The 67,814-nt window shown below is 52.2% G+C and overlaps 5 protein-coding genes and 2 long non-coding RNA genes across 9 annotated transcripts in view; 3 read left to right on the top strand and 4 right to left on the bottom strand.

Moving 5' to 3' along the window:
• GIPC1 (GIPC PDZ domain containing family member 1) overlaps positions 1–21 on the bottom strand; it is an 11,127-nt gene extending 11,106 nt beyond the window's left edge. The window contains exon 1 of the mRNA XM_034998324.1: positions 1–21. This exon is cut by the window's left edge and continues 74 nt beyond it. The gene's annotated coding sequence lies outside the window, so the exon portion shown is untranslated.
• Positions 22–10,219: 10,198 nt separating this feature from the next.
• DNAJB1 (DnaJ heat shock protein family (Hsp40) member B1) lies at positions 10,220–14,467 on the bottom strand. The gene is made up of 3 exons (XM_034998320.1): positions 14,144–14,467; positions 11,940–12,520; positions 10,220–11,652 (listed from the first exon to the last, which is right to left on the bottom strand). The coding sequence occupies exons 1-3, from the start codon at positions 14,352–14,354 to the stop codon at positions 11,422–11,424; spliced, it is 1,023 nt and encodes a 340-aa protein (XP_034854211.1). The 5' UTR covers positions 14,355–14,467; the 3' UTR covers positions 10,220–11,421.
• Positions 13,587–16,570, top strand: LOC118005925. Its single transcript, XR_004677900.1, has 4 exons — positions 13,587–13,627; positions 13,713–13,797; positions 15,771–15,905; positions 16,345–16,570. It is a non-coding gene; the product is annotated as an uncharacterized LOC118005925 (long non-coding RNA).
• Positions 16,571–19,981: 3,411 nt separating this feature from the next.
• Positions 19,982–41,564, bottom strand: LOC118005926. Of its 2 annotated transcripts, none has more exons than XR_004677902.1 (3): positions 41,224–41,564; positions 34,296–34,398; positions 19,982–20,323 (listed from the first exon to the last, which is right to left on the bottom strand). It is a non-coding gene; the product is annotated as an uncharacterized LOC118005926 (long non-coding RNA). The 2 variants fall into 2 exon arrangements; XR_004677901.1 differs by lacking the exon at positions 19,982–20,323 and adding an exon at positions 22,331–22,416.
• TECR (trans-2,3-enoyl-CoA reductase) lies at positions 21,589–46,871 on the top strand. Of its 2 annotated transcripts, XM_034998319.1 has the most exons (13): positions 21,589–21,743; positions 43,737–43,787; positions 44,498–44,549; positions 44,872–44,916; positions 45,009–45,112; positions 45,190–45,305; positions 45,393–45,498; positions 45,611–45,683; positions 45,779–45,822; positions 45,907–45,964; positions 46,058–46,146; positions 46,487–46,532; positions 46,617–46,871. In XM_034998319.1, the coding sequence occupies exons 1-13, from the start codon at positions 21,729–21,731 to the stop codon at positions 46,742–46,744; spliced, it is 927 nt and encodes a 308-aa protein (XP_034854210.1). In that variant the 5' UTR covers positions 21,589–21,728; the 3' UTR covers positions 46,745–46,871. The 2 variants fall into 2 exon arrangements, with proteins under 2 accessions (XP_034854210.1, XP_034854209.1); XM_034998318.1 differs by lacking the exon at positions 21,589–21,743 and having other exon boundaries at positions 43,498–43,787.
• Positions 46,872–46,944: 73 nt separating this feature from the next.
• On the bottom strand, positions 46,945–51,498 carry NDUFB7 (NADH:ubiquinone oxidoreductase subunit B7). The gene is made up of 3 exons (XM_034998321.1): positions 51,306–51,498; positions 47,497–47,665; positions 46,945–47,140 (listed from the first exon to the last, which is right to left on the bottom strand). The coding sequence occupies exons 1-3, from the start codon at positions 51,415–51,417 to the stop codon at positions 47,008–47,010; spliced, it is 414 nt and encodes a 137-aa protein (XP_034854212.1). The 5' UTR covers positions 51,418–51,498; the 3' UTR covers positions 46,945–47,007.
• A 10,708-nt stretch (positions 51,499–62,206) lies between these two features.
• Positions 62,207–67,814, top strand: part of CLEC17A (C-type lectin domain containing 17A) — an 11,303-nt gene continuing 5,695 nt past the window's right edge. The window contains exons 1-7 of the mRNA XM_034997560.1: positions 62,207–62,246; positions 62,387–62,470; positions 63,917–63,949; positions 64,039–64,089; positions 64,169–64,210; positions 65,116–65,373; positions 65,458–65,520. Of these exons, the coding sequence (XP_034853451.1) occupies positions 62,207–62,246; positions 62,387–62,470; positions 63,917–63,949; positions 64,039–64,089; positions 64,169–64,210; positions 65,116–65,373; positions 65,458–65,520 (571 nt within the window). The remainder of the gene's footprint in view (positions 62,247–62,386; positions 62,471–63,916; positions 63,950–64,038; positions 64,090–64,168; positions 64,211–65,115; positions 65,374–65,457; positions 65,521–67,814) is intronic.

Raw genomic sequence — 67,814 nt, 5'->3', positions numbered from 1 at the left:
CAGTTGGGGTTGGACCAGGAGCTTGCTGTGTCTTCTGGGAATTGTAGTTCTCTAATGGCTGCGACTCTGCTCAAGCTTCATTGAATGACTGGGTCTCTGCAGTGCCCAGGGTGAGCTGTTGTGCATCCCAGCCCCGGCAGGTCCTCCGGAGCGGCGAAGGGAAAGAGGAGAGCGGGGCCTGGGCTTAGCCTCTGAGGGCTGCGAGTCTCGCCCCGCCCAGCCAGCAAACACTGCCACTGCCTGGGCAACAGGCACAGCTATTGTCCTTCTCTTCCTGTTCTGTTGACCTCTGCCATCCCCACTGAGTGATCAGTTGCAATGGCTGGGCCAGTGTCCTCTGTGGGACTGTAACCACTGTCCTGCTTGCGCCTGGCATCTGAGCTGCCCTCTGCACACCCTGCAAAGGACAGTATGTGGGGCCACGGGGACCGCAGAGTCCTGAGCAGAACCCATCGGAATCCACCTGTTGACTGATGAGGAGTCCCCAGGGAGGGGTGAGGGGGTTGCCCAAAGGCACAGAGCAGGCCACCTCTAACCAATTTTATACTTCAAGAGGCTGGGAGGCCCAGATGCTGAGGAGCTCAGACTCAGTGCTACCTCTGCCCCCTTTGGAAAAATAATCTGGAACGACAGCTAATATATGCAGAAGGGAAGATTGAGTTAGAAAATCCCCATTCTGCAGCCAGTAGAGAAATAATTAATTCAGGTGAGGCTAATCAGTGGAGGAAGTAGATATTCACACAGTCTCAAAGGACCAGCCCACAAATTACTTGTTAATTACAGTGGGGGAAGGATACCTTGGTGGAGAAACCTGTCACAACTTTAACCAAGTGATCAAAACTAACATCACTAGTGATGGGACAGGTCGACCTCACATACCCCTTGCCGTGATGTACTGAGGACACAACATCACCTGCAAAGCGCTTGGTCCTGCCCAAAGTGTTCAACCTGGATCTACTCATGAGGACATAACCAGATACTTCTGATTAAGGGACTTTCTGCCAACAAACAAACAACCCAAAACCAAAGAACAAAAACCAAAAATGCCTGGACTCTTCAAGTAGATCTATGTCAGGAAAGGAAAAATCAATCCATTAATTGAATGAATGAATGAATGAATGGAATGCTGGGGAACAGTTCTAGATTGAAGGAGACACAGGTGACAACCAAAATGAATGTATGATCCTTGATTGGGTCCTTGATAAAAATTACAAAAAAAAAAAAAAAGGATAGAACAGCTATGAAAGATATTCTTGGGATGATCAAGGATATTTGAATGTGGAGTAGATATTAGATAATACATCCATGTTAAATTTCCTGAATGTGAGCATTGTACTGTGGTTAGATAAGAGAATGTTCTTATTTTGGGGAGAAACACATTGAACTATTTCGTGGTAAATTTGTGATGGCTGCAACTCCAAATGGCTCACAAAAAATATATGTATATATTTTATATACACTATCAAAATATGGTATACATTAATATTAATATAGAGGAGGGATGGAGAGAGGGAGTGGGAGGGAGAGACAGTGCATACACATGAGCACAAATGTGGCAAGGTAGTAACAATTGCCACCGAATCTAGGAGAATAGTATGTGGGTATTCATTTTACTATTCTTGTGAGTTTTCTATGCCTTTGAAAATTTCAAAATAAACATTAGGGGAAAATACCCCCAATTTCCTCCCATCTCTGGTACAACACTGTAGGAGGCTCAAAGTGCCCCTTTTTGTGTGTTTTCTTGAAAATGTGCATTGTTTTTTTCTTTTAAGATTTTATTTATTTATTTGACACATAGAGAGAGACACAACGAGAGAGGGAACACAAGCAGGGGGAGTGGGAGAGGGAGAAGCTGGCTCCCCACTCAGCAGGGAGCCCGATGCGGGACTCGATCCCGGGACCCCTGGATCATGACCCGAGTGGAGGGCAGACGCTTAACGACTGAGCCACCCAGGAGCCCCTGAAAATGTGTATTTTTTTTTTTAAAGATTTTATTTATTTATTTGACAGAGAGAGACACAGTGAGAGCAGGATCACAAGCAGGGGGAGAGGGAGAGGGAGAAACAGGCTTCCCGCGGAGCAGGGAGCCCGATGCGGGGCTCGATCCCAGGACCCTGGGATCATGACCTGAGCCGAAGGCAGACGCTTAACGACTGAGCCACCCAGGCGCCCCGAAAATGTGTATTGTTTTATGTGGGTGTTCCATTATACTTGGCTTCTTACTTTTCTTTTCCGGTTAGCACTGTATTGCCTTGCTTGCTTGTTTGCCTGTTTTGCAGTAGGCCTTAAAGATCCATCCATGTTGCCCATCTCTTATATCCATTTTCTTCTCATTTCTACTTGGTGCTCCACAGATGTATCCCTCACATCTTACTACTGTGTCCCCCGGGGATGGACACCAGGCAGCCTCCAACTCCTCACACTGCAGGCTTGGACATGTCCCCTTAGAGACCTGGTGGGAATCCCCCTAGGAGAGAGACCTGGATGCAGAGATGCTGGGTCACAGGACACAATCAATTTGCTCTGTGGCCTCCTGGACTCGCTGTCCCCAGTCACGTCTTCTGGCAGTGCAGAGGGGCCCATGGACCCACATCTCCTCCAGCTGTTGGCTTTATCCAGCTTCTAATTTTTGCTGCTCAGACTCACTGTAAAGTGACATCAGCATTGCTATCTTTCACATTTCTCTGATTTCCAGTCACTTTGAACATCTCCTCATTTGCTTGATGGCCTTCAGTTTCTCCTTTTTTGTAAATTGCCTGTTCATAATCTTTGCCCTGTTTGCACTTGGGTTGCTCTCTTTTACTTGTTGATTGCATGTGCTCCTCCTGGAGTCGAGATCTGCACTGTCCAGTCTGATCTATCTCCTCGAATTCTCCATATGTGGTTATGAGCACTTGAAATATGGCTAATACAGGGGCGCCTGGGTGGCTCAGTCGTTAAACATCTGCCTTAGGCTCAGGCCATGATCCCAGGTCCTGGGATGGAGCCCCGCATCGGGCTCCCTGCTCCATGGGAAGACTGCTTCTCCCTCTCCCACTCCCCCTGCTTGTGTTCCCTCTCTCGTTGTGTCTCTCTCTGTCAAATAAATAAATAAAATCTTAAAAAAAAAAAAAGAAATATGGCTAATACAGATTGAGATGTGCCAGGGACGCCTGGGTGGCTCAGTTGGTTAAGCATCTGCCTTCAGCTTGGGTCATGATCCCAGGGTGCTGGGATCAAGTCCCACATTGGGCTCCTTGCTCAGTGAGGAGTCTGCTTCTCCCTCTGCCTGCCACTCCCTCTGCTTGTGCTCTCTCTCTCTTTCTGGCAAATAAATAAATAAAATCTTTAAAAAAATTGAGATGTTCCAGCAGTGGAAAATACACACCAGATTTCTAAGACACAGCACAAAGAAAAGCGGATGTAAAATATCACATCTCATTAATTCATTTTTATGCTGACAACATGTTATAATAATAATAATGTGGATATATTGAGCTATATAAAACGTGTTACTCAAATTCCTCTCACCTGTTTCTTTTATTATTTTAATGTGGCTGCTAGACGATTTAAAATTACACGCGTGCTTGCATAGTTCTACTGGGTAGCGCTGGGATATTGAGCACTTGACAGCTTCAGGAATGATAAATAATGTTTAGACAGAGCTTACCACGTACCAGACACTGTTCTAAGAACTTTACACTTATTAAACTGTTTAACTCTCCTAACGACCCTGTGAGGTAGATACAGTATTAGGTGTCACAAACATATTCTCCAATTCCGCCATGTGATGATTAGCTTCACCCATTATATCCTTCATTGGGAGAAAATTCCTAACTGAAATATAACAGGACTTATCTGCTTGTGGTTTGCACCCATGAAATTTCATTAAGGAGGCTCTTCTCTTAAATCACAAAGTTATTCTTCCATATTTTCTTCTATTCATTCTACAGTTTTAGTTTCCCTGTGTCTTTTATTCCATCTCTAGTCCACCTCACATTGTGGGGTAGGATACAGTCTTCTTTTTCTCTATCACCTGTGCTGCTCACCAGCTGTGTGACCCTGGGCTTCACCCTGTGTGCCTCAGTCTCTTCCTCTGTGAAATGGGGATAATAATAGCACACACCTCCTAAAGTTGTTATGATTATGCTAGAATGAAATGAGCTATTCTGTATCAGATGCCTACAGTGGTACTGGGTAGATTGTAAATGCTCAGTGAATACCAGCTGGTGTTATTGAACAGTGTCGAGGTCAGAGAGAGGAATGCACACAGTATGTCATAATAGAAGTGGATAGAAACAGACACTTTTATTAAGCTCTTACTATGTGCCGGGACCTGTGCTGCCTGCTTTTCGTGAATAATCACACTGGATATCACCCCCATTCTATAGAGGGGGAGACTGAGGCTCAGAGAGGGGGGAGCCACTGACTTAAAGTTGAAGAGTGACTCATGGGTATGATGCTTTAGCTTCAACCCCAAGACACGTGACATCCCTCTGTGTGGGTGGGTCGTACTTGCCTCAGTGTGGGGCCTGACAATGAGACATGGGGGGGACAGGGAGGACCAAGGAGGGACAGTGCTGAGGGACAATACCCTGGCAGAGTGATCTCGGAGTTTAATTGCCTGGCTCTTTGTGGCTTGTGGTTGGACTCCCCCTGTCGACCTGGCAGGAGTGGTTCTCAGTGGGATGGACCTGGAGGGGAAGCAAAGGATGTGGCCTTTACCGGGCTGGGTCCTATGGCCCCAGGTCCCTCAGACCCAGTGCAGGCACCTGCCTTTTGCTGCTAGATTTCAGAAAGTCATGATAAAACCTGGAAGCACTGCTGTTTTCTGGAGGGCCAATGGGCAGCTCTCTTTTTGAAATGCATCTCTGGTAATTTCCCACCACCGCCTTGGCCCCCACCCGGTTCAGCCCCATCATCCCCAGCAGTTGACCTCTTGCACAGCTCCCAGGTTTGCAACCCTAATAGAAGCCAGAGGGCGCCTCTGAGCTCCTGAGTCAGGTCCTGCCCCTCTGTTGCTGAAGACCCCTGCCAAGAGGCCATCTGTCCTCAAAACACCCTTTGCTGAAGTAGTCCATCTGGAGACAGGCTTAAGCTATGTTGATGTCCACCAATATCTTCCCAAGGAAAGGTGGGCCCCCGCTGAGACCAACCACCCAGGCCTCAGCTCCAACTTCCCGCAAAGGCAAATCAGGCCATGTCCTTCCTGACTCAAACTCTTTCAACAGGCTTCCCTTCTGCCTCAGGCATGTAGGCCTGCCTCAGCAGGGCCCTGGCACCTGGCCTGTCTCACCCCAGCCAGGCCCCACCCTACTCTCTCCTACTGTCTGTTCTAGCCACGAGAACCTAAAATCTCTGTTTTAGTTCAGTCTGCATTTCCGAGAAGACGATGAGCTTCCCGAGGACCCCCCACATCGCCTTGTCACCGGGTGTCCCAGGGCCTAGCGTTGACCTGGCAGTCAGGAACTGTGCCTAATGACTAACCCATGAATCGTGAATTAGGAACAGGCCAGGAAAGAGGGGCTTTCCTGGAGCCAGAGAACCTCCACTTCTACCAGGTGGGCACTGGAGGAAGTGGGGCACGGGGGACCCTTCCCAGGGGGATCCACCAGCAGCCCCCTAGGGCTGGGTTTTCTTCCTCTGCACGTGCTCTAACATGAAGGGTCATAGGATAGATGTTGCCGGTCCTCTTGTCCAAATCAGTTTGTCATTCAATTACTTATTCAACAAACACTCAGAGGGCAGTTCTGGGCCAAGCACTGCTCTCAGCGCTGGTGATGCATAGATTACCAGGGCATGGTTGGTGACCTCCAGGAAGCTAGGGTTGTCCTGGAGGGGGACCCTGTGGATCTTTCCTGAGGTTTGTCTCTCCTCCCTTCATGACAAAGGAGGATGTCTGGCTGAATCATCACAGTTTGAGAACTCAGAAGTCAGATGTCGCAGGCAGGTGTGGAATCAGCAGACCAGGAAAGCATTGTCAGATCTGTGGGAGGGAACATGAGTACATGCACTTTGAGGACTAGATTTTAATAGAAAATATAGACACTTGTTGTTTGTGTTGTGCTGTTTTCAGGTGAAAGTTTGGTGCATTGAAATTTCAAGAGCCTGATGATGTTATCTCTGGGACTTCAAGTTATATAGTCAAATGACACTCTCCACCCCCCATCCCAGCAAAGGAAAATGAAGACAAAGCAAAAACCCAAATGCTTGCAAGCTCCTACCTCACTCTGAGGAAAAGCTGAAGTTCTCCCAGGGGCCCACCAGGTCCTTCACCATCTGCTTTGTCACTCCCTGCCCTCACTTCCTCCCACTCACCCCTTGCTCACTCTGCTCCAGCCTCACTGGGCTCCTGGCTGGTCCTCAAACAACTCAGGCACATTCCTGCCTCAGGGCCTTTGCACAGGCTGCTCCCTCTGCCTGGAACACCCTTCCTTCAGTATCCACCCGAAGAAGTTACCTCCTTCAAGTCTTCACTCATATGTCATCTTCTTGGGGAGGCATTCACTGACCATACTATTTAAAAAGTGCCCCAAACTTTCTACCCCCAATGTTTTATATTTCTGCATCACTCTCCCCACTATCTAGTACATTAGATGTTTTATTTATCTTTATTTTCTTTCTTCCCCCAGTCAATCCTGAGCTCTAAAAGAGCAGGAATTTTTGCCAGTTTTGTTTACCACTGTGTCCCCAGCATCAAGCACAGGGCAGGGCACATAGTAGGGAGTCAATAAATGTTGATGCAGTGGACAATTACTTATTATGTGTCAGGTGCTATGTTGTGTACTTCAATAGTTAACTAATAAGAATAATATTTAAGAAGACCTGGGACATGGGGTGCCTGGCTGGCTCAGTCAGTAGAATGTCTGACTTTTGATCTCTGGATTGGGAGTTCAAGCTGCATGTTGGGCATAGAGCTTACTTAAAAAAAAATTGGGGAACCTGGGTGGCTCAGTTGGTTAAGCGTCTGCCTTCGGCTCAGGTCATGATCCCGGGGTCCTGGGATCGAGCCCCGCATCGGGCTCCCTGCTCAGGGGGGACCCTGCTTCTCCCTCTCCTTCTGCCTGCCGCTCCACCTGCTTGTGCTCTCTCTCTAATAAATAAAATCTTAAAAAAGAAAATTGAAAAGACCTGAGAAAAGCTTTCTGCTAAGTGCTTTAGAAATATCTGCTCATGTTAACTGCACACTTGCTCTAGGCCATGCCTGTAACACAGAGGCCTTCTCAGGGGTTAGCTGTCTGAGCTCCAACTTGGGGGCAGTGAGAAGGCTAAGCTGCGGTGATTGTCCTGTTTTACATGGGACGGACCTGAGGCCCTGAGAGATTTTATCATTTGCTCAGGGGAATGCAGTGAGCAGAACTTGAACTCAGCACCTCCTGAGGGGCCACAAAAGCCCAGTTGATAATGTCATGTTCCTTGCTTCCCTGATGCATTACCTTGCCCACCTTTCACTTAGACCACCATGAAGTCTGCACCTCATTTGTCTCATTTTTAAAAGGAGGCCACTGAGACTCAAAGTGGTGAAGTCACCTGCCCAAAGACACATGACAGCAAAGTGACACAGCTGGGATTCAAACTGGGGCCTGATCAATTCTGGAGCCTGGTGCTCTCTGGCATCTTTCGAGTGAGCTGGTTGTCACAATAGCATGGGAGTGAGCCTGCTTCAGGTATAGCTTCCTCAGGCTGGGTGGGGGCCAGGACGGGAGCTGAGTGTCTCAGGGGATCATCTGGGAACTGGGTTCCTGGAGCTCAGCTGAGGGCACTCACCCCCAAAGACCTTGGACTTACCTCAGCCTTTGGGGTTGCCAGCTGTGGACTAAGAAACCTTCGCATGATAACTGACACACAGTGCTTATTCTGTGCCGGGTCCTGGTGTGTGAGTGTGGGTGGGTATCTCCATCTCTGGAAACCCTTACAACCCTAGAAGAGGTACTATTATTATGCCTGTTTTACAGTTGAAGAATTTGAGGCACAGAGAAGCTAAGTCACTTGCCCAAGGTCACACAGCTAGAAGGTGGTTGTCCTGGGATTCAAAATCTGGAAGCAAAAACAATGGCTAAGGGAGAGGTAGGGGCCACCAAACACTGATCTGGATCTTCACACCCAGGTGAGTAGTCCTGGCAGAATAAAGGGGTACAATAACAGGAATGAAGAAGCTCTTTATTTCCCCCATACGTGAGGGGGCAAAATGCAGTGTACAGTACATACCATTTGTATAAAAAAAGAGAAGTTGGGGGCGCCCGGGTGGCTCAGTCGTTAGACGTCTGCCTTCGGCTCAGGTCATGATCCCAGGGTCTGGGGCTCGAGCCCCACGTCGGGCTCCCTGCTCAGCGGGAAACCTGCTTCTCCCTCTCCCACTCCCCTGCTTGTGTTCCCTCTCGCTGTCTGTCAAATAAATAAATAAAATCTTAAAAAAAAAAAAGTTGATTTGTGCGGCATCTCAGGAAAGGTACGTGAGAAACTGGAGACATTTGCTGAGGGTGGACTTGAACTGCAGGGTGGGGGAGAGGATTTTCATTCTGTCCCCTCCAGAGTTTAGTACTGTGATTACATAGCCAAAAAGACCCTAAAAATTTAGAAATTATGCTTATGCTTATATAAACAGACTCTCAGAGAATGCCCCAAAGTCTATTTTCTTCTTTTTCTAAAGGAAAAGCTCTCTGATGCCATGGCTTGCCCATACTGCGGACAGCAGGAAAGGGAACTGTAGGCCCAGAGGATGGAGGGGACTCAACTTCTCTTCACGGGCCAAACGTACATGGAGTTTCGTACTGTTTAAATCACGTTATAACGCGACCCTGCAGGTATGGTGGATTCAGGTGAGTGGGTTAAAAAGAGGCAGCTCCACACATACCGACACAGAAGGGGCTCTGAAATGTGCTGAGAGTCCACATGGGAAAGTACAGCCAATCTGTTCCAGGGAAGCCGAGCAGGCGAGGGTGAAGTCTGCCAGCACACACACCGGACACCTCCGGACACACACAGCTCAGTCCACTGTGGCCAAGGAACGGGTCTGAGGGGCAGGTTTTCTGCCCACCTGAGTCCTCTCTGTCCCCTTCACTATGAACAGTTTCCTCAAGAGACCCACTGCCCCACGCACCGCTCTAGGTAGGTTCTTTCTAGTTCTCAGAACCGTGTGTACTTAGAGGCTTTGTGCACTTCTGTGTCGGTGACTTGGACGCGAAGGTCACAAGGACCTGCTTTGTAGGTAGAGACTGGGGCGCAGGGATGGTACTCCTGGGGGTCTGTGACTCCGACCGAGGCCAGGGCCAATTCTGTAGTAAATGTCATCTTGGGTGCCTGAGGCAGTTCGGTAAACCTCTTTTGGCCCTGATGTGCAAGGTCACCTCCCAACTAGAATGGCGTCCTCTGGGCTCCCTGCGGCATAGCCTACATCTGGGGATGAAGCCCTCTGCATTTCCGCCGTCCGACAGCCACCACTGGCTGTGTGACTGCAGCAACTGAGAAGCTCAATGTATTTTATTGAATCTTAAAGCATTTTCATTTAAAGATAGAAAACATTCCCATCACTTGCAGAAACTTCTCTTGGGACAACGCAGCTCCTACACCATTTTCAGTGGTTAGATTGTTTCAGTAGGAAGGGAAAGCCACTCCTGGGTTGATTTTAAACAGGCTGTTATTTAAGTTTTTACTTCAAGACATTTTGTAGCAAAGTAGCAATACGTTGTTTTAAGCCTATATAATTACTTACCTTGTAATAAAACCAGTTCCTTAAAAAAAGTTACAAAGGAAAAGCAGCTTCAGTGGCCTGCCAATGAAGCCAGGGCCGGAAATGGGTCTTCTCCAGGGCGGAGTCAGCCCTGGGCTGGAATTCGTCTGGTTTGGCCGGGGCCTGCCTGACACCCAGCCTGCTCTAGCAAGAAAGGAGTGGAGGGGGATCATAAGGGCAGACCACGCACCTCCCCTGGGCCCCAGCAACCGGGCCCTGGAAGATGGGGAAGGGAATTAACTCCGGCCCAACCTTCGTAAAACCAGTTCTTAAATCCACAGGGCTCTTTGGGTGCCTGGATCGAGTCCAGATGGGATGACGTTCTCTACTCCGCATGCAGCCCAGGAAGGGAGACTTATCTCTCCCTTGCAGAGGACTCCTGCCTCCGCGCCCACCCACCCTCTCCTTCCCCGGCCCTTCCCTTCCACCCTGCCTGCCTCTGGAGGGACGCCCAGCCACCGCACCAGCCCGTCAGCAAAACCCTCAAACAGAGTCGCAGGACCGCTCCCCTGAGGTTTAGCATCAGTCTTTAATGCTGTCGTGCTGCACATTGACAAGTCACACGCTTTGGTCTCGTGTTGGCAGTGGCAACTTACAATGAGTCTGAAGGTCTGAGCACCAGACTGGCCTGCAGGGAACAGACACTTGTTCCAACCCGGCCCCCCTCCCAACTCCCAAGGTTCCTTCTGAATTCCATCGTGGCCCTGTACAGAGAGCAGCAGCTGCCGTGGACTGGTTTCCTTTGAGGACACACCAACAATACACAGAATTATAAAAACATATTTACAGACGTTCCACAGTGCTCCTGCAATCAGAAGCAAAGACCCTTTTATCAAAAGGGATTATATCTAGAGCTGTGCAAAATTCAAAAGGATCAGATCCTTTTGAAAGAGTCCAGAGTTCATTAAATGAAAAATCACCTGGGCCACCTGTAAGCCCCAGGTGTGCCAAAAAATTGCCTTACAGATAAAAGAAAAATAAAAAATAAAAAGTGTGACCCATAAGTGAGTGCACTCGGCCTCAGAGTCAGGGGTCGAGAAGGTCCCCTGCTCTGTCCAGGGCCCCTGACCCTCCAGGGAGAAGTGTCTATGCAACTCATTCACATAAGGCTGGCTCCCTTGGTCTTGCTGGAACAAGAGGTATTGCTTGTGGGCGCCGGCCGGGCAGTTTTGCAAAAACAATCTAAGTTGGTTCTCAATTTGAGATGGCAAAAAGAGAAAATAGGATTCTTCAGGGGAAGAGCAAGACGTGGGAGACTATTTTACAGAATAAAACACGAACCGATCACACAACAGAAACTGAGGCGTGTACAGGGTCTGGTAACCAAGACGGCAGGTTGACACCACCTAACAGCCACAAGTCAAGGGACTACAGACGCATCAAGTCCAGCTGTGGGTCTGCCTCTCTCTCGCCCATGGGCAGGGCCTGGAGGAGGGTGTGGGCCCATCCCGGGAGGGCTGCAGGAACCAGTGTGACAGACTGGAATGCCTTCTCCTGCTGTCCCCACCACCTGCCGCCCTATCGCTCGAAAAACCACTTAAGTCTAGTGCACGACTTTGAAAGATTGTAATATATTCTCTGGAAAACATTCAGCAGTACGAAAGCCCTCCCTGGGCCCTCCCGCCCTCTCACGGGTCCACAACTGGTGGAACGGTCCGGAAATCCTTGAGCTCTGGAAAGGTCCCTGGTCAGTCCTTGGGAAACACAGGTGACTATATTGGAAGAACTTGCTCAAGTACGGTTTTTGACGTCTGGGGAATCCTTTCAGGGAAGATTACTTCGAACTCAATAACGAGGTCCCCGCGTTTCTCGGGCGTTTTGGGGAGGGGGAGGCCTTCTCCAGGAACTTTTCGCCGCATGCCAGGCCTGATGACATCTTTGAACACAACAGGTATGGTCCTGCCGTCCAGAGTGGGTACGTTCACTGTGCAGCCACACAGAGCCTTAGAGAGCAAAGAAAGAACGTTAGATGGAAGGCAGCTTAGGATGCTCAACTCCTGCCCAGAAGCTTTTTGATGTACGGGAAGCACCATCAGGCCCCTGTAGCTAAGACCTTGCCCCCAGATCTGGAAAGCTCTGGGAAAACAGAGCCCGGGTCAGTCTTGTTTTTGCTGTATCCTCCCAAGCCTGGCTCCAAAGTGCTCAGACATACCTGTCAACCAAATACCTAACAACTTCAAAAACCAACCATCTCCCTCCACACACAGTACTCTACTTATTAGTATCCTACCTCCCGAAGGCTGATCCTGGCTGGGTAAATGACATCAGAACCATCTCTCTTAAAGATATTGTGTGGCTTGTCCTTTAAAACAAAGACAATGTCAGCTGGAATGTTGTTGGAGGTCTGGTCGCCTTCCTTGGGGAAGGTGATTTTCGTCCCTTCTTTCCACCCCCGCTTCACTTCGATGGTCAAGATCTTGTCTTCATTGCGAATGCTCTTTCCATCGGGGTTCAGCCGCTTATGGGAGATTTTCATCTTCTTGGTACAGCCGCTATAGATCTCTTCAAGCGAGACCCTAAGGTCGTGGGTGACGGGGGGATCTTGCTTCTTTCGGGTGGGCTCTTGGGCTGGACGGGAACGGCCAAACTGCACGTTGGTGAAGCCACCCATGCCCATGGGGAAGCCAGAGAACGCGTCATCAATGTCCATGCCTTCCTCCCCATTCCGCTGCCCAAAAAAGGTGTCAAAGGGATTTCGGCCACCGAAGAACTCTGCAAACATGGCATGAGGGTCTCCATGGAATGTGTAGCTGAAAGAGGTACCGTTAGCACCACCACTGCTCCCAACACTGTGGCCACCACCCTTTAGACCTGAAAGGCAAAATCAGAAGAAATCAGATGGTTGGTGGTGAGCTTCTCTCTTTCCTCTCTCGAGAAGCTTTCTAAAAAAAAATTTTTTTTAAACTTTTATTTATTTGAGAGAGAGAAAATGAGAATGAGAGAGAGAGCATGTGTGCATGAGAGGGGAAAGGGTCAGAGGGAGAAGCAAACTCCCCGCTGAGCAGGGAGCCCAATACAGGACTCAATCCTGGGACTCCAGGATCATAACCTGAGCCAAAGGCAGTCGCTTAACCAACAGGTGCCCCATCGAGGAGCTTTCACTAAGGGAAAAAAACTTGAGAACCATGAAGGGTGGGGGGTGGAATTTTTTTTTAGCCTGTCAGGAAGAGTAAAGAAGAACCCTAAGCCAGAGTCCGACTCCCAATCGCCCCCTCCAGGTACTTCAGTGTGCCAGGACAGTGGCAAGGGGCTCAAGGGCTCCCTGCAGAGGCCACGGAATTTCCACTTCTTGACTGACCTATCCTCCCCACAAAGAGATGAAAACTTACAAAAAATTCATTAAGAGATCAGATGAGGGGCGCCTGGGTGGCTCAGTCGGTTGGGCGGCTGCCTTCGGCTCAGGTCATGATCCCAGGGTCCTGGGATCGAGTCCCGCATCGGGCTCCCTGCTCTGCGGGGAGCCTGCTTCTCCCTCTCCATCTGCCTGCTTCTTTGCCTACTTGTGCTCTCTATCTCTCTGTCAAATAATAAAAAAATCGTAAAAAAAAAAAAAAAAAGATCAGATAAAAAAGGCACTCCAGGATCAGTGCTCAGTAAGTGTTGACTCTTAGAAATACTCAAGAGCTAAGAATGCGTGAGGAGCAGAAATGAAAGCAAAACGATAAACGCAGCTTTTCAAATTCTCACACCCTGGCACTAATTGCCACCATCCTTACATAAAAAGCCACTTTATTTCTTAAGACTCAGCCCAGAAACCAGTCTGAGTCATCCACGGGCAAGTGGACAACAAGACAGCTTCCTTCTCTTGGCCCGAGAGGCCTGCGCCGAGGAGGCCGGGCAGAGGCGGGTGCCACGGCTCCCCGCACCTGGACTGCGCTCGTGTGCTGGCTGCCATCTACGTGCCTGGCACCAGGTTAGGTAAGCACTTTACGGGGATTACCTCACTCCGCCCTCGCAGGGGCCCCGGAGCGAGGTCGGCGCTAATCCGCGCGCTCATCCGCAGGCTCGCCGCTCGCAGGTCGAGCCCGACGCGCAGCCAGAAGCCCCACCCTGCGCCCCTGGATGCCAGGCCTGCCACCTCGGCTCAGGTGAGTCCCGGACTGCCGGGGCCGCGGTGCCACGGGCCCGGCTCAGCTTCGGTCCTCCCCCCGTCCGCACCCGCACCCCCGGGACCGCTCGGGGACGTGGGTGGAGGCGCCTAGGGAGGGGCAACCGCAGACATGCTAGAAGCTTCTGGGCAAGCAGCGCGGCCAGGACTCCTCCTCCCATCGGGAGGCCGCCAATCCGAGGGCGGAGGCCCGCGTGGCCGGAGGGCGGGGGCGCTCGCCCACCGGGCCCGGGGCGTCCCCCGGGATGCCACAGCCCGGCCGCGGGGCCTGGGTTTCTCCTCCTGTCAAACGGCGAGGGCGCGCCCCTAGCCGCGCGCGCACGCACCTTCTTCCCCGTAGCGGTCAAAGATCTCGCGCTTGCGCGGGTCGCTGAGCACGTCGTAGGCCTCGGCGATCTCCTTGAACTTCTCCTCGGCGCCGGGCTCCTTGTTCTTGTCCGGGTGGTAGCGCAGCGCCTGGCGGCGGTAAGCCCGCTTGATTTCCTCGTCCGACGCGCCGCGGGCCAGGCCCAGCGTCTGGTAATAGTCCTTGCCCATAGCCCCCGCCTGCGGCCCACCACCCAGCTGTCGCCGCACCCCGGCTTCGCCGCCGCCCCGTCCCGGACTCTATATACCCGTCCGGCGGAAGCTTCCAGAGCCCGCCAGCCCCCTCCAGAACCTTCCGCCCCGCCCCCCGCGCCGCTCCGACCAATCGCTGCCTCCCAGTCCGCGACGCGCGACATCCGGGGCGGGGCTGCGCCGCCAACGGCCGCCCGCGCGCGGCCCATGCCCCTTCCCACTCCGCCTTCGGCAACGCCTCCCCGCGGCGCGCGCACCGAGCGACGAAGGCCCCGCCCACCTTATGGGGAGCCAATCACGACCTTCTTTCACTGCCTTCGCTGACCCCCGCCGGCCGCGTGTGCTGTCCCCAGCCTGGGTCAATAGGTTACGACACACCGCTCGGGAGGGGGCGGGGCTGAATGCGGCCCCGCCCCTCGAGGCTGCCCCGCCCTTCCCCAGGTGACGGTAGAACCAATCGCCCGCTTCTCACGGCCTTCCCCCCCCTCCCCGGGTGATTCTGAGCAAGGTGGCTAACCTTGCCTTGCCCTAGGTACCCCCCTACCCCGACTTCTGTAACAAGGCAATAAAAATACCCACCCGCCCTCTTTTCTTGGCTATGGGGAGAATGAAATTAGGAGCCCCAGGACTGTCCCTGTCCTCACCTTACAGGTTCCTATAAAGCAAGGTGAGGCCCCGGGACCAAAGCTCACCTCCCCGGAGTGATTTCTCCGGGGAAAAAGGCTCCTCATGCCTTTCACTTTACCATTTTCTCAATACCACCTGTCAAATCTGAAATTATCCTGTGCTTTGGTCTTCATGCTAAAACACCTCCCTCCCAACCTGCAGTTGCCAGTATTTGGCACCCAGTCACAGTGGACACTTCATAAGTATTCCTGCCTGTTTTTAATGCACCTGCTTCATTTTTATCCCCACTACATTTATGATTTGGGGGGACATGGATGTGTCATACACCTCTGAGGGTCTATGATCCCCTTTGGTTCTGAGAGTCTGGGGTGCCTGTGGTCAAAGGGCTGATGGGGAAAGGAGCCTCAGAAAGGGGTACCACCTGAGAAGGCCATAGGAAAGAAGGGGTAGGTAGTGGTGGTGGTTGAGGTGGGAGGTTCCTGGAAGACCTACTTGGGAGGGCAGGGTGGTGTGACGCTGGCTCTGGGCCAGGCAGCAGGTTTCATTCCCAGTTTCAGCACTTCCTGGCTGCATGACCTTGGGCTGGTTACTGAACCATCTGGGGCCTCAGTTCCCTCATCTGTACAATGGGGGTGGTAGTTGTACCTGCCTTGTGAGTCAACATTTGTAAAATGCATAGGACAGACCTGGCACAGAGGAAGTACTATCAAAGGGGTGACTAACCATCTTGCTGAATGATGGGCTGCTGAGCCACCCCCTTTCTGGCAGCACCACAGCAAAATGCTTCTGATGACTGCCGCCCTGGTGTAAGCTGAGACTTCTGAGAAAGAAGACCATGGCTTTCCCCTGCTTTCCAGTTGGGGGATGCTTGCCATCCTTGGCCACTCACTGACCCCACCAAAGGTAACCATGTCAGTAAGGACTGGATTAGTGCATACACTGGCCAACCTGGGAGGATGATGGGTCTGGGCTGGGCATTCATCAGTATAGTACAGCAGGGGTCCTGAACCGTCATAGGGGAGAAATAATTCAAATTTTAAAAAGTTACATAAATAAAAAAATAAGTTACATAAATAAATAGCAGGAGAGTTCTCATCATGAAGGAAAACCCAGCACTTGTGAACTTCCTCATGGTTACATGCTAGTATTTCATAGTATAAATTTAATTTAGAGTTACAAATGTGAAGACCTCCAAAGGTCTTCACAAGGCTTTGCGTGTCTTTGTATTTGGAGGCAAACTTAGGGCTGGGGACTCCCCCTTCCTTGAGTAAGCCTGAGTCATGTTCAGGAATTTTTGTATGCTCCCCAAAATACACAAAATAACCCCAACACCTCTCCTTAGGATTTTTTGTCCTGGACACTCACCGGACACTTCAGTATGTTACTGGAAAAGTGGCCTCCACAGACCTTGAGCTCTCAACTCAGAGAAGATGAGATGGTTAATTTTATGCATCAGTTTGGCTGGGCTATAGTACCCAGATGTTCAATTAAACACTAATCTAGGGGTGCCTGGGTGGCTCAGTCGTTAAGCGGCTGCCTTCGGCTCAGGTCATGATCCCGGGGTCCTGGGATTGAGCCCCGCATCGGGCTCCCTGCTCTGCGGGAAGCCTGCTTCTCCCTCTACTACTCCCCCTGCTTGTGTTCCTGCTCTCACTGTCTCTCTCTCTGTCAAATAAATAAATAAAATCTTTAAAAAAAAAACCAAAAACAAAAAAACCCACTAATCTAAGTGTTGTTGTGAAAGTATTTTGTAGATGTGGTTAAGTTAATGTCTATAATCAGTTGACTTAAGTACAGGAGATGATCCTGGATAATGGGGATGGGTCTCATCCAATCAGTGGAAAGGCTTTGAAAGCAAATAATACTGAGGTTTCCCTGAGGAAGAAGTGTCAGCTCCTGGCCAAGAGTTTCTAGCCTGCTGATCTGCCCTGCAGATTTTAGACTTGCCCTGCTAGCACCCACAATCATGTAAGCCAATGCCTTGAAATACGTCTTTTAATTCACACACACACACATTCACAAACACATATATCCCAGTTCCGTTTCTTTAGGAGAAACCGGGCTGATATAGGAACAAAGGAGGTGAGTCTGGAGTCAGTCAGCCTCAGCTGAAATCTGGGACCCACTATTTACTTATTTACTGCCTGTGTGATCTTGCACAACTTGCTTGATCTCTTGGAGCATTAGGTGTGTGCTCCATAAAATGGAGATTAGAATAGATCTTAACTCCCAGGGTTGCTATGGGGATGAAATTGAGAGGGGCCAGGAAATGAACATTATAATAACAGCTGACACTGACACGGCCCTACTATGTGCCAAGCTGGCTCCAAGTGCTCCATATGTATTAATTCATTTAATCTTTGCAATAATCCTATGGGGTTGGCCTAGTGTTACCTGCATTTTGCAGGTAGGAAAACCGAGGTTCTGAGAGGTCATGGTGACTTGCCTGAGGTCACCCAGTGAGCAAAATGCTGAAGTGTAAAGTGTTTAGCACACTCAGTGTTTACGGTAAGCACTCAGCTCACATACAGTGTGATTCAGATGATGATAAAGCCTTCCTTTTTAGAAAATGAGTTTTCAACTCTGCTTCTCTTCATCAAAAAGACCTTCAAAAGCACTATAGCCATATGAACCAACAATCCCACCCCTGGTGGAATACCATGTGAAATAAAAACCTACCATGAGAGAACATGGACTCTGAGGAACAAACTGAGGGTTCTAGAGGGAAGGGGGGTAGGGGGATGGGTTAGCCTGGTGATGGGTATTAAAGAGGGCACGTTCTGCATGGAGCACTGGGTGTTATATGCAAACAATGAATCATGGAACACTATATCAAAAACTAATGATGTAATGTATGGTGATTAACATAATAAAATAAAATTAAAAAAGAAAGAGTGACTCTCTCAAAAAAAAAAACAACAACCAAAAAAACCTATGTTCACATAAAAGCCCATGAGCGATGTTTATCAAAGCTTGATTTGTAATTATCAACAGCCATTAAAACCTAAATGTTCGGGGCGCCTGGGTGGCTCAGTTGGTTAAGCGACTGCCTTCGGCTCAGGTCATGATCCTGGAGTCCCAGGATCGAGTCCCGCATCGGGCTCCCTGCTCAGCAGGGAGTCTGCCTCTCTCTCTGACCCTCCCCCCTCTCATGCTCTCTATCTCATTCTCTCTCTCAAATAAATAAATAAAATCTTTAAAAAAAAAAAAAACCAAAAAAAACCCTAAATGTTCTTCAGTGGGAGAATGGATAAACAAACTGTGGTCTAGCCACATGATGGAATATATTCAGCCATAAGAAAGGACTGAGCTACTGGTACAGAAAACAATGCAGATGAACCTCAAATGCATTATGTTAGTGAAAGGAGCCAGACTCAAAAGGCTGTCTGAGTCCTACTCTTGTGATTCCATTTTATAAGGCATTCTGGAAAAGGTAAAAGTATTTAGGCAGAAAGCACATCACTGGTTGCCCTGGGCTGGGATGTGCTACAAAGGGAGACAGGGGAATTTGGGGGGATGGTGGAAATGTTCCATATCTGAACTGTGATGTTAGTTACACAACTGTATATATTCAGAGCTGTACACTAAAAAAGGTAAATTTTACTGTATGTAAATTATAGCTCAATAAAAAGAAAATTCTATGGACTTAAAAACAAATAAAAAAGGCAAGACAGGGTAGGACTTGGTTAGCCTCTCTCTGGGGTTCCTGACACAGTGGAAAGTTGCTAACCAGCCCTGGCTTGTCCACTCTAGGCTTCACCTTCTCTCACACAGCTTGAACCAGCTCCATCACATACCCCAAAACAAGCCAAGCCAGGTTCCCAGAGAAATCAAGATCCTACCTTACCTGCACCTGGGAAATACAAAAGGCGCTTATGAGACAGACACACCAGAACTTCAACATTCAAATGACCATGGGTTCCCCCAAATCTGAGATCCAAGGAGCCCCCTGCTTATCCTTCGGCACTGCCACAGCACCAGACCTTTCTGGAATTTCCCCTTTGGAAATTGCTGTAAGGGGCTTATTACAGTTGGCTCAGCAAACTAGTTGTGACTGTTATGAATTAGCCACTGTGCTGGGGGTGCTGAGGACACAAGCAGGGTCTAGCTGTCCCTAACTGACAGGCATAGTGCATTATGTTAGTGAAAGGAGCCAGACTCAAGAATGGTTTGAACAAAGTGGCCAGTCTTCATTCTGAAGGTGGATATTATTTCTGCTGACAGCCTGGTTACTGGAAGCCAGATGAGGCCAATAAGGAGTCCTTGCACCTGCAATATCCATCAAAAACAAAGAGGAATTGTCCTTTCTAAGCTGGATCCTGCCTTTCTATGAGCTTCTTGTGGGTGAGGAGAGGGTGGAAATTATTTGTATGCCCTTGTCGGCGCACAGCAGAGTAGGTTCACAAAATGATTTGGTGCCTAGTGAGTGAGCGTGGGGCTCAGGAAAACAGTCTTGAAGGGTAAATTCCAGAATGTTCTGAGTCTGTAGGAATGTATGTGGACTCTGCCCCAAAAGACATCTGTTTGGACCCCGCACACCTTACCTAGTTGGGATGCAGCAATACAGAAGACACACCAACCCAGCCCACATTAGAGAAGCTGGAAATTGACAGGGCAAAGTAGCAAAACTTGGCTGAACTTTAGGGGTTCAACTGTGCGCCTCAGCGCTACACAGTTAGATGTCTCAGGTAAGTCAACTGGTAAGATTTTAACTTTTGGTTTCTAAGTGATTACTCCTCCTGTCCCCCTCAATGAGGGCAGGGAGTGAAGCCTGTCAGGACACAAAGGATCTCAACCCTATGACTGCCAACACAAAAAAGATCTGTGTTTTCAGAATAAATTTTTTTAAAATTTATTTATTTGACAGAGAGATAGCATAAGTAGGCAGAGCAGCAGGTAGAGGGAAAGGGAGAAGCAGGCTGAGCAGGGAGCCCGATGCGGGGCTCGATCCCAGGACCCTGGGATCATGACCTGAGCCGAAGTCAGTCGCTTAACCAACTGAGCCACCCAGGCGCCCCAAGATCTGTGTTTTGAAGCACAATTATAAAACACTTTCATGTTTTCATCTCTTTTGCCCACTAGGCCTGGTGAAAAAGATAGTGACTTTCTGAAGACCACAGCCACAGGTCCCCAAAAGTTGTAGCTTTAGAGGTTTCCGGAACTGAACCTGGATGACTAAGTGCTAAGCACTGACTCACCTTGCCCCACCCTGCTCCTCTGTGAATCAGTGATTTACCTTTGAGGACTTCTCACCACGTCTCTGATGGCCAGCCTCTAAGTTCCAGAGGGTTCCACAGTTGATGAAGGCTCAGGGGCAGGGTCTGGAATGAGAAAGGAAAGAAGGTGAGGGAGGGTGCCAGGTGCTACTTACCTTGTCCTGAAATCTTGAGAGTGTGCAGGAGGCTCTGTGTGTGTGTGTGTGTGTGTGTTGGCATCCAACTTCCCCAGCCTGCTCATGACAAATAATCAAAGGAGCAAAAGCATGGCATGACCCCAGACCAGCAGTGTCCAGTAAAGCATAACTGCCAACCACAAATGCAAGCCAGTTCTGTGATTTAAAAATTTTTTTTTTTTAAGATTTTATTTATTTATGTGAGAGATAGAGGGAGAGGGCACAGAGGGAGAGAGAGAAGCAGATGGGGCTCGATTCCAGGACCTCAAGATCATGACCTGAGCTCAAGGAAGATGCTTAACCGACTGAGCCACCCAGGTAACCTGATTTTAAATGTTCTAACAGGCATTTAAAAAAGTAAAAAGAAACAGGGGAACTTAATTGTAATAATCTGTGTTGATCCAATATATCTAAAATATTATCATTTCAACTTATAATTAACATAAAAGGTTATTAATGAGATTTTTTTTTACAGTCTCCTTTTCATAGGAAGTCTTTGAAATCGGTACGTGTTTTACATTTACAGCACATCTCAATTTGCACCAGCCACATTTCAAGGGCTCACTAGCCACCTCTGGCCAGTGATGACCATACTAGACAGCACAGGTAGACAAGTGTCCGCCCCCGGCCTACGGGGCGGGGCTTGCACCCCCCAGAATGGGGCCAGGACTCAGGTTGTAAGCTGGGGGCTTCCCCGAGGGCTTTTCGTCATTTCCCCTTTCTTTCCCTCCCATTCATGACAGATGAGGGTCCCCGCGCCGGAAGGCCTCTCCATCCAGGCTTCCCAGCACACGCCCCCAGCACCAAGCCCTTTCAGGTTGCTCCCCATTACCCAGGGGGCTGCCCACCTGGGAATTCACACAGTCGCGCCTCCCGCCATGCGGATGCTGCCCTCCCTGTCACTCAACTTTTTGCTTCCGCCCCCAGCTGTAAGGTAACCGTCGCTTCCCTTGGTTTCCACAGCGACGCCACCAAGGGGCGGGGAAGGGGCGCGCGGCTCCGAGGCCTCATTTTGATTGGTGGGTGGCCAAGCACTTTTCTGCGAGTCCCGTCTGGCCTGCGCTCCTCCCCCTCGGTGTGTTCCGCAAGCTGATTGGCCAGCCTCATGGCGAGAGCGGCTAGTCCTTGCTCAAGACCAGCCTCGCGGGGCGGGGTCGGAGGTGAGCGCCCCGCGCGCTGATTGGCTGTAGGGGCGCGCGCGGCAGGGAGGGGCGGGGCCGAAGCGGAAGCGAGGTTAGTCTCGCGCGGCCATCGCCAGCGCGTGAGGAGTTCTGTTCCTGGTCGCGCGCCCGTAGACAGCGGCAGGAGCGCAGTAGGGGCCGTTTGAGGGAACCATGAAGCATTATGAGGTAAGGAACGAGAAAACCCGCACTGAGCTGCCGCCGCAGACTCGTTCGTTTTTCTTCGCGGGACCACGGGACCCACCTTTCTGCTCCTGCGCCCCAAAGGGCGACCGGGACGCGCAGGCGCAGTGGGCGCGCGTTGTGCCCCGCGGCCACTCGTAAATTGCAATGAGCATGTGCAAAGAGTATTTATAATTCTGCAACCCAGGCTGTTTTGGGGTTGCCTTTTCTTGGGGTCTCTGCAGGGTCTGGGAAGCTGGCAGGTTCCTTGTAGCTCCCCCAGCGGGCTGGGACAGACTTGGCAGGGGAAGAACAAAGATACGGGACGCTTGCTCCCGATTCGTGGGTGTCTTGTACAAGCTTTCACGATGCCGACTCCTCAGGTTTAGGAAGGGGATTTGCAGTCAGCCTTCTTGCGCATGACCTTTGGACCCCTTTCCTCGACCGGGTTCCCCGAGAAGCTTAGGCGGTGAGGGAGGTGCAGTTCCAGGGCTGGCTCCCGCCGAGCAGCAAAGCTGATCTTGCTCTTTGATAATCTAAGAGATCATCTCAGTCAATTCCTCCGTGTCACCAGAGAGAAATCTCACGGGCACAGCCGTTCGAAGCCCAGGTCTTCTGACTCCTAACTTGGGCTCCTTTTCCCGTTAAAACGAAGTCTTCTGATGCGCCTAGCGAAAAGCTGATAATATAATATTAATAATTTAATTATTTGATCATTACTGACTTTTAAGTAACATTAAGTAATAAACTAATTTATTATTTAAACGCATAATAATAATTTAGCATGTGATTATTCTTGTGCTGTGAGATTCTGTTACTTTATTTTGTTGTCCTCATAGGCCTCTGAGATCGGAGGCTATTATTTCCATTTTTATAGATGAAGAGAGAGTCTCAGAGATGTCAGATGACTTGCCCAAAGGCCTCCAGATGATGAATGCAGAGCAGAGAGAGGAACTCAGGACTCCAGAGTCTTAGTTGCCAGCTCCTAGGCCATGCTGGTCCCCAAATGAAAACTAGCAGAGAGATCTTTTTTTCTCTCCTCAGTTTAAGAAACTGGCAAAATACACATAACATAAAATTTACCATCTAACCATTGTAAGTGTAAGTGTCCAGTTCAGTGGCATTAAGTACATTCACATTGTGCAACCATCACCACCATCCACCTCCAGAACTCTTTCCTTTTGATTTTGCAAAACTGAAACTTTGTACCAATTAAGCAGTAACTCCCTGTTCCCCATTCTGCTCAGCCTCTTGCAACGCCATACTGCTTTCTTTTTCTTTCTCTCTCTTTTTTTGAGTAGGTTCCACACTCAGCGTGGAGCCCAATGCAGGGCTTGAACTCATGACCCTGAGATCAAGACCTGAGCTGAGATCAGGAGTTGGAACCTTAACCGACTGAGCCACCCTGGCGTTCACACCAAACTGCTTTCTATCGCTATGAAGTTGACCACATTAGGTACCTCACATATAAGTGAAAGAGATTCCTTGTTTTTGTTTACAAGTTGAATACCACTACCTGTGTTTGTCTCTTTTATAATTATTATTTTTGATAATTTACCCAGAATCTTTGAAAGCTTTACCCCAGAAGTCCTCACTCATTTTTGACATAGTACCGGGGGTGAGGAGATAGGATCCAATCTCTGATGCCCCATTCAACTCTATGATTATAGAATAAAGTTCTTTTTTTTTTTTTAAAGATTTTATTTATTTATTTGACAGAGAGACACAGCGAGAGAGGGAACACAAGCAGGGGGAGTGGGAGAGGGAGAAGCAGGCTCCCCGCAGAGCAGGGAGCCCGATGTGGGGCTCGATCCCAGGACCCCGGGATCATGACCTGAGCCAAAGGCAGTCGCTTAAACAACTGAGCCACCCAGGCGCCCCTATAGAATAAAGTTCTAATCTAGTTTTCCCTCTCAAACCCTGTTACAATCCTGGGGGAAAAGCCACAGTACAAAAGATGCAGGATGGAAGATCCTTGTGGCATCTTGCAAAATGTAGTTTTAGCCATCTTACTTAGCAGTCAGGTAAAGTAGGCCTCTGAGGACCCTTGACATGAGCACTTTTCTTCCAGAAGCTGGGTACAGCGTGAGGCCCATGGTTTGGACTGGAGAACATGTTCTATCTTACTGAAGTCTTTTCCCTCCCAGAAGGAAGGGGGAGCTTCAAACCCACTGTTCAAAGTGACCTGGGAGGGGCACCTGGGTGATTCATTCGGTTGGGTGTCTGACTCTTGGTTTTGGCTCGGGTCATGATCTTGGGGTCTTGGGATAGGCCCCCCGCATCTGGCTCCGTGCTCAGCGTGGAGTCTGCTTGTCCCTCTCCCTTTGCTCCCCTCCACCCATGAGCATGCACGCGTGCTCCCTTACCTCTCTCATAAATAAATGAATAAATGTATAGAATCTTAAAAAAAAAAAATGTTTTAAACAAACAAAAACCCCAAAGTGACCTTGAAGGAAAAAAATTAGGTATTTTACTGTGTCGTCTATTATTCTTTGCTAACATTTGCCAAGTACTGTCTGAGGTGATAGCTACAGTTTCTGTGTGAGAGGAGCCCTTGTCTTGTGGCCCAGTTTCACAGCAAGCAGATTAGTTTTACTTCAAGTGTTTGTTGCAGATCTATAAAAATAGCAGGGATGCTTTCACTCACATTTAACAAAGTTTGAGTAAAGGTTTCAATGATCTACATCAAAGAATTTATTTCGGGGTTCCTGGGTGGCTCAGTCGTTAAGCGTCTGCCTTCGGCTCAGGTCATGATCCTGGGGTCCTGGGATCGAGCCCCTCATCGGGCTCCCTGCTCTGTGGGAAGCCTGCTTCTCCCTCTCCCACTCCCCCTGCTTGTGTTCCCTCTCTCGCTGTCTCTCTCTATTAAATAAATAAATAAAATCTTTAAAAAAAAAAAAAAGAATATATTTCTATTCAGGACTAAGTCCATCTTTTTTTTTTTTTTAAGATTTTATTTATTTATTTGAGACAGAGAGAATGAGAGACAGAGAACATGAGAGGGAGGAGGGTCAGAGGGAGAAGCAGACGCCCTGCTGAGCAGGGAGCCCGATGCGGGACTCGATCCAGGGACTCCAGGATCATGACCTGAGCTGAAGGCAGTCGCTTAACCAACTGAGCCACCCAGGCGCCCTAAGTCCATCTTTCCACCCCAAGTGACCCCCTGTCCACTGAGGGGATGGCCTTCCTCAAAAGACCTTTGTGGCTCTGAGAGAGACCTCGAGATTATGAAGTGCAGTTTACAAAGCGTAGAAGTGATGCTCAGAAAAGTGTGAATCGCGCCGAGTGTCATGCAGTGAGTTAGTGAGCGCTGATGTCTGATGTTATGGCAGGTAGGGTTCCAGCTGGAGGGGGGATTTGTTGCTGTTTCAATAACCGTTTACTGTCACTGCCAATTTCCCCTCTTTGATCCAGCAGGAAAAAGTATCCCTTCAGGCCTGAGATGAAGCAGATAGAACAAGTCACCCTTGGGCCCTGGCTGAAGTTGTCTCTTGGAAGGCCAGAGCAGACCTTGGGATTGTCTTGGGCTCAGAGCAGGGTTGATAAGGGAACTGCTTATCCTGCTTATCCCAGGCTACAGAATATATATTTTTTGTTGCTGTTTTTGCCATTGCAGATGAGAGTCAAAAGTAATGATTCCAGTGGTAACTGGAAAAACAGCTGCTGCATCTTGTAAATGAGCCTGTTAATTCCCCGGGAAGATCAGTGCCTCTCAGTCTCTTTGAGCCCAGATCACTGCCCACTTCCTTTAGCTGAGTACCTGGAGATGAGGAAGCCTCATCCTCTCGGGGTCCCTGCTGCCCTCATTTAGGATCTTCCACCCCCACAAAAAGGGTAGTTCTATTGGTGCTTATTTTGCAGATATCCTAGACCAACATAGTACTTGTCTGAGGCCAGTTTTGCTTCAGCTTCCTCCACAGGAATAAGTATGTGGAAGCTCTGGAAGTAGAGTTCTGGTCTAGGGGCAATTGTTTAGAGCCAGAAAACTGGGCAGGAAGGCAAAAATTAAGGAGAAAGGAGACCGACCTGTCATTGTGTCATAGGTGTGTGGGCTTTGGACAGGCTTGGGGTGGAATCCTAGCTCTGCCACTTAGTAAATAATTGTGTGACCAGGACAGCTTGAGCCTTTCTGTGGCTGCTCTTTGGGGGCAAGTGAACCTGTTTAGTTGGGAAAGCAAAGGCCAGTATTAAAGAACATTATGAAATTGCTGGAAATATATCATGAAAGGATATGCATAAAAGCGGAGGTGCTACATATAGCCCTGGTTCATTTATTTTTACTGTTGTGCACAATTCCAGTATATGAAAGAAAACCTAGTTTGATTACCCAGTCCTTTAATAAATCTCCAGACATCCTGTTGAGTGGAAAAAAGCGGGTTGCAAAAGATTCTATACATTTAAAAAGTACCAAAGGAGATTTATGTGTACTGCTCATGGATATGTATATAAGAAAAGGATAAATTGCAGTTAGAGGTCAGAAATGTGTGGGAATGCACAGGGGAACCATTGCTTGGGGAAAGAGGGAGTGGAGAGAGAGGGGGTGGGGAGGGCCTCAGCTATGTCTGTTTTATTGAAAAAAAAAAAAGGAATCTAATGTAAATATCTGTTAAATCTGGGAGGTGGGATCTTGGGTGTCTGCAATTTTTTGTACTTTTTTTCTTGTGAATTCCTTTGTCCTTTTGGAATAGGTGAGGCATAATTAGGGTTTTTCTGACTATTGAGCCTCTGTTTCTTTTTTTTTTTTTTTTAAGATTTTTATTTATTTATTCATGAGAGACAGAGAGAGAGAGAGGCAGAGGGAGAAGCAGGCTCCCAAGGAGCAGGGAGCCCGATGCGGGACTCGATCCTAGGACCTGGGATCATGACCTGAGCTGAAGGCAGTCGCTTAACGAATAAGCCACCCAGGCGCCCCCAATTTTTTTTTTAAGATTTTATTTATTTATTTGAGAGAGAGAATGAGAGCGAGAGAGCATGAGAGGGCAGAGGGTCAGAGGGAGAAGCAGACTCCCCGCTGAGCAGGGAGCCCGATGTGGGACTCGATCCCAGGACTCTGGGATCATGACCTGAGCCGAAGGCAGACGCTCAACCATCTGAGCCACACAGGCGTCCGAGCCTCTGTTTCAATATGTGGGTCTCTGAACTTTTGTACTTTAAATTTGGTGCCTGTTTGCAGAAAGGTGTTGTGTTCTGACACTGGCACTACTTGGTCTCTTCACTCTCACACCCCTCTGCGTGCTGCAACGAAAGAACAGGCCTTCCAAAAATGCCTTTGGGATTGATTTTGCATTTGCAGATAGGCTGGGATGCTGGTTGTGATCCCCTCTTGGGCTGGATAATCCTGCTGGATTAATAGCAGGAACAGGTTCACATTTATTGTGTCCATCCAAAAACCTGAGAGGTGGGTACTCTTTGTCCCCCCATTTGTGGATAAGGGACCCGAGACTCAGAAAAGTAGGGGAACTTGCCCAAGATCACGTCGTGGTAGAGACGGGATCCAGACCCAGGTCTGTCTGATTCCTCATCCATAGAAGAGGAATCAGGTGGGCACAAGTGTTACTTCTACTTTACACGTAAAGAAGCTGAGGCTAAGAGAAACAAATTAAGTTGCAGAAGGTCACAGAGTCAGGAAGCAGTGTAGCTGGGCTTCAACCTGGGTTTGCCTGTTTTGTTTCTGTCCCTGCTGATGCTTCCAGAGGCTGCTGGTGGCAGGGCTGGGCTGTTCCATTGTTCTAAGAACAGAACATCCCTGGAGGGAGGATGGGAGGGGCTCTGTGGGTCAGTGTGGACTGCTGGCAGAGGGTCTCCCTTGGCCCTAAAATTGGATGGACTTGCCCCCCGGAATTCTGGAGGTGAGAGCCTGATTGGGACTGGCAAGCCAGGAAAGCCGGTGGGGTTTAAAGACCTTTCTTGTGTTGGTGTGCCTCAGGCCAAGAGCCTGGGGTTGGGAGGGGTGGGAAGGGCGGGGCTTAGGCAGGGAGGTGGGGCTGAGGTGGGGAGGTGAGTGGGAGGATCTGAGTGGTGGAAGAGGTGGGCGTGGGTGAGCTCGGGGGTGGGACTCCCCTGAGCCACGCAGAGCCTCTTGAATAGCTGGTTCCTGAGGGGAGGTAAGCGGAGAGTTGACAGCCCTGAGTGGGGACCATGCTAGGAATCCCTGCACTTTCACTGGCAGGTTTGGCCAGAGACCTTGGGCTGGTTGGTTGAGTTCAGCCTCCGTCTTAACACCTTGCAGACGTTGCCAGTGGCAGCTGAGGATGTTTTAATACCCGAGGACAGCCAGAGCATCATCATCATCATCATCATCAAGCCACTACTAATGTAATACTTATTCTTAGTGCTTTTTATCTGTTAACTCACTTTATCCTCATAATAAGTCTATGGGTAGGGACTATTCTTATCTATGTTTGACAGATGGGGAAACTGGGCCACAAAAAAGTGAAGTGATGCGCCGTTGGTCCCATAGTGAGTGGCAGAGCCAGGGTTTTGCTAGACCAAAGTGGGCTTCACACTGGGTGGGCCCAGGTGCTTGTGCACTCAGGGAAGAATGAAGTATGTGGTCGTGAAGGACATGATCTTTGGTGGCCACCGTTTCTGCCCTTGGACAGGCACTTTACCTGCTTGATCTTCAGTGTTCTCACCTAAGAAGCCAGAATAAGGACACCTGTCTCGGAGGGCCACTGGGGGCTGTAAAGTGCCCAGCACACTTGGTGGCCCGCAGTCAAGATACAGAGCATTAGGTGGTTAAGGACAAATCATTGGACAGATGTTCGGTCAGTCAAGTTATCTGAGATGCTTTCTGCATGTGACCTCTTTTGAATGACTTCAAACTTGCCTGTGAACAAGGCCATGAGGCTTGATTCATTGAACATGCTGCTGGGGTTGGGTTCATGCTAAATAATATGCCCAGAAGATGGAGGAAGAAGCCCGTGATCAGTCTTGGTACACTGTCACACACATGGGAAGTCACATTTTGGGATGATCTACTCTTTCTCTATGGGAAGATCCCTGGCGAAATGCAAGCACAGTCAGAACCCACTTTTTGCCTTATTGTGACGAAGAGCCATCCCAAGAAGTGGGTAATTCAGGTGGGCCTGGTCATCTGATGTCAGTCGTACCCTACTCACTCGAGGCGGGCAGCTTCCCTTCTTGCCCCTCCCAGCCATGTTCCCCACCCCGCAGCAGCCAGAGGGTCTTCTCCCATGTAAGTGGGAAGATCTTAGCCCTTGTGGCTCAAAACCATCCCTTAGAGACTTGTCGTCCTCTGTCCCCTGCTGTCCTCATTCATCACGACACTTCTGGTTTTCATCTCAAACACCCGCAGCCACATTCCTGCCCTGAGCACATGCCAGTTCCTCAGCCAGAAATGCTCTTCCTCTGTTTTTGCCTGGTCCCTTCTTACTATTGAGAGCTCAGCTTCAAAGTCATGCAGAGAGGCCTTCCTGGACCATCCTACCTGGAGTATGACCCCTGCCCCCTCCCCCCAGCACCCCATTCCTCTCCTTCTGGCCCATCTCTGGCTGTGGTTACGCTTTCATTTGGGGACTTAACGGTCAGACTGTGAGCTCTGTGAGGGCAGGGACTCCTTGTGTCTCATTCCTGCAGCTTCCCCAGCATCTGGCCAGTGCCTCCTTGTTGAACGAATGATTGGAAGAATGAGTGCATCTTCTCCCTGTGGTCAGGCTCCCGGAGAGCAGAAGGGTGAGTGTGGGGCCGCTGCTGGGACCTGGCTGAGGACTGCATCTCATGTGTTGGGCTGAGCCAGTCCTTAGTGATCCTGATTGAGGGAAGCTGGTTTCTTGGTGGCCTGCTGGCCACGAGCCCCAGGTCCAGCCCAGCCATGGTCAGCCTGTTCTGCATCATCCTGCTCCTCCTCACACTTGGTCCCGCGGCAGGCTGCCAGCACTGCACCTGCCAGTGGCCTGCCCCGGCCTCATAGGATACTGGCAGCCTGTCCTGGTGCGAGCGTTCTCCTGTTTGGGGTTCCACTTGTCTGTTTCCGTCTGTCATTTACTCATTAGTTCATTTGTTCCAATGTATTTCTCTGTACCTGTCCTGCACCAGGAATACTGGGCTGAACTAACCACAGCCTCTGCCCTTAAGATGTTTTCATCTAAGCTGAGGCCTCAAGGAGAAGGTTTTTAGGGAAGGGATATGGGGCAGCAGGTGCCGAGGCCTGGAGGCCAGACTTTGTGGGTGTCCCATGTTGAGTGCTGAGGCCAATTGGGCAGAGACCTGTGGACTTTATCCTGAGAACTGTGGGCTTTATGAACTCCCTTTTCTGTTGATTTTGCCTGAGTTAAAGTTTTCAGAGGGCGGTTTATTTTTAAGTCCTTGAGGGGCCCTTGTGTTAGGTGTTTGTTACATAAATGCACAGAGTAGTTGTTCCTTATTACTGACTAGTGGGTGGTGAATGGTGTTTGGGGCTCCCCCCCCCCGCGCCTTCCAGTCCTGTGGTTAGTTAGAGATGGGCCACGAGCCTTTCCCAGCCCTCTGAGGGATAAAGGGCCTCTCAGTAGGTCACGGTGACTGGCAGGCTGGCACGGTCCTGTCCCTGCTCGAACCAGGCTCTTATGTAAGCAGCGTCCCCAGGCCATTCATTGGTCCTGTAGACTGCAGGGCCTGTGTCATTGGGTCTTTCCGAATTCTGTCTTATCTTTTTAAAGGGACCAGGGAGCACTGGCTGGGGCCATGCCTGTTTTGTGGCGGGGCCCATGGGAACGGTGCCTGTCCTTGGGGTGAGGGCGTATAGGCCGAGTTTGGGGGAGGGCGGTTTAGCACTGGCACTGGAGTGTCATGGAGCGTCAGGAAGCCCGTCAGAGCTTGAGGGGCTCACAGAGCTGGAGCCTCTGCTCTTCTTGTGGGGAGCAGCTATTTCCCAGGACTCCTTAGGAGTCTGACTCCGGTGGGGGTGGGGTGGGTTTGGGGGAACATATCTCTTGGTGGGGAGTGAGGGTGGTATCAGAATTCTTGGGGAGATATGTGTAGTCTGAGACAGTATGTCGTTGAATATTATTCACTGCAGAGACTAAAGTCTAACAAAATCTCCTGGCTGGGGGTGGGGATCCACCCACCATCTACTCCAGGACAGGGCTGCATTGAGCCACGCCACCCCTGTCCTAAATACCAGTGTTTCAGGAGAGGTGGCTTTGCCCTTCCCATCTGGGAATCCCGTCATTCAGGGCTCAGCTTGAATGTCACCTCCTCTGAGAGGTTCCCCTTGACCCATCCAGGCCACACTCACCACCCTGGCGCCTCTCCTGTTTTAGTTCTCTGCACATAGCACTTAGCACTTACTGACAGTTTGTGTATGTGAGACCCGTGCTGTCTGTAAGCCCGGGCCCCTGGCGGGGGCTTCAGTGCATACCTTGGAACAAGTGATGATGTGCATGTCTTTTAGAGCCCCTGGCCTACAGAGCAAGGCATAGGGCAGGCTCAGGCAGTTAGCCACATCGCTGATGCACTCCCCCCCACCCCCATCCCCACAGGCACTGCAGTCCAATGATGAGGAAGGACCCTTGCATGCTTGGGTGCACGGCTGCTCCTCGGGACTGGCAGATCTGGCTCTGAGCATGTGTGGCTAGCTTCACTGTGTCAGCGTGGGCTCCTGTCCTTGGGTCATGAAGCTGGTCACTGCTCATCTTTTGGCACTTTGGAGTTTGGCCCCCTTTTCCCCCCACTTTTGGCCCAGAGTTACCTGAACTCTGAGTTTTCATGTAAGGATAAGGTGGGGATCCCATGGGTAGTGCTAAGCCATGGATCAAGAGACCCAAAGAATGTTTCCTGCCAGGCCCTTCCAGGCACAGTCTGAGGAGTGGGCCTAGGGGCTGCACTCTCTGCCACGTTCTGGCTCGCCTGGGGTGTCAGTGGATGGTGCATGGAGGTGCAGTCATTGCCAGTCTCCCTGGCTGGGCCCCGGAACATGCACCCTGGAGAGAGAAGGCACAGGGAAGGACGTGCATACAGAACTCCTGGGTACATTCTCCCTTGCTTCATTTCACTCTCCACCAGAGTGGTGAGTGGAGCCAACAGAGGCCTGTGGGGCTCAGGGTGCTGCTCACAGGTAATGCTGCAGGTGTGAAGACAGCCAAGAGCATCTTCCTGGACCCCTCTCTTAACTGCGAGAGCCAGGCTTTTCCTCTTAATTCATCATTCCCTTTAAAGACGCAGGTAGGCCTGTTAAACATTCCAGAAACCCTGCACTTCTTTCCTGAAATCCTCTTAACTTGTTACTGCTCTCCCCCCTCCATCCCAGGATACACAGTTTTCCCCCTTGGTGTTCTCATGTTCCTTAAGTTGGACTGCATCTTATATATATACATCTCATATTTACATAGGTAGTCCATTCCTCCCCCCCCGCCACCATTGGCAAGTTGGTTTAAATCAGTGGTGTCTCAGGATCCAGGAATTAGAGTGTCTTTTTCCCCACTTGGCACCTCTGTGCCCTAGTCCAGGCTCCACTGAGATCTCTGGCCTGGGTTGTTTCTGAGACTCACTGCTGTGTCTGCTTCCACACTTGCCTTGGCAGCGGGAGGGATCTTTCTCAAAACCAGAGCAGGTTGCGGCCCTCCAGCAGCTTCCTGAAGTGCTTGTCTCTCCAGCCTTCTCCTCAGCTGCTCACCCTCAAGTCCATTCTGCTCCAGCCTCTGCGTGTTCCATAGCCCTGCCAAACTCTGTGCTGCCGTAGGGCCTTTGCACTTCCCACAGGGAGCCTCTTGCTGGTCCTCCCTTTGGCTTCATTCTGGCTGTGGCTCAAATTACACTTCCTTGGAGAAGCTTTCCCTGACCACCTCCTGTGGCGCTCTGGGCCCCCTGCCCTGCTTTCTTTTCTTCACAGCACCTGGTATATCCTGACCTCGGGTTAGGTGATAGATGATTTGCCCCTGTTCCCCTGAGCAGGTCCAGTCGGGGAGCATGGCCTCTCAGCTGTGCCCACCATTCTGTCCCAGCACCTGGAACGCTGCCCAGCACACTGCTGTCACACATAGATCTTTCCATTCATCAAGCCCAGCACCTAGCACGGGCCCAGCACATCGAGGGGCTCAGTAAGCGTTTCTGGAGAGAACGAATGGGAACTTCTCAGCTAGCAGAAAAGGCTTGTGGAGCTTCCAGAGACACCGCCCCTGCCCCCAACCTCTGCCTTAAGTGCTTTCTCAGAGATGGAGTGCTCTGTGGGGCTGTTAATGGGCATTTCCGACTTAATATCCAAACCTGAGTCCCAGATTTCCCCTCAAACCTGCATTTCCCCACTCCAGTTAATGGCACTTCCAGCCTTCTGACCACTCCACTCCTAGGCTGTTTGACTCTGCTTGTTCTCTCATCCCTGGCATCCCAAAGTCCGCAAATCCTATAGCTCAGCCATCAGAGGACTTCTGGAATGCAGCCACTTCTCATCAGCCCACCCCCTGCCATCATCAGGCCCAGGCCCGGGGTCGGCAAGCTTTATCTGTGAAGGGTCAGATGGTAAATATTTTGGACTTTGCAGGCCATACAGCCCTGTGACATCTTCTCAACTCAACCATTGTGAGAAAAGCAGCCGTAGATGATACATTAAGCAACGAGTGTGGCCATGTTCGATACAACTTTGTGGATACTAAAATTTGAGTTTCATGTAATTTCCACGTCATGAAATAGGCTTCTTCTGATTTTTCCAACCATTTAAAAATGTGAAGACCCCTTAGCTTGTACAAAAACCAGTGGTGGATCAGAGAATTGGCCTGTGGGCCATAGTTTGCCGACCCCTTGGTGTAAGGCAACTTTTATTTTGACAGAATTCTTATTGGGCTCCCTGCTTCCACTCTATTCCCCTGTAGTCCAGAAGGATTCTTTAAGTCAGATTGAATCCCTGTTCTGCCCAGAGCCCTCCAGGGTTCCCACCTCACTTGGAATAGAAGCCAAAGTCTTAACATGGCCTCTGAGACCGTGCACAACCTGTCACCTCCCCCCAGGGCCCTTCTTGCTCACTCCCTCCAGCCACACAGGCCTCTGCACTGTTGCTTGAACATACCAAGAATGCCGTACCTCAGGGCCTTTGCACAGGCCCTTTCTCTGCCCGGATGCTCTCCTCAGATTTCTCAGTAGCTCTTTCCTCCACTGCATTCAGGGCTTGTCTCAACATTTCCTCAGGAGGCCTTTCTTGACCACTTGCTATAAAACCACACACTCCCCCGTCCCCTTCCACTGCCTGTACCCTTTTCCCGCTCTGCTTTCCCTGTGGCACATGGCATCTTCTGTTATGTGTAACTTTATTTGATTGTCCTCCCACCCCCTGCTAAAATGTCACCTGCATATAGGCAAGGATTTCAGTCTCTTTCCACAACTGAATCCCCAGAGCCTTTAACAGTGCCTGGCATGTAGTGGGTGTTCAGTCAGTATTTATGCAGTGAATGAATGAGCCTCAGTTTCCCCAAAAGGGGATTAATAGTAAAAGAGATAATTTGTGTTGAGAATGTGTCTGGCACATGGTGAGCGTGCGGCAGGCATTAGCTGTTGGCTGTGTGTATAAGGCTAGCCATGGGGATCCCAGAGCGGGCTATTCTGGAAGAGCTTCTGGGTTGGACTAACCTGCCTGCCACACTGGGCCGGAAGTGCTGGACGCAGGTGGGGGGTCAGCCTGGATGAACTCCTCCTGCTGCTCAGTGTTTCCTGCCTCTTCCAGCTTCTTGGCCTGAGATGCAGAGACCAGACATGGTTACCAACCTCGACCTGGCCCGGCGGTGCGGGGGGTGCAGACCTGGGCCATCCCCTGAGTGTCTGGGGCCAGGGACAGTCAGTTCTAAGGAGCAAAAACAGATGGGGTCCTGCCCCTGGAGCTTGTAGCCAGGTGTTGTTGGGCTGGCGACTTGTGCTCCTGAGCCTCATCCTCCCTGTCTGTGAAATGCGTTAACAGTGCCAGTCTAACAGGGTCAGTGTGAGCTGGTGGTGACTGGGTGCTCGGTGTTCACAGCCCCCAGGGGGCAGGGCAAGGAAGGGGTGGGAAGCCACTACAGGAAATGGCTGAGGTCCCATTGGGAGGGCCTGGGCCGGCTGAGTCCCTCAGGGGAATGATGTTGGGCTTCTTCCAGAGGGCAGGGCCCATTTTAGGAAGGCAGCCTTGCTTGAGGGTCCCCGTCTGTCACCTGGGGGGTTTTGAAGCTGTGGGCACCGGCTCCCCCGTCAGAGACCGTGGGCCCCCTCCTAGGTTGCCCAGGCCAGGGCTCCTCAGCTGAGTCGCGTGAGCAGGCAGGGTTCTGGACCACCGGGCAGAACTTCTGCCACATGTGCCACGAGAATCATCTCTGTTATGTCTTCTTTCTTACGTTCCCACTGACCAGATGGAGAAGCTAAGGCTCAGGCAGGGAAGGCTGGTCTGACCCCGGCCTCAGCAGCACTAGTCTTGCTCAGTGTTGGGACCTGCTCCTGCCGGGGCACTGCTTTTCCACCTGTGGTGGCCTCAGCCCATGACAGGAAAACGTGCAGGAAGCGTTAAGATAGCTGCTGAGTCTGCGTGGGCCCCTCTGTGTGGTGTCAGGAGGTGACAGGCCTTTCACCCTTGGTCCCCTGAGTGTGCTGGGGCCACAGGAGGCTGAGGCCTGGGGAGGAGCAGGCTCAGCCCTTGGGCTCCCCTGCAGGGCACTCCTTGTGGAGGTGATGTATTCTGCAGAGTCTGGACCTTCCAAGACTAGTGTGCTGGAGTTGGAGTGTCAGCAGGGAGGGGTGTGCCTTCCAGATAATCAGATCCAGGGGCCCCTCCCTCCTTTTTTCCCTGTTAACATTTAACCCTGCTCTTCCGAGTGGCGGTGGTATTGCATCATGGTGGTGAGGGGGTGGGGGGCTTTGGGCCCAAGCTGGCAGGTTAGCACTGGCCCTGGCTATGTGCCTTGGGTGAGGGCTCCCTCGTTTCTGAGCTGCCTATCTGGGGTCACAGTCCTTAGCTTACAGACCCAGGTGAGGCTAGGTGGGTTATGCAGGTGAAGGTCTTAGCACAGTCCTTGGCGCAAGGTGGGCACCTGATAGATATTACTCGCAGAAGCACTTGCAAATGGCACAGACCCCAGCAGCTCTGCTCTCAGAGGGACAGTGCTCCCCGAGGCTGGGAGATGTGGCCTGTGCCCGCTCAGGGAGGTGCGTGGGCTGTGGGTGCGAGTGAGCAGCTGGCCAACAGTCCTGAGATCCAGAGTCCCTGCCATGTTTTTCAGTGTCCCCTTCAGGTGCGCCTTTGTGTGTTTGCAATGACCAACCTGGGCTCACACAAGCACCCAGAGAATGTTCTCCAGGATGCTGCTGGGCTGCATGGGGCTCTGCCAGGTTCTCTTGGCCCCCATCCCAGAGCCTAGGGACGTTGGCATTCACACACTGACTCCTCTTGTCTGGCCAGTGGGGGTGGGAGGTGGAACCTGGCTGGTTGAGGGCCTGGGAGTGGGTGGTCAGTGTCTCCCGGCCTTTCCCAGCCTTGGTGATGTTCTGTCCCCACTGTGGCACATCGGGGAGGCTGGGGCAACTGCCCCGGGCATCTCAGGAAATGGGGTCATGAGCCGAGGCCACTGGGGAAGGAGGTATTTCTGGCGGAGCAGGTGCGGCCGGTGCTGGCTTCTTGGCAGCTGAGCCCAAGGTCTTCTCAGCCACCCTGGCATGAGCAGTGTGACTTTGATATTTCTGGAAAGTGGAAGGGAAGAGGAGCGGCAAGTGCTGAGTCGCCGAGTCCAGGCAAATGGGCCCAAGCCTCTGCATCTGTGAAGTGGATGAGCCGGTTGGGTGCTTTGCTGCTCAAGGCCAGGCCTCCACCCTCTGGGTGCCGCAGCCCTTGGACCCTGAGTGGGGGCCTGTGGGGGCCACGAGTGCCTGGGCCAGTCAGCTAAAGGACCTGTCAGGGCCTTAGTGTCTTTGTCTAGAGTTCTAGGTTGCACTGAGCAGGGCTCGCACCCACAGCGGGCCTCTTGTGCCCCAGGCCCAGGAGAAGATGTTACCCACCAGGGCGCACGCTCCCTCACAGCCCCGGCCGCCCCACACAACGTGACCCAGTTGTAGGGCCCTTTCCTGGCAGGCAGACCTCTGTGGTAATGCTGCCTCGCACCATCTCTGCAGGGGCCTCTGCAGAGGGTGCGCTGGCTGGGAGTGCGGCCCCAGAGGCCTGTGTGTGGTGGGGGCTGGCCTTTCTTGAATACACAGGAGTGTGCACTGGGCTCAGGTGTTTACTGCGGCGTGACCTGGGTGTGCCCTCACCCTTTGGAACTCGGCTTCCTCATCTGAGGATGGAGCTAACAGCCCTGCTCCCTCGGCTGCTGTGCAGTTGGAAGGGGAGGATGAGGAGAGGGGTCTAGGAGGCTGCCGCAGCTCCAGGCCTGCTGTTCTCAATGCATACTCATTGGGCAGGGCCCATCTTAGGGTGCACAAAAGTTCCAGGTGTGTAAGTGGGAGCTGATGAGGGCGATCTGGAAGCCAAGCTGACCCTCAGGCCTGTGCCTGCCCCTTGTCCCAAGGGGCCCTGGGGTGTGCACTCTGCCCTGAGGCCACTGAGTTTTGTTCACAGATGGGAGGGGCCTGGCTGTGTTGGTAAAGATGGGGACACTGAGGCTTGAGAGGGGCTTGAGCTCCTGGCCTGGAGGCCTTGCAGGCACTGTTACCTGGGCCCTGGGTGCTCCTGTAGGAGCAGCACTTAGAACCTGGGCTTAGGTGGTGCCAGTCCTCCCGCTGCCCCTCCCTTCTGGGACTCAGGTCAGAAACTTCAGACCCCCCCCCGCCCACTTTTCACTCCTCCATGGACACCTCCCTGCTCCCGTCCCCACTATTGCCTCTGCCCTGGTCTCCCAATTCCCCAGGGGTGCCTGCGAGCACCCGGTCCCCTCCCTCCTCTACTCACAAACCCTCCCAGGCCCCCACCTCACTCAGGGTAAAACCCAGAGCCCTCCCTGTGGCCCACAAGGCCCTGCATGACCTGCCCCATGCCTTCATGACTTCGTGTCCTACTCTCCCTTGTCACCCTCTTCAGGCCACTTGGGCCTTCCTGCTTCTCAGCCGTGCTTAAGCACAGTCCAGCCACAGGGCCTTTGTACTTGGCGTTCCCTCTGCCTGGTGTGCATGCTCTGTTCCCTCACGTCGCACTGGCCTTTGCTCAGCTTCCCTTTTTTCAGGGAAGCCTTCCCTGACCACTCTGTGGAAAATGGTCTCCCCCCCGCCCCGGCCCCGGCTCCCCGCCTCCATTCCGTTTTTCTCCACAACTGTTGGTGACAAAACATGTCGCTGTTGTCTGTCCCCCCTCCCCCACAGCACACGCAGGCTGGGGTGCCATCCTGTGAAGGCAGGGGCTTGGTTTTGTTCACTGCAGTGCCAGAGATGTGGGAGGAAGGGAGGCAGGAATGGATGGAGGAAGGAATGAATGGATGTGGGGCAGTGGCTCCTGAGGCCTCTTGGCTGGTAGGTGGCAGAGCCCGATTAGTGCTCACTCTCTAGGTCCCATCCTGGTCCCATCCTGCCCTGGAGTTGCCTGCTTGGCAGTTGACAAGGCTGTCTTCCTGCAGGTGGGAGTGGAGTACACGGCCACAAGGGGGCGGTGGAGAGCAGGGCCGCCGGCACAGCCCGGCTGGGAACTGTAGTGGGGACAGCGCTGCAGCCCTGCCCCTCTCGCCCACACGTGTCTTGCCGTTGTTAGGGTTCGGGCGCACTGTCATCAGCTGGATGGAGCATCATCACCCCACCCCTCTGACCTTGGAGTCCTCTGGTTGGGCCCCTTCATGGCCGTGGTCAGGATCTGGGGAGAAAGGGCCTGGCACCCTGCGTATCTGCCGTACTATTTTGCAGGTATTGGTCGAGTAGTATTTATTCTTTACAGGATCACTTTTAGGTTGGGCATGTTCATGTACTTTTTTTTTGGTTGTTATTATCTCTGTAAATCTTACAGTAGTCCTGTGAGATGGCAGGTGGGGGCAGCCCATTTTATAGATGAGAAAATGGAGGCTCAGAGAGGTTGAGTAACTTGTCCAAGGCCACACAGCCAGGAAATAGGTGAGTCTTTTTGACCTCAGAGCCTGGGGAATGTGCACGTGGCCAAGAAGGCCCTTGAGCTTTCCTTGTGAGGAGGCCACTGGGCCTGTGGTAGTGCCTCTGAGGGCCCAGGCCTTGTAGAGCCTGTCACCATGGAGCCCCTTCTGTGTTGGGATTGCAGGTGAGGAAAGACAGCAGGCTTCCCCAGGAGCTGGAGGTGGCTTGGTCATTGACCCTTTCCCTTGGTGAGCAGTGGCCCAGAGCCTGGGAGGAGGGTCCAGCTGTCAGAATACTGGGTCCGCCAGGGTCACTGGAGCCAGGTGGGCATGTCTGTGGGCCTCACAGAGGCTTCTCTGGAGCTAGGTCCCGGCTCAGGATAGGGAGAGCTCCAGGCAGCAGCTTCCACCCTGCCGCTCTGGGGTTTGGCAAGGTGGGCACGGCCCCCTGGCATGTGGTGAAGGAGGAGCAGGGAAGGGCCTTGGCTCAGAGGGTAGTGGGGAGGGAGTTTTAGGTCCTGGCGCTAGACCCGGCCTCGGACGGGTACACGAGCTCGTAACCTAGGTCCTGGTGTGTGTGACCTTGGGCAAGCCCAGTTGCCTCATGTAGGTGTTTACTGAGTCCAGCTCCTTGCTGGGCTGTTCTGGGTGCTGGGAAATGATTGAGAACAGAACAGTCCTTGCCCTCAGGAGCTGGTATGTGGGAGTTGCTATTTTGAGTCAGGAAGGGCCTCACTTGAGAATTTGTCTGAAGGCCTAAGGACGTGGGGGAAGGAGCCCTGCAGGGTCTGGGGTGAGCGGTACAGGCAGTGGGAACAGCATGTGCAAAGGCCCTGAGCCTCTCCTGTAGTTGCATAACTGCTCTGCTTTCCCACTGCTCTGTGTTTCTCATCTGCTAGATGGGGTTCATCCCCGGAGCCTTGCTCTGGGCACCCGCACTGGCTCAGAACGGTGCTCAGAAAACGTCACCCTCGTTTCTACCAGTGCTATGTTGATCTGCAACATCTTTTATTTCCATGAATACAGGGAAGGCCATGGGCGCTGCTGCTCAGCAGTGGCTCTGGGTGCTCCCCTCCAGGCTGGGGAAGGTTGCAGCCTGGTCCCCACCCCTCTTCAGCGTGGGCTGCGGCCCCACCCTTTGTCCTGCCCCCTCCCCCCACCCCCCATGCCCTGACCTCGTGGCATGCCACGAGTTGCTGTTGGCTGGACCCTGGAATCTCAGGCGCCCGGGTGAGAATTTGTCCCAGGCTAGTGGAGCTGTCATCGCAGAGCCACTCTCGGGTCCCAGGCCAGCGCGTCTGCCCTGTCCTTGTCCTCTGTGTCCATTGTGCCCGAGGCTGCGGTGCCACACCCCCTGCTTGTGGTCAGTGCTGGGACCTCAGGCTCAGGCTCAGGTGACCCTCCTCACCCATCCATCGAATAGAACACTCCTCCCAGCCCTTCCCCTGCCTCCAGCTCCCTTAGGAGGGCTGACCTCTCCTCCTTTCCCCTGCCTGTCTTCTCCCAGGGATGAGGTCTGGGCCTGCTGCCTACCCTTGTGTGCCTAGGAACCCTGCCTGAGGGCTGTACTCGGCAGCTGCCTGCACCCCCTGACCTGGTCTAGGCCTGCCGTGGGTCCCCATCCCAGGCTGGCATCAGGCAGGCTTAGCAGGCCTGTGTGTGTGTGTGTGTGTGCGCGCGCGCGCGCGTGTGTGTGTGTGTGTGTGAGAGAGAGAGAGAGAGAGAGAGAGAGGGAGGGAGAAGCACAGGGGTGCGGGAGGCATGCTCAGCACAGAGCAGGGGGTGGAGTGGCAGTGCTGTGGGGAGGGGTGCGGTGCATGGGTAAGCTCTGGGACTGGAGCCTGGGAAGCACAGGACCAGGTCCCCTATGTTTAGGCCCTCTGTGTAAAGGGGTGGATGGGTGTGAGGAACTCTTGCTGCTCCCTGCCCTGGGACCTGTTTTTTGGTGGGTAATTGGGGCCTGCATGTTAGCCCCCCCTAAAAATAATTGATTGAGGTGACATTCACATAAAATTAACCATTTAAAAATGAATAGTTTAGCAGCATCAAATACATTCATACTGTCGTCTGTCCCCCTGCAGCCACCACCTCGATTTAGTTCCAGAATATTTCCATCATCCCTAAAAGATACCAGGTTCCCGTTAGGCAGTGTTCTTCACTCCCCCCCTTCCCAGCCCGTGGCAACACAGTTATCTGTCTCCTTGCATCTGCTGATTCTGGACGTTTTACATAAATATATGACTCTGTGTCTGCCTTCTTTTCCTTAGCATAACTTTTTTTTCTTCTTCTTGCCACTTAGCATAACTTTTATTTCACTTTTTATTTTGAAATAATTATAGACGTACGGGGAATTGCAGAAATAGTACAGAGAGGTCCTGGGTCCCACATCCCCCTCACACCTCAGGGCCTTTCAGACCTCTTTCCGGGTGAAGGCTGCTGGGTCCTGGGATTTGGGGGCAGGAAAGTGGCCCTGAGCTGAGGCAACCCCCACCCCAGTGGGTTGGGCCCCTGGGTGCCGCCGCAAGGGCCAGGCTTACCTCTGGGAGGGCGCAGGCTCTTGTCCTCCGGCCTGGGACCGGCTCAGGCGCGTCTGTGGCTGCGGCTGCTGGGAGTGTGCCCCCCTCTCCCGGCCACCCCTCCTGCCACCCAGCTTCCTCTCCCGGCAGCCAGTCGGGGCCCCCGACTCTCCCCGGGACCCTGGTCTGGTGCCCAGGTTGGGGGAGAGGGGTAGGATTTCAGCCCTCCCCCAGCAGCTGGCCAGGAGGGAGAGGGGCTGGTTGTATTTTAAGCTATTGAGTGGTTCAGCAGGAACTCAGAGGCCTCCTCTCCCAGGAGGCTCGGTGCTGTCTTCCTGCCCCACACGGGCTCCAAAGGCATGTGGGCACTGCCCCCCCCGGGACCCAGGAACTATTAATATACTGTAGCCATGGGGCAGGCCCTGTGCCTGCCCACGGCTCTGCTATTCTAGCCCTTTCTGGCACCTTCTGCATGTGCCCCTTCCCTCTCCCACAGGTCCCCTCGGTGGGGCCTGGCACTCGGGGCAGTAGGACTGGTTTCCTTTTCCTGGCCCTTCTGTTTGGCTTTGTCATCTGTGTGGCTCAGAGGGGCTTCGTAATGTGTCCCCCAAGGCCACACAGCTGGGCAGAGCCTGCAGTCGGCAGTGCACACACTCCGCCCAGTGCAGCATCAGTAGGTGGCACAGGCCAGGGCTGGGTGTTGGGCCCTCTCCTGTCCATGGTGTGGGGCGGGCATAGCGTACATGGGCCAACAGGCTCACATGCTGCCTGCCACCAGGGGGGCCGGGGTCTGCACCCAGGCCGGTGCCCTTCCCGCCGGGTCTCCTCATGCCCAGCCTCATGGCCCCAGGTTTTGGGGCAGTGTCAGGCACCGTGCTGATGCTTCACTCGCATTGTCTCATGACCCTTATAGCCCCTGGAGCTACACGCCTACCTACCTGCCCCCCAGCTGAGGCTCAGAGAGAAGTGAGGGGCTGGTCACCCAGGGACTGAATGGCAGGGCCAGACTCAGTCCCGTCTGCTGCCCACTGCGCTCCTGTCACTGGGGGATGTGTGAGGGGAGCCCTTTCCTTCTGGGGGTGCTGGCTGCGGTGGGCCCCTCCGCCTGGGCTGTGGGTAGGTGGCTGTACCCTCAGAGAGCCCTGGCTCGGGCCCTGCCCTGGGTTTCTGGTCCTTCTCCTTTCCCCATGCTGCCTCTGACCGAGGCTCTACCAGGGGTGGGAAGGATTCTCAGCACCTGCTGGCAGTGGCTGACTTGAGGTCAGACCAAGCCCTGCCTGCCATGGCCCCATGTCTAAGAACATCTGTGCCAAGCGCCCCAGGGGAGCACTTGGGCCTTTTGGGATCAGCTGGCCACTGCTGGGCCTCCCTCCAGCTCCAGCAGTTCCTGTGTCCCTGCTCCTCCTGGTGCCTTCTCAGACCTGCTTGGGATGGGTGGGCCAGATCCCCCTGAGGGCTCTCTCCCCCCAGCTCTGCCCCACTGCTCTGCTACTGTCTGGCCACTGTCCGGGGGCTCAAGCAGAGCAGTGGGGTGGGGGTGGCCAGGCTGTGTGCTCTGGGCTTTGCGGGGGTCAGGGCCTAGGCAAGGGTGCTATGTTGGGCTGATGCCGTGGGAAGACTGCCCCGAAGGTGGCCTTGAACAAGGCCTGGGTGGACCTAGTGAGAAATGAGTGGAGAGGGAGGTCAGGGAGGCAGGGGCTGAGGGCTCATCAGTCCAGGCTGGGGATGCTAGCTGGAAACTTCTTGGTTTCCTGACCCTTTCCACACTTAGAGAGAGGCTCTCTGCACCAATAACTCCGGAATCTGTCACCTCCCTGGGAACATAAATGCACAAGGAAAATAATCCGCAGCGTCTCTTATAGCTCAGAAGGGGAAATGGATGATCTATCTCTCGGATTCTCAAAATAGCTGGGATTTCTCCCAAGCCCAGTGAACTCTGCGGGCCAGAGCTGGGCGCCGGGGCTTGGGCTGCCCGCGGGCCGCTCACCCTCCACCTGTGGCCGACCCCACCCTACACTGGGCCGGGGTGCCTCCATGCCTGCCTCAGGGGATCTTCTTGCCCCCTGGGCTGTTTGGGGGCTGTGTCCACTCGAAAGTCTCCCTTTCAGGAGGACCCAGCCCCCGGGGGTTGCCCCCAGGAGGTGTGTGGCACGGCTCCTGGGGGGCTCAGTCTGGGGCAGTTTTATATTTAGCTGGGCCATGGCTGCGGGGCACTCGGGTTACATCTGCACAGAAGGCAGCCGTGCCAGGGCAGGCGCGGGCTCCTTTCCAGCACCGCGGCAGAATTTGATCACGCCGGCCCGGCCCAGAGCTGCTTCGCGTGGGGAGGTCCGCGGCGGGGGCTGACGGCCGGCAGCTGGGGCCGCTGGCTGCAGCGGGCAGAACAGGGCAGCATGGACCTGAACATGAGCATGGTGGCCCGAGAGGCCAGCCAGGGCCTCGGCCCCGGCCCCAGCCTCGGCCTCAATGGCCTTCCCGGGATCGCACCCGCCAAAGCGACCAAAAAACCTAAAAAGGCTGTTCTCTTCTTTGAGGTGGAGATTCTGGATGCGAAGACGCGGGAGAAGCTCTGCTTCCTGGACAAGGTAGGACCCTGGCGCCAGCTGTACTGGGCCAAGGGCATGGGGCCCGGGTCCCTGTTCCTTCCTGGGGCTTCTGGTTCAGAGGAGATGGGAGCTGTCCAGCTGGACCCTTTGTGTCCCTCCATCCTGTGTCCTGACTCCCCACCTACCCCTCAGCGTACGAGGGATACTTTCCCCAGGCCTGTCGCTGCCAGCTTGGGGTGGAGTGGGCACCGATGGCCCTTGGGTGTGGCCAGGAGCTGGCCCCCTGGTGGGAGGAGGCGAAGCAGCCTCCGTGGACCCTGCAGGGCTTTGGGGCCTGGGAAGAAGGTGGGAGTCTGAGACCTGCCCCCTGCCAAGGCCCGGCATGGGGGAAGGGGCTCCTGTCCCAGGGAGTTCTGGCCCCAAGAGGGCCGTCACTGTGAGGGGAGCTGCGGGTGGGGTGAGGAGGAGAGGCAGAGAAGCAGGCCCAGCTTCCTGTGCTCAAACCGTCTCCCAGCAGGCCAGGGGTGTCCTGGCTGCTTTTGGTAAAACCGGGCCCTCAGGCCTATGGCGCTCCCCACTCTGGCAGGGCCCTTGCTGCTCCTTTCGGCCATGTACGCGGGGAGCCTGAACTCCAGCCTTCCCCCTCCCGTAGCAGCTGCCCAGTCCCCCAGTCCATCCCCCCTTACCAGGAGGGGTCCTAATCATGCCCCACCCTGCCCTGACTTCTTTGCGGCTTGTGCTTCCCCCAGGTGGAGCCCCATGCCACCATTGCCGAGATCAAGAACCTCTTCACCAAGACCCGTAAGTCCAGGGCCCATTTGCGCTGCTGTCCGTGACCCCTCTGGGCAGGGGCCTCTGGGTGGGACCTGGTCCTGCACTTCTCTCTCCCCAGGTCCTGCAGAGGTGCCCCCAGTGTGGCCCAGGCTTCTCTTGGCTTGCCTGGGGCAGGTGTCCCTGCGTGGCCATTGGTAGGAACGCCCTTGCTGGGCTTTCGGAAGGACAACATCCTGCCTCTGCCTGGGCCGTTCCTGGCTCTGTCCTGGAGGCACGGGCCTCAGAGGCCTCGCCTCATCCCGGGGGGCTCTGTTGTGCTGTGTGCTGTGACACCCTGTTCTCCCCACAGATCCACAGTGGTACCCTGCCCGCCAGTCCCTTCGCCTGGACCCCAGTGAGTACAGCTGTCTGCTTGGCCACCCTTAGGCTCCTGGGTGGCGGTGGGCAAAGGTCTGGGCAGCCCTGAGCCCCGGCCTGTCTCTGCAGAGGGCAAGTCCCTGAAGGATGAGGATGTTCTGCAGAAGCTGCCCGTGGGCACCACGGCCACATTCTACTTCCGGGACCTGGGGGCCCAGATCAGCTGGGTGACGGTGAGTCCCAGCCCTATCCGTGGCCTCCTTTCCCATCAGCCACATTGGGGTGACCCACCTGCTCCCTGTACCCCTAGGTCTTCCTGACTGAGTACGCAGGGCCCCTCTTCATCTACCTGCTCTTCTACTTCCGGGTGCCCTTCATTTATGGCCACAAATACGACTTCACGTCCAGCCGGCACACGGTGGTGCAGTGAGTGGGGCCAGGTGGAAGGGGGCGGTGCGGGGAGGGGGGAAGGCCTGCTGGGCCCGCCCCAGCTGAGCTGGCTCCCCCTCCCAGCCTCGCCTGCATCTGCCACTCATTCCACTACGTCAAGCGTCTGCTGGAGACGCTCTTCGTGCACCGCTTCTCCCACGGCACCATGCCCTTGCGCAACATCTTCAAGGTGAGCGCCTGGGTTCTCCCAGCCCCACCCACCGGGATCGTCCAGTTCCCTGTGCATCCCCAGTCCCACCCTCTGCGGGGCCAGGCCTCATCCGAGCCCTGCTTGCTTTCAGAACTGCACCTACTACTGGGGCTTTGCCGCGTGGATGGCCTATTACATCAACCACCCTCTGTATACGCCCCCCAGTAAGTGGCCTTGGACCTGCCCCGCCCCACCCTGTGAGCCTTCCACCCCACCAGGCTCTCCCCTCATAGGCCTCCCCTCTCTGCTTCCTCTTCAGCCTACGGAGCTCAGCAGGTTAAACTGGCGCTCGCCATCTTCGTGGTAAACAGGCTGGGAGGAGGGGAATAGGGCGGGGAGCTGGGGGGGGGGGGCGGGGACTCTGGGCTGACCCTGCTGCTCTGACAGATCTGCCAGCTTGGCAACTTCTCCATCCACATGGCCCTGCGGGACCTGCGGCCAGCTGGTGAGTGGCCTGCCCCAGGCAGGGAGTGGTGGTGGGCAGGCTGGGCAGACTGGGCGAGGGGGTCTCACTTGTCCCTCCTGGCCTACCTGCCAGGGTCCAAGACCAGGAAGATCCCATACCCCACCAAGAACCCCTTCACCTGGCTCTTCCTGCTGGTGTCCTGCCCCAACTATACCTACGAGGTGAGGGTCTGCTCTGCTTCCTCCTCTCCCTCCAGGGGCTGGGGTCCCACATGCCAGCCCCTACTAGGGGTGCCTGGCTCAGCAGTGGGAGTATTTGGAGATGGAAGGGCTGGCCTTACTGGGAGTTGGGAGGTGGGTAAGGCCAGGCTTGCAGCTCGAGGGGGCTGGGGGGCAGCCACATCATGCACCCCTGTTCACTCAAGGCCTCTCTGGCATTGGAGTTTGGTTCCTACCCCCTCGCTCTGAAAGGGTTGGGGGGCGAGTTGGTCCTTGGGGGTGGCAGGCCTCTGGAGAACAGCAGGCACTGCCCACCCTCACCCCCGACTGTTCTTCCCCACAGGTGGGGTCTTGGATTGGCTTTGCCATCATGACACAGTGTCTCCCAGGTGAGCCCGCTGTCCCTCCCTCTGTGGGTCCCAGCCCACCTGGGCTGTGCAGCTTCTCCCTGACACCCCTGCTCTGCCCCACAGTGGCCCTCTTCTCCCTGGTGGGCTTCACTCAGATGACCATCTGGGCCAAGGGCAAGCACCGTAGCTACCTGAAGGAGTTCCGAGACTACCCCCCACTGCGCATGCCCATCATCCCCTTCCTGCTCTGAGCTGCTGCCCACCTCCCAGGGTCTGCCGAGCCAGGCTCTCATCCCTCTGCCCCAGCGTCATTCTGGGGGAGGAGCGGGGACTACCACTCTCCAGCTCTTGGAATAAAACCTGCTTGTCCCTGCCAAACTCGGACTCAGGCTTTCTTTGGGGGGCTGGGGGGGGAGGTTTGGGGACCAGCACACCACAGAGAGAGGCACGGTTCCAGCTGAGGGGCCTGGAGGCTTTTATTTCTCAACTGGTCCACAGGGTGGGGGCGGATCCTCTACAAGGCGACCTCGGGGGCCACCTCGCCGGGCCCCTGGCCTCTGGCCACATCTGCCTCCCTCTGCTCCCGCCGCTTCTTCCGCTGGAGCAGCCGACGTTCCCGCTCAAACTCCTTCATGCGCATCACGTAGCTGTGGGCAGAGCACGAGAACGGGTGTTGGGCTCCGTGGCCAGGCCCTCCCAAGCCCCAGGAAGCCGAAGGGACAGGAGTGGGTGCCCCACAGCTTTCTGGGAAGCCTCTGACTGGCAAAGGCCTGTGTGCCTGGCTCCAGTGTGGGGTGTGCCTGAGCCGGTGCTAGCTGGCTGGCCCCAGTGAGCCCAGGGCAGAAGCCGGGCCTGGCCATTCCTCCAGGGGGCCCACCCTGCAGGCCCCGAGACTCCTCTTTCGAGCAAGCTGGGGCCTGGCTGACCGTCCCTTGTCTCTGGGGCAGTGTCCTGCCAGGCGCCAGGCCAGGGCTGGGGGTGCGGGGGCGGGTCTGGGGCTCACTCGAGGTGCTCGCAGTACTCCCAGTCGTGCTGCTCGTGCCTGCAGGCCAGGAAGTTGGGGAAGCTGTCGCGCTTGCACTTGAGCAGCCGGATGAGGTAGTGGGCGCAGTAGTCTCGCTGCTTCAGCAGCAGCTGCGCGTCGTTCATCTGCTGCTGTGTGGCCACCATCTCTGCAAGCAGTGGGTGGGCTGGTTGGGGTCTGACTGCCAGAGACCCGTCCCCCACCCCCACACCTGATTCCCGGGAACCACGGTTCAGGGGCGCACCCACTGGCATGTGGCACCTGGACTACGGCCACCTTCTGGCAGTGTCTTTTTCTAATTTGCACAAAGACCACACTCCAGACACGGAGGCCCAGACAGGAGAAGGGTTCCCCCCCTCCCCGTCACCCCAGGGTGCCTCCAAACTGTACTGGATCCTTGCCTCCCCTTCCCTGGGTCTCCCTCCCCCAGGCTCTCTCTTCAGACAGCCCCACCCTGCAGAGCCCACGCTCAGAAACCACCTTCTCCCGGCGCATCCCCCTGCTGGCCACAACCCAGTGTTGGGTGCGCTGCCCGGGGCACCTGGATCCCAGCTCTGCCCTGCTGGCCACGTCCACTTCCTCTGCTAAGAAGCGGAGTAATGGTCCCCCAGCTCCAGAGTCAACAGTGAGCATCACCTGAGCGAATTACGTGTGAAGCGCTTGGGCCTGTGCCTCAGAGAGAGCTGGACTGGCTCCTGGTCCCAGTGCCATGCCTGCCTGGCACACCCGATCGGGTGAAATCACCCTTACGAGGCTGACTGGGGCTGTTAGGAACTGGACACCTACCCCGCCTGCACCCACCTGCTCTCAGCCCAGCAAGAGCGCCCAAGACCCAGCCGTCCTGCATCCGCAGACCCCACTCCCCTCGACATCTTGATCCCAGTTCCTTCCCATCAGCACCAAAAGGTGTCCGCAGTGATCTTGCACCTTCCCCTGGCTGGCTTCCCTCCCCTCTGCTTCCCAGTCCCGTTTCTTTGTCTCCAGCCCGGGTCCTCATCCCCTGCTCCTGCCCCCCATGCTCTTCCAGCCCCCATACTCCACCCCAGCACTGTCCACACATGGGCCTCCTGAGATGCCAGGACTCCCTGCTTCCTCACCTTCCTGCCTGCTTCTTTCTCAAATGTTCTTTTCCCCACAGCTCCCTGGGGACCACTCTCTGGCCGCCCAAACATTAAATGGTGGCTTCCAGTGGTTCTTGCTAGGAGCTCTCTACTCATTCTCATCCGTGGCTTCGATCGCCACTCCACAGGTGGATGAGCCCCAACTTGGCTCCCCCTGCCACCCTCACTTCATCTGAGCCCCAGGCCGGGGTATCCACCTGCAGCCCCCTGCTGGCTTCCATGGCAGTGTGGAGCCACCAGCACCAGGGGCTCCGGCATGAGCCAGGATTTACACAGCACCTACTGTGTGCTAGGTGTTGGAGATACAGCAGGGAACATGCCACCAGACAAAGGTGCCTGCCCTCGAAGGCAGACACAACAAACAGGTGGAACTAGGTTATCACAGAATGTCTGGCAATGATCAGTATTAGGGAGAAAAGTAAAGCAAGGGAGAGAGGCAGTGTTGGGGCGTGGGTCACAGCCTTAGATGCAGGCGTCCCTCAGAAAGGCATCTGAAGGTGAGGGAGTGAGTCACACCTGGGGGGGGGGGGGGAGAGCATTCCCAGCGGTGGGACAGCAGGTGCAAAGGCCTTGAGGTGAGAAGAGAGGTTCAGGATGCCCCGGGGATCTCAGCCCAAGCATGTGGGTGAGCTTGGTGGGGATGTCAGGAACTCTGTTTTGGACCCGCTGAGTGGGAGATCCCCACAAGTCTGGAGTTGAGGGTCCAGGCCCAGCTGGAGATAGAAAACTTGGGAGCATCATAAGGCACCTGAAACCAGGGGACTAGCGGTGACCCCCAGGGATGGGTGGGAGTGAGTGGAGACAGAAGGCCCAAGCAGCAAGGCACCTCAACATTTACAAGACAGGGAAGTGGGAGGGGCGCCTGGGTGGCTCAGTCGTTAAGCGTCTGCCTTCGGCTCAGGTCATGATCTCAGGGTCCTGGGATCGAGCCCCGCATCGGGCTCCCCGCTTGGCGGGAAGCCTGCTTCTCCCTGTCCCCCTGCTTGTGTTCCCTCTCTCTCTGTGCCTCTGTCAAATAAATAAAAAAAAAAAAAAAAAAAAAAAAGACAGGGAAGTGGGGAGGAATCATGAGGGCGCATCAGTGAGGTGGGTGGGTGTGCGGGGGCCTGGGCACCAGGTTTCCAGGAAGTGGTAGCGATCAACTTGGATGCCAACTGCAGCAGGTTAGTGAGAACTGAGAACTGACAAGGGGGTCCAGGGATGTAGAGTGGGGGTGGGCGGGAAGCTGGACAGGAGCCCCTTCTGTGAAGCGGTGGGGAGACAGCTGGAGGGGATTTTGAAACAGTAGAAATAACTGTTTGCACGGTGATGGGAAAACCAATGTTGCGTGAGGAGAAGGGCTGGGGCAGCCAATAGGCGAGGGGATGTGACAGGTGGCACAAAAGGGTTCTTCTGGAGCGGGGGCTTGGCTAGAGCAGGAGCAGACAGTCTGGGGTAACAGGAGAGAAGGCCATGTCGCAGGGATGCAGGAAGCCCAGCTGAGCGCTTCTGGTTGCTTCTATTTTCTTAATAAGAGGGTGTAAGTGACTGGCCGGAGGGAGGTGCTGCAGTCTGAGGGAGAAGGTGTGGGACTGTCTAGGAAAGCACGAGAGCGAGCCAAGTGCCAGGGAAGGTAGCAGGAAAACCAGCAGCATGAAGGGTCAGCGAGGGGAGCCATGGGGAGAGCAGTCAGCCGGTTGGGTGTTCTTCTCCTGTGATGTTCCGCTGCACAGGGATAGATGCCAAGGAGAGCCCAGGTTGAGCCCGGTTTTGGTTTAGCCCAGCTAGCAAGAGGAGCAGAGACCTGTGCGATTAGGGGTGCAGGTAAGGATTCACATAAGGAGGTGGGGGACTGATGGGACGCAGGTTCACGTGGGGCTGAAGGACCATCAGGATTTGGGACACTGGAGAGGAGTCCACCTCCTGACGTTCTCTCTGCACACCACCCGCTTAGAGGTGTCCCTGCCGCTGCCCACCCAGCAAACAGCACCTTCTGACAAGGCAAGTCTGGTCATGTCTCTCTGCTTAGAAGCACTGACTTTCCCCTCTTCTTGTATTTTATCTGGCCAACTCCTACGTATCCCTCTCAGATCTTGCTTCCAGCCACCGCCTCCTGGAAGCCTGCCCTGACACCCCCAGGTGCCGCGCCCGAGATACGCCTGGTTCCGCTGTCTTTCCCACGGGCTTGGAATTCCCTTTAGCCAGTGCCGGCTGTACGCGCGGTGCCCAACGGAGACTTGGCCAGGCTGGCTCTCGATACGCCTGTGGTATTGCTGCATAGAAAGAGCAAGGCGCAGGACAGCATGTGCGGCTTGAGCGGGGCCCTCCTGTTTTGTGTATACCCCAAACAGCAGTGCCATCTGGACAGAGAAACAGTGGACACGTCCCTTCCGTGATCAACCCTGCGCTGGCTCCCCACCGCCTCCAGGACTCAGCCCGGCTCCGACCGCCTCTCCGCCCGACTGCCACTCTTGCCCCTGGGCTTTCTGTTCCACCTGTGACTTCTGCCTGGGATGCCTCCGCACTCAGCCAGGCCCACGCGTGTCCTCTGCACTCTTCCAGGCCGAGGTCAAGGCTGAGCGCAGATACAGCGCTGGGAGCCCGCGCCCAACCCTGGGGACCCCGGGATTCGGGGTTCGGGCGTCCGCGTCCCACTCCCGCGGGCCGCGCCTGCGCACTGGGCCTCACCGCGCTCCTTGCGCCCCGGGAAGCCGTAGTCGGGGGGGAAGGTGGGCATCCGCTGGGGGTCGGGCTCCCCCGATGGATCGCTCACATAGCGCCGGGCAAGATGCGCCCCCATGGCTGCAGTCGCCGCAGATCCCCGCAGCAGCCGGGGTCACCTCGCTCCTATCCGGAAGCACTCCCCCTCCGCCAGCCACGGCTTCCGGGTCACGCAGGCTGCTGCCGGGATCAGGGAGATGAACGACTCAGGAGATGAACGGCTCTGGCGCCACCTGGCGGTCAGGAGGAGACCGCATGGGGGCCGGGGTCCCCTCTCCGGATCAGGTGGACCCCAAAATGGGATCTTCCTGCTTCTGGAAATGGTCTGGGCGGGGGATGGGGACAAGGTTGGCCAGGGGCCTTTTCCCACCCTCCCTGGGCACAGATGAAAATTATTATTATTATTATTTTTTTAAAGATTTTATTTATTTGACAGAGAGAGAGGTAACGAAGAGAGGGAACACGAGCAGGGGCAGAGGGAGAGGGAGGAGCGACTTTCCACTGAGCAGGGAGCCCAAAGCGGGGCTGGATCCCAGGACCCTGGGATCATGACCCAAGCCGAAGACAGACACCTAACGACTGAGCCACCCAGGTGCCCCGAAAATTATTTTTCATAGCTTATTTCCAAAAAACTGTTTTTCTTTCAAAACATTTGAATTTCAACTAATGAATCAAACACTACGTCAAAAACTAATGATATACTATATGTTGGCTAATTGAACATAATAAAAAGAATAAAACATTCAAATTTATTTTTTAAGAAAAAAAAAAAAACCCTGCACAGTACTGATGATATAATTAGTGAACATCAAAAGTTTAAATGCAATTATTCAAAATAAATATTTTAATTGATTAAATTTAATTTAAATAATCAAAGTTATAAATAAAATTAAAGCAGAAATTTTTATTTTATTTTTAATTTATTTATTTTTATTTTTAAAGATTTTATTTATTTATTTGTCAGAGAGAGAGCGCACAAGCAGGGGGAGCAGCAGGTAGGGGGAGAAGCAGGCTCCCTGCTGAGCAAGGAGCCCAGTGCGGGACTCGATCCCAGGACCCTGGGATCATGACCTGAGCCAAAGGCAGACGCTTAACCTACTGAGCCACCCAGGCGTCCCTTATTTTATTTTTAAAGATTTTATTTATTTATTTATCTCAGAGAGAGAGAGAGAGGAGCACAAGCAGGGGGAGGGGCAGAGGGAGAGGGAGAAGCCGACTCCCCACCAAGGAGGGAGCCCTACATGGGGCTGGATCCCAGGAATCCTGGATTGTGACCTGAGCTGGAGGCAGACGCTCAACTGACTGAGCCACCCAGGCGCCCCTAAAGCTGAAATTTTAAATCCTTTTGAGTACTTTTGTAAAAATAAAATAAAATGCAGTTCTACTATCCCTCTAATTGCCACTGTAAAGAACTGGTATTACATTTCACACTTGTTACATTAGGGCTTACATATATGCAAGTTTAAGAGTATAGTACATTGTTTAGTACTGCCAGATACTTCTTGGCCTCAATATTCAACTGTAACAAATGGTGTGCTGATTTGTTACTCTCTGGAAATCTGCATGGGAACACAAAGAGAAGCCATTCAATGGGTGCTAGGCGCAGTTGGGTGCGCCTGTCAGAAAGGAAATTAGATCATGTCATACCTTGGCTAAAACCCTCCTCTGGGTCCCCATTTCATATGGAATAAAAACTGGACCCAGCCTGAAAGTGTCTGACACAGGACGTATGGGCTAGGGCCCCAGAATCTGCGTTTCTTTTTGTTTGTTTGTTTAAAGATTTTTATTTATTTATTTGACAGAGAGAGAGAGAGACAGAGAGGGAACACAAGCAGGGGGAGTGAGAGAGGGAGAAGCAGGCTTCGTGCGGAGCAGGGAGCCCGACGTGGGGCTCGATCCCAGGACCCCGGGACCAGGACCCGAGCGGAAGGCAGACGCTTAATGACCGAGCCACCCAGGCGCCCCCAGAATCTGCATTTCTAACAAGTTTCCAGGTGATGGTTATGTTGCTGGTCTGGGGACCACCCTTGGGAGAATTGCTGAGCTAGATTTTCATGTGCTGACACGGAGAAGTGGCCACGATATTATTAAATGGAAAAAACACACTGTAGAGAATGGACCAATGGTGAATGAGACTTTCTTTCCAGGGCTTCCTTGGAACCTGACCCCAGACCATGACATAGATTTGTGATTCTTGTGCTCTTTCTGACTCCAGGGGGCAGCATTCACATTTGTAGTCCTTCTGAATGGCACTCCTGGAATTGTGCAGTGCATGATCTGCACAGCTGTACCAGGCAGCCCTGCCTTGTTCTGGATGTCTCTCCTCCGCCTCCCTTTCTCTGTGCTTCAGCTGCTTACCCAGAGGTCAGAGCTGGGAGGAGACCCAGGGAGGCAAATTATGATCCCAGCTCACTGTCTCTGCATGACTCTGGGAAGTGACTTCCCCATCTCAGAAACTCAGTTTACTCATCTGTAAAATGGGATCAGTAATACTAGTGCCATCTAATCTGAGATCCCTTTGGCTCATCTTGTTTACTGTTGGTCTCTTCTCTTGAATGTCAGCTCCATGGAGCAGGGAATTTTGTATTCTTCACTGCCGTATTCCTGCACCTAGAACGAAAATGGCACACAGTAAGTGCTTTGTAAGCACTTACCGAGTCAACGAATGAATAAATGGAGTGGTTTGGAGGAGTCAGTTAGGCGGTTGCATGAAAAGCGCTCACTGCCTGGAATATAGTCGGCACCCAGTACATGCCTGTTATTATTACTCTGTCCAGGTTTCACTCTCTAACTAGAAGGTAAGAGGCTGAATAAGGAAGCCTCATTTAAAATGGAGTGAGGAGGCCAGCAGGGGGAGCTCTCATGCCCTACCATCCTTGGTCAATTGCAGACCATAAGGGAGAAGAGATACCTTGCATCCTGGGCTTTACCACCCCAGCAGGACCGTGAGAGATTTTCTCGTCGGAGGCAACAGCCCAGACAGGGAGACACAGTCACAACTCAGCCACTGAAAAGCCACTACTATTTGCAACTCCCACTTCAGTCCAGTGGACTTTTTAAAAAAATTTCTTTTTTTTTTTTATTAACATATAATGTATTATTTGTTTCAGGGGTACAGGTCTGTGATTCATCAGTCTTACACGACATACAGCACTCACCACAACAATACCCTCCCCAATGCCCATCATCCAGCCACCCATCCCCCCACCCCCCTCCCCTCCAGCAACCCTCAGTTTGTTTCCTGGGATTAAGAGTCTCTTACGGTTTGTCTCCCTCTCTGGTTTTGTCTTGTTTCATTTTTCCCTCTCTTTCCCTATGATCCTCTGCCTTGTTTCTTAAATTCTGCATATCAGTGAGATCAGATGATAATTGTCTTTCTCTGATTGACTTATTTCGCTCAGCATAATACCCTCCAGTTCTATCCATGTCATGGCAAATGGCAAGATCTCATTCCTTTTGATGGCTGCATAATATTCCATTGTATGTATATATACCACATCTTCTTTATCCATTCATCTGTCGATGGACATCTTGGCTCTTTCCACAGTTTGGCTATTGTGGACATTGCTGCTATAAACATTGGGGTGCACGTACCCCTTCGGATCCCTACTTTTGTATCTTTGGGGTAAATACCCAGTAGTGCAATTGCTGGATCATACGGTAGCTCTATTTTCAACTTTTTGAGGAACCTCCATACTGTTTTCCAGAGTATACCACACCTTCTTTATCCATTCATCTGTCGATGGACATCTTGGCTCTTTCCACAGTTTGGCTATTGTGAACGTTGCTGCTATGAACCCTGGGGTGCAGGTGCCCCTCCAGTGGACTTTTTGTTTGTAACAGCCCCTCCGGATTCCCTCTTTCCTTTATAAAGAAGTGGTTTTCAACTTGGTTCCCTGGACTTGCCCAGAGCCTTCCCACAGCCAGCTCGTCCCCGATTGCAATTCTGCGCTATTCCCAAACACACTCACGTTGCTGGTAAAATAACTGGCTGTTTTATTTTTCAGGTTAACAGAGGGCAACAAAGGGGCCAGTCATTTCAGTAGAGGCTGGAGGGGTCCAAGCCACGGATGATTCTGGGTGTGTGGGGGGGAATGTGGCCCATTTTATCCTGAGGTCCCTGGACTCTGTTGCCTCAGTCTGGCCTGTCCATACTCAGAGTTGGGACCTGGAGGAGATGATATTAGGGTGAGGGTGGTTTCAGGCAGCCTTGCTGGAGTGGAAGAAGGGGCTGGGCCTTGGTCGCCTGTGCTGCTCAGGCTTCCTGTTTTTTCTCTACCAGTCATTTGACAAGGAGACTTTCCGGTGTCCCCTGCCCACACCCCCACGTACCCTGGTTCACTGCTCACAACTGCCCCACCCCTCCTTCCTCCTTCCCTCCCAGTCCTCTCTGGTCCCATCTGGCCTGCCCCAGGCAGGGGCTGTGTTAACATTCTGTGATCAGAACAGCCTCAGAGGCCCAATTGGGCTCCGGGGGCGGAGAAGGAAATTCTGGGTGGCATCTGTGCTTGCCACGGTCTGCTGGATGGGAGATCGGAAGCTCTGGGTAATTCAGTTCAGGGGGAGGAGGAAAAACAAGGTCAGCGAGGCCTAGAAAGCCCCTGGGGAAGGCCTTAATCTGCCTATGGGGCAGACAGGACGGTGCCTGTAATCTAGCCCGGGAGCCGTCCGGGGAAGGCAGCTGCCTGCACTGAGGTTGGCTGGTTGGTGTTGGAGGGATGAGTGAGCCTGGAGGAGCTTTGTCTTGTGGGTGGCCTTAGTCAGGGCTTGGCAGGCTGGACAGTCACTCATTCATTCCACAAACACCCATTGGACACCTACTGTGTGCCAGGCAGTGGAGCTGAGCTGCTAATGGGCGGAAGATAAGCAATGGACAAGATAAAGAAGTGAGATATATGGAATGTCAGATGGTGATAGCTATTAAGGAGAATTATAATGAATGGAGTGTACGGGCCGGTTGTTTTAGAAAGTCTCACGGAGAAGGGGACATTTCCTGTTTTTCAAACACACCAGGAACTTGCTGTCCTCAGGGCCTTTGCACAGCCCAGAATGGCCTTCCTCCAGATATCCACATATTATCCATGGCCTACCTCCAACTCCTTCAGTCTCTTTCTTTCTTTCTTTCTTTCTTTCTTTCTTTCTTTCTTTCTTTCTTTCTTTCTTTCTTTCTTTCTTTCTTTCTTTTTTTCTTTCTTTCTTTCTTTCTTTCTTTCTTTTTCTTTCTCTTTTAGATGTTATTTATTTATTTGAGAGAGAAAGAGAGCATGAGAGAGAGAGAAAGAGAGAGAGAGAACATGAGCAGGGGGGAGGGGCAGAGGGAGAAGCAGGCTCCCCACTGTGAGCAGGGAGCACAACACAGGGCTCCATCCCAGGACCCCGGGATCATGACGTGAGCCAAAGGCAGATGCTTAACCGACTGAACCACCCAGGCACTCCCCATCTATTTCAATTCTCAGGCTTTTCCCGATCACCTTTTTCTTCTTTTTTTAAAAATTGAGATGTAAATGACATACGACATTATATTAGTTTCAGGTGCATAACATAATGATTCCACACATGTCTATATTGCAAAATGATCACCACAATAAGTGTAGTTAACATCCATGCAGAGTTACAATTTTTTTTTTTTTTGTGGTGAGAATTTTTAAGATCTAGTCTCTGAACACAGAATGATTTCAGGACAAGAGTTGGGCACACATTCTGTAATGCATGTAGGGAAATGTTTATAGATACATGTAAAAAGATGGCTCTGGAAGTGTTAACTGTTCAGAGAGAACTGAAGGAGCATCACATCAGCCAATGCATGTGCTGACCATTTTGTAATTTTGTAATTCATGGAGAGGTGTAGTTAATGACACGTGGGAAAATACATGTTTTTATGAGTGTTCCCTATTTGGCTAGTTGTGAACTGTGTTAGTGAATGGATGTGTAGGCAATTCTGTAATGAACGTAGAGAATTGTCTAGAAACACATGTAAAAACAGATGTTCCTGAGAGTGTTACTTGAAAACAACAACAAAAGGACTCTTAGCAACTTTCAAATATACTCGATCACCTGCTTAAACATAAGCACTTAGTATTCTATGTTGCCTCCTTAGCACGACTTTGGCTGCACCCCACGTATTTCGATATGTAACGCTTTCACTTTCATTCAATTAAAAAACATATTTTTTTTAGAGAGAGAGAGCACACACGAGTGAGGGGCAAAGGCAGAGGGCGAAGGAGAGAGAGAATATTTTTTTAAAAAAGATTTTATTTATTTGAGACAGAAAAAGAGAGAGCACAAGTGGGAGAGATGTAGAGGGAGAGGCAGAAGCAGGCAACCCACTGAGCAGGGAGCCCGATGCAGGGCTCGATCCCAGGACCCTGAGATCATGACCTGTGCTGAAGGCAGATGCTTAACAAACTGAGCCACCCAGGTGCCCCAGAGAGAGAGAATCTTAAGCAGGCTCCACGATCAGCACGGAACCCGCCACAAGGCTGGATCTCACAACCCTGAGATCATGACCTCTCAGAAAGCCTGAGAATTGAAAGAAGTCAGAAGCCGAAATCAAGAGTCAGAGGCTCAACCTACTGAGCCACCCAGGTGCCCCCAATTAAAAATATTTTTAATTTTTGACTTCCTCTTTGACCTGTGGGTGTGATTTAATTTCCAAATACCTGTGGATTTTCCAGATATCATTCTGTGATTTCTAATTTAATTCGGTTCTAGTCTGAAAACATGCTTGGTAAGATTTCCATTCTGTGATCTTCCTTTTTATTGCGAGGGATTTTTTTTTGGTTTTGTTTTGTTTTTTTTTTGTTGTTGTTCAGCACTATATCCCTGGTACCTAGAACATAGCTTAACACATAGTAGGTTGTCAATACATGTCTATTGAATGGATGAATGAACAACTGAATCCCCACTCCCCATTGGACATATCAGAAGACCTTTGCTCAGAGATGTTCTACTCCCCTTAGGTCACACAGCAAGAATGGGGCATAGCTGGGGTTAGCCTGGGCTCATGGCCTTATTATCTAGCTGATGGGACTGGATTGCTCTACTAGTTCCTGAGCACCTACTGTGTGGCAGGTCCCAAAGGATGGCATTGGCTATGGCCAGTACCTCCTCACAGTGAGACCATCCAGCCATCACTGCACTTCCTTGCCCTAGGTCCACTCACCTCAAGGGGCGCCCTTGATGGGCAGAGATGCTATCAGTCCACTTGGCTGGTGTAACCCCACCTCCGTCCTCTCCCTCCCCTCTGACGCCACTTATCCATCTGGAGCCTGATGGTCCTGTGTGTGCTCAGCAGACAGGCTCCTTCTTTCTCAGAGGTCTCCATTTCTCCATCTGTAGAATGGGAATGGCTGCATGTACGCCTCAGGCAGGCTGGGGAGGTTCTGCACATTAATTACATCATGCAGTGTTAACAGGGGAAAGCCCAGCCCCTGGGGTGAGTTTTCTCTGGAGAGGGAGGCTGGTCTGTTGTCATCACCCCCCCCCCCCAACTAGGGCTGGGTCACGCTCCTTCCTCATGTGCTGGTGAAGATTTTCCGCTTCTGGAGACTGTGGGTTGCTTATATTGATCTGTGAGGCAAGAAATTCTATTTTAAGCTGCTCTTGTTCTGAACTTCTATTACAGTAGCCTAGCCTAATATTCTAACTTGTGTACAGTCTTGATGGGATTTCCTTGTTGCTCAGGCCAATTTGAATTGTGATTCCTTTTGCTTTTAGCGGAAAGCCCCTTAGAGGGGGAATTGGGGTCTTGCCCCTTGCAGTATGGAATAGTGTCCTGTGGTTACCATCACAGATCTCCACAGATTCAGCGGCTATATAACAGTAACGGACTCTTTGACAGTTCTCGAGGTCGGAAGTTCAAATTGTTTGATGGGGTTGACACATGTCAGCAAGGCTACATTCCCTCGGAGGCTCTAGTGGGAGAATCTGTTTTCTTGTCTTTTTAAGCTTCTAGAGCTGCATTCCTTGCCTCGTGGCCCCTTCCTGCATCTTCAAAGCCACCAGCATGGTATAAAACTTCAGAAAAAGGAGAGAGAGGCTTGAGACACAGACACAGACAGGGAGAGGCGGGGTGACCACTCAGGCAGACGCTGGAGGGACGTGGCCCCAGCCAGGAGATGCCAAGAGCTCTGGAAGTTGGAAGAGGCAAGAAAGGATTCTCCCCTAGAGCGTCTGGAAAGAGCATGGCTCTGCCAACACCTTGATTTCAGACCTCTTTCCCCTCTCCCCAAGATAAATCAGATATTACATGTTATTTAAGATGTACAGACTGATGACCTGATATACGTGTACACTGTGAAATATTCACCACAACCGGGCCAGTCGACATATCTATCACCTGATAGTTACCACTTTCCTTTTTTCTTTCTTGCTTTCTTTATGTGTGTGTGTGTGTGTGAAGACTCAAGATCTACCCTGAGAGTGAATTTCTTTTTTTTTTTTTTAAAGATTTTATTTATTTATTTGAGAGAGAGAGTGAGAGAGAGAAAGAGCACAAGAGCGGGGAGCGGGAGAGGGAGAAGCAGACTCCCTGCTGAACAGGGAGCCCGATGTGGGACTTGATCCCGGGACTCCAGGATCATGACCTGAGCTGAAGGCAGTCGCTTAACCAACTGAGCCACCCAGGCGCCCCCTGACAGTGAATTTCAAGTACACGGTACAATACTCTTAACTATAGTCACATTGTTGTACACTGATCCTCCAGAACTTATTCATCTTACAGAACTGAAACTTTGTGCCCCTTAACCAACATCTACCCAATTTTCTCCTCCCCCAGCCCCGGGCGACTACCGGTCTGCTTCTATGGGTCCCACTATATGGAGGGCAAGGTCAGAAGTAGGCAGACCAGGCGGAGGCTCTTACTGTAATCCAAGTGAAAGCTGCTGATGGGAGGCGAGCCCAGCTCAGACGCTGGGTATATTGCGAAGGTAGAGCCAACCAGAATTTCTAACAGATTTGTCAGATTTCCAATATCTAGGCTATCGAACAAACCACCTCAAACCTAGTGGCCAAAAAAAAAAAAAAAAAAAAAGTCACTTCAGTAGCTCACAGATTCTATGGGACAGCTGGTTTCCACTCCACAATGTTCTGGAGCCTCAGATTGGAAGACTTAGCAGGCTGGAGGTGACTCTCCTGTCCTGGGGTCAGGAAACATCAGGAGGTGCCTTCACTCATATGCCTGGCACCTGGGCTGGGATGACTTGAAGTCTGGCCTCAGCTGGGACTGTTGAGTGGGTCACCTCCGTGTGGCTTGGGCTTCCTCACGACATGGCAGCTGGGAGCATGTGTTCTGACAGAGCCAGATGCAGGCTGCCTCACTTCCACCACATTCTGTTGGTTATAAAGGAATCACTAACACCGCCCCAGATTCAAGGGGAGGAGAACTGGACTCTTCTTCTTTTAATTTAAAAAAAAAAAAAAATTTTTTTTTTTTTAAGTAGGCTCTACACCCAACATGGAGCCCAGTGTGGGGCTTGAACTCACAACCCTGAGATCATAGACCTGAGCTGAGATCAAGAGTTGGATGCTCAACCGACTGAGCCACCCAGCAGCCCCTGGACTCTACTTCTTGATGGAGTGGCAAGGTCACATTGCATAAGAACATGTAGCACAAAGAGATACTGTTGCAGCCATCTTTTGAAAATTCAGTTTGCCAGGGTCACGGAATGAGAGAAGAGAGGAGTGATGGATGATTCGAAGACTGTAGGCTCCAAAGGCTGATGGCGGTCCTCTGGAGAAGCACAGGCAGGCTGCCTTCATGGGCAGAGTTCTCCAAATGGCTCCAGCCTGGTTATTCTACCGCCTTCACTTGGCTCACAGGGAACTCCCACATCCCTGCTAGACCAAAAGATGCAGCCACTGGGGGGATGCTCAATCAGCCCTTTTTAGAGAGCGCTTCATCTTGGAAGCAGATCCTCCAGCCTCAGCACAGCCGTCAGAGACCACAGCCCCGGGGAGCCTCTTGACTTGTCTGATAAGTGGGTATAAAAGAGAGGTCCTGAGGCAGAACCACCCAGACAAGCTGCTCTTGAACTCTGAGCCACAGAAACTGCGAGACGATAAGTGCTTGCTGTCATTATGCAGTCAGAGATAACTGGGCCAGTGACCTAGCACCTCACTGTGGAATGCAGGAGTACTTAGCACTTATCACTTTAACATTTTGTTGCAATGTCACTTCCAGGGTGCCTTCCCTCTTTATCTCTCTACATTAGCCCCTGTCCTATCCCCTTACTCCATTTAATTTTATTATTTTTTTTATTTTTATTTTTTAAAGATTTATTTATATGACAGAGACACAGCGAGAGAGGGAACACAAGCAGGGGGAGGGGAGAGGGAGAAGCAGGCTTCCTGCTGATCAGGGAGCCCGATGCAGGGCTCGATCCCAGGACCCTGGGATCATGACCTGAGCCGAAGGCAGACGCTTAACGACTGAGCCACCCAGGCGCCCCTAATTTTATTTTTAAATAATGCTTAGTGACTACTGGAAATAAAATAAAAAACCAAACCATATTGTTTATTTCTATGTTTATGCTATTTCAGTGTCTGTCTTGTCTTGATGGAAAGTTCCTTGAAGGAAGGAGCTTATCCATCTTTTCCACCCAGGGCCTCGCACTCGAATGTAGGGGTTGCTGTCTTTGTCACTCCTGTGCATGAATCCAAACTAGGAGAAAGGGGTGTGTGTGTGTGTGTGTGTGTGTGTGTGTGTGTGTATGTGGTTTGGGTGGTTCCCCTTAAGGTGGATTTGCATGTACTTGACTTTTGACGAAAAAGGGAACTGAGAGAGCCCCAGGCACCTGAGCAGGAGGTATAGGAGGCAGAAGCTGTCCAGCTCTGCCTCTCCCTCTCAGGCTCCTGGGTGAGCTGCAACCATGTACATGTATACCAACTCTGGGTGCCAGGACCTGCCAGGTATGGCCCTGGCCAGGCTTGAGCTGGGGGCCAGGGATGGTCGGGACCCAGATTACAGTATTCCCCACCCTGTGGCTGGAAACTAGGGCCTGAGGGACAGAGGGAATGGGCTGGGCTCTCACTTGCCTTTCCTCTGGAAGGGACCAGAGAGGAGGAGGAGGAGGAGGATGGTGATGATTATGAGAACATGGCGCCACCCTACAAGGATCTTCCTCCCAAGCCAGGTAAGAGGACTTCTCAGAGGCCAGGTGAAGGAATGTGTGTTCTGTAGCCTGGGGAAAGCAGGGTCCCCAGGGGACATTAGCTGGGCATTATAGACACACAATCAGCCTCCTGTGTACCCAGCTCGTGCCAGGCACCATGTTGGCAGGAGTATGTGTCTGTGTCTCCACCCTGCCCTTGGGGATCTCTCTGTCTGAAGAGAGAGGCAGTTCTGGGCACAGACTCAGGTGAGCAGGTCTGAGAAGGGAAGGACGAGGAGAATGGGGAAATCTCAAGGGGAATTGAGTGGTGGGAGATTGGGGTCAGAAGAGGGGATATTGGAGTGGGACTTAAAGGATGAGTTGGAGTTTGTTAGGAAGAGAAGCCCAGCAGAGAACTGGTGGATGCAAAGGTCCTGGGACATGAAAGCTGGTGTTTCATAAAACTGTGAGCGTGCACCCATGGCTCCCCAACTTCCTCGCATTCACACTCTGGGCCCAGATCGACCTTGAGACTTGGGTGCTCCATACCTGGCCCAAGACTCATCAAAAGTCTGCTAAGTGGGTATAAAAGTGAAGTCTTTAAAAAAAAAATGAAGGCGTTGAGGTTTCCCCGAGCCAATTCACACTAGGGCCCTGAAGGTTGACTGTGCTGTGTTGCTGTCCTTGGACAGTGGCCATTCCATGAGGGGTGGGTGCTGCATCCACCACTATTTAATCTGGACGGAGACCAACCTGGGAGGTCCCTGGGCACCGTGGGGCCCAGAATGAGGTAGGAGGTGAACTAGGCTCAGCTGTTTGTCTGTCTCTCAGCTCCCACTTGGTCCCATCCAGTTCTCAAACCCACCACCAAGATGGACTCCTCCATCTGATCATCAGTGCTATCCCTTCCCCAAAGTTAGCCCCCTCCCCATCTCTGATTGCAGCCAATCTCCACCCCCATCTTTATTTCTAAATCCAAAGTCATCACCCTACTTCAACGCAACTAAAACCTAACTGTGACTTCCTCCTCCTACCCCAGTGCAGCTCCAGTCCCAATCTTTATCTCTACCACATCCTGAATCACAACCCTAATGCCATGTCCACCACTGTCCCTAACCCATCTTCAATCCCATCCTCATCCCAACCACAGCTTGACTGCAACCCTAGCCCAAACTCACCTGTGTCTTTAACTGAGGGTGAACAGTTGTCCCAGTTTGCTCAGGACTGAGTGATTTCCTGGGACGTGGGACTTCCAGTTTTAAAACTGGGCAAGTCCTGGGTGATCCAGGATGGTCGGTCACTCTATCTTAATCCTCATCATCTACTCCCATCCTTACCCCCAATTAACCCCATCCCTACCCCCAATTACATTCTTATGCTCAACCCTATCCCTAGCCCTCCATTTTAGTCCCAGTCCTGGTTCCATCGCTGCCTCCAATCTGTTTCCAACCCTCATACCAGCTCTAATTCTGAACTTCTCTTCTGCAGATTCACTGGCTCCACCAAGGCCTCCGAGAGCAGGTGAGCTGGGGCTGGGGGTTCAGGAGACCCAGTGCTGGTTTTGTCCTGCTCTGGACCTGAGCAACCATTCCTCCCCCTCCCCACCCCAGGAAAGAAAATGGAGAACCCCCCACTTCCCTGCAAGTCCCCAAAGATCAAAGGTGAGAATCTAGGGCTGGGGCCTTTGGTTTACCTAGATGAAGCCCTGGTCTGCATAACCATTGTCTTTCTGATCCCTAGGCCTGGACCTCACCCCTGTCCCCCGCACATCTCCTCAACTGGGTGAGCAGTGGGAAGATCCTTTAAGAAGTCTGGGAGGGGACACCTGGAAGTCTTCCCTCCTGTTCCTCAATTCTGACCAGAGAACAAATCAGATGGGTTGGGGGAGGTGTTGATCTTGGAAGACAGAGTCTTTCAGCAACTTTTCCCCCCAACAACTTTTGAATAAACTTTCCTCTCCCTTTCTCCCAGGTGTCAATCTGGAACATCCTCCGATCCAGTCATCCCTAGCTAGTAAGTCCTCATGCCCTCCAGGTGGGCCCCTATCTTCCCTGTCAAGTATGCTTGAATCAGACCTATGACCCCAGAGGAAGACCCTGGGGCAGAGAAAAGTGTCCTTTCAGAAGCTCTTCCTTTCTGAGTCTAGACCAGACCCTGAGGGACCCAGGGCGTCTGCCTGATACTCTTCAGGCCCCACCTCCTACTTGCATAAGGTACGGGAAACATTCTCTGCCGCTGATGCAAAGGCCCTTAAGCATCCTGGAATGGGGAGCAGCTTGGGCAGGGGATGCTGGAGAGTACAAGATAATGCATCATAAATGTTAGGAGCAGTGCTGGGTCCAAGTCATACATGACCTCTCCAAGCCTTCAGGTTAGTTATTTGCAAATTGGGAATAATAGTTACATCTATATCATAAGGATGAGGATCCAATAAGATAATAAGGATGTGACATGATACTTGGCACACAGTAAGTTCTCTTCAGCATTCTAGGTTAGGTTGTAGTTGTGTTAGGTTACAGTGATGGTGTTGGATTTGGAAGTGGAGATGGGGGTGGAGGTGTGGCTTCGTTTGGAGATGGGAAGGGGGCTACATTTGGGAAAGGGGTGGCCCTGGAGCACAGTAAGTGCTCTTCTGGGCTTCTTCAGGGTTCTTTTCCCTTGACCCTCTCTTGCTGACCCCATCTGGTGATACAGTCATGACCACGGATCTCGGTCCCTCTGCTTTTGGAGAGAGGCTCAAGTGTCTCTTCCTCACTCTCTGAAGCACCAATATTGGTCTCTCTGTCCCCGTCCTCATCCCCCAGTAACTCCAGTGACCCACCTCAGTCAGAAGTCCAGGTGTCCTGGGTGCTACCAGGAGGAGAGACTGGTGGTGTACCTGTGCCTGCTGGTGGTGGTGTCACTGCTCCTGGGCTGCACTGGTCTGGCTGTGACCCTGATTAAGTGTGAGTAAGAAGAGAATGGGGCATGGGGAGAAACTGAGCATTGGGCATGGAAGGACTGGGCTCAAGATGGATTCTTCCTCATAGACCAGGAGATGGTGGAAGAGCTAAAGATATTAACCTTTCAGCAGATGGCGTGGCAAGCAAATGGTGAGTGCTTTCAATTGTCCCTTCATGCCATCCATATTGAACACCCAACATGACCCCTCAAACCCAACTCCAAGACCACTTCCAATCCCATCTTTGCCAAGTCTTGTGTTAGGTATTGGGGCATGGGTAGGATAGTGAACACATCCGGCACAGTTCCTGTTCCTGTGGAGTGTGTGTGCATGTTTGTGTGCATGTGTGTCTAGACCTTCACTGTCCAATATGGTGGCCATGAGTCACTGGCTATTGAGCACTTGCAGTGTGGTCATTCCGAACTGAGATGTGCTGTAATTGTGAAATATACACCAATGTCAAAGACTTGCTACAGAAAAAGAATGTAAAATATCTCAACAATATTAATAATAATAATCTTTAATATTGATTACTCATTGAAATTATACTTTGGATATATTGGCATAAGTAAAGAAATAACATTCAAATTAATTTTGCCTGCTTCTTTTGACTCTTAAAAAACATGGCCATTAGAACATTTAAATTTATGTATGTGGTTTATATTTTATTTCTGTTGGACAGCACAGGCAGGTACTGAGAGCCATTTACCAAATTATCAGTCAAATGAGCATACAATTCCAAATCTCAATGAATAGTCCAAAGGAAGATCATTCTATGAAAAAAATCTAGTTAGGGATCTTGACCCTATCTTTGGGAGGGCCATACAGGGCTTCCCTAGGGAAAGAGCGCTACAGTTGATTGAGGGAAGAGAAAAAATTAATCACATGAGAGGTTGAGGGTTTCAGGTATATGCAAAGGCCCTGTGGTAAGAGGCAACATCATAAGTACAAGGGAAGAGGATGGTGCAGTTGGACAGGTGAGAGGTGATGGTGGCTTGGATGAGAGTTGTGGCCATGAAGATGAACAGAAGTGGGTAGAGCAGAAAGGTTTAGGAGGTAAAAGTGACTGGACCTAGAGATGGACTGGGAATGGCAGTAAGAGGGAAGGATGTCAAGCTGGAAGAGGGCGCTTTTGTGTGGGATTAGTGGGAATACACACATTAGTTGTAGCAAAGTCTTCTGGGCTGGCACAGCCTTCACCATGTTTGTTGAAGTCTGAAAATTGTTCCATTATATGTGCATGCCTTCTCTGCACATCTCAGATCAAGCCACTGTTCTGCTCAAAACCCACTGATGGTTTCGCACTGCCCAGAGTCCAACACGAAACTCTTTTTTTAAAATTTAATTTTATTATGTTATGTTAGTCACCATACAGTACATCATTAGTTTATTTATGTATTTATTTTTTATTTTTAATTATTTTTATTTTTATTTTTAGATTTTTTTTATTATGTTATGTTAATCACCATACATTACATCATTAGTTTTTGATGTAGTGTTCCATGATTCATTGTTTGCATATAACACCCAGTGCTCTATGCAGTATGTGCCCTCCTTAATACCCATCACCGGGCTAACCCATCCCCCACCACCCCTTCCCTCTAAAACCCTCAGTTTGTTTCTCGGAGTCCATAGTCTCTCATGGCTCATCTCCCCCTCTGATTTCCCCCCCTTCATTTTTCCCTTCCTTCTCCTAATGTCCTCTGTGCTATTCCTTCTGTTCCACAAATAAGTGAAACCATATGATAATTGACTTTCTCTGCTTGACTTATATCACTTAGCATAATCTCCTCCAGTCCCATCCATGTTGATGTAAAAGTTGGGTATTCATCCTTTCTGATAGCTGAGTAATATTCCATTGTATATATGGACCACATCTTCTTTATCCATTCATCTGTTGAAGGGCATCTCAGCTCTTTCCACAATTTGGCTATTGCAGACATTGCTGCTATGAACATTGGGGTGCATATGGCCCTTCTTTTCACTACATCTGTGTCTCTGGGGTAAATACCCAGAAGTGCAATTGCTGGGTCATAGGGTAGTTCTATTTTTAATTTTATGAGGAGCCTCCACACTGTTTTCCAAAGTGGCTATACCAACTTGCATTCCCACCAACAGTGTAAGAGGGTTCCCCTTTCTCCACAACCTCTCCAACATTTCCAACATGAAACTCTTGGCTTAGCATTCAAGGACCTGGACATCAGACCTCATCCTACTTTGAGCTTTTTAGCTCCTGTGAGGTTTGCCTTGACCTCTACTGCCTCAGCCTTCCCCAACACACTTGCCTCTCTATCTTGGCTTCCAAGGTGGCCCCTCCCTGTGGAGGCTCTCTCTCCCTCTCACAGATACTGAGTTACCATCTTCCTCCGGATAATCCACCATCTCCACTCTTCCCCAAGGCTCAGAGATCAGTTCCTCCTCTGAGCCACTCTAGGACTCTCTCTA

The sequence above is a fragment of the Mirounga leonina genome, unplaced genomic scaffold, assembly GCF_011800145.1.
Source record: "Mirounga leonina isolate KUSES-001 unplaced genomic scaffold, KU_Mleo_1.0 Mir_94, whole genome shotgun sequence".
Classification (NCBI taxonomy): Eukaryota; Metazoa; Chordata; class Mammalia; order Carnivora; family Phocidae; genus Mirounga; species Mirounga leonina.
The sequence above is the reverse complement of the archived record's forward strand: the minus strand, read 5'-3'. Positions and strand labels throughout refer to the sequence as shown.

Excerpts from the sequence above, each read along its gene's own strand:
- TECR (XM_034998318.1), top strand. The coding sequence starts at position 43,596 with ATGGACCTGAACATGAGCATGGTGGCCCGAGAGGCCAGCCAGGGCCTC. Across the intron at positions 44,550-44,871 it reads GAACCTCTTCACCAAGACCC|ATCCACAGTGGTACCCTGCC; the intron begins GTAAGTCCAGGG and ends TTCTCCCCACAG. Across the intron at positions 45,499-45,610 it reads CCTTGCGCAACATCTTCAAG|AACTGCACCTACTACTGGGG; the intron begins GTGAGCGCCTGG and ends GCTTGCTTTCAG.
- NDUFB7 (XM_034998321.1), bottom strand. The coding sequence starts at position 51,417 with ATGGGGGCGCATCTTGCCCGGCGCTATGTGAGCGATCCATCGGGGGAG. Across the intron at positions 47,666-51,305 it reads CCCGGGGCGCAAGGAGCGCG|AGATGGTGGCCACACAGCAG; the intron begins GTGAGGCCCAGT and ends CACTGCTTGCAG. Across the intron at positions 47,141-47,496 it reads GAGTACTGCGAGCACCTCGA|CTACGTGATGCGCATGAAGG; the intron begins GTGAGCCCCAGA and ends CTCTGCCCACAG.
- DNAJB1 (XM_034998320.1), bottom strand. The coding sequence starts at position 14,354 with ATGGGCAAGGACTATTACCAGACGCTGGGCCTGGCCCGCGGCGCGTCG. Across the intron at positions 12,521-14,143 it reads TGACCGCTACGGGGAAGAAG|GTCTAAAGGGTGGTGGCCAC; the intron begins GTGCGTGCGCGC and ends TTTGCCTTTCAG. Across the intron at positions 11,653-11,939 it reads CCAGGATCAGCCTTCGGGAG|GCTCTGTGTGGCTGCACAGT; the intron begins GTAGGATACTAA and ends TTGCTCTCTAAG.